The 54,397-nt window shown below is 33.4% G+C and overlaps 1 protein-coding gene across 1 annotated transcript; it reads left to right on the top strand.

Moving 5' to 3' along the window:
* Nucleotides 1-6,006: 6,006 nt before the first annotated feature.
* Nucleotides 6,007-34,239, top strand: LOC126883060 (peptidyl-prolyl cis-trans isomerase FKBP8-like). Its single transcript, XM_050648270.1, has 6 exons — nucleotides 6,007-6,171; nucleotides 6,311-6,728; nucleotides 6,854-7,062; nucleotides 11,928-12,222; nucleotides 23,137-23,358; nucleotides 34,001-34,239. Exons 2-6 carry the CDS (start codon nucleotides 6,348-6,350, stop codon nucleotides 34,076-34,078), a joined length of 1,185 nt encoding a protein of 394 aa, XP_050504227.1. The 5' UTR covers nucleotides 6,007-6,171; nucleotides 6,311-6,347; the 3' UTR covers nucleotides 34,079-34,239.
* Nucleotides 34,240-54,397: the final 20,158 nt, after the last annotated feature.

Here is a 54,397-nt window from a genome sequence, read left to right as displayed (position 1 = left end):
AAATTTTATTTAGAAAATTAGTTCATATTAAAAATGGTAAATGCTTTTGTTTAGTAACAAAAAATAAAAAACAGATGGCCATAAACAAAAAACCAGAAATAAATGTAATTATATATTAAAAAGGAACTTATCAAACCTGTCGGGATTCTGGCGTGTCGGGATTTTGGCCTATCGGGATTCTGACGTGTCGGGATTTTGGCCGTCGGGATTTTGGCTGTCGGGATTTTGGGGTAGACCTCATGGTGCCTCATGAGAACATATTTGGAGTTTATACTCCGTTTTTCTTCATACCACCACGCATTATGAAATCCAGACGAGCCCTTATTCGTTCGAATAATAAGAAGAGATACAAATATACAGGGTATAGTAAAAAATTTGGTTCTAACGTTTAACGTATAGGGACATGCACGACATGCAGCATACTTCTGGGCCCAGAGCACGCCAAATAGAATTCTATTTTGCTGACGTCACAAAATAAAATTTCATAATAAGAGAATCGACGGTTGCTAGGCAATGTGACGTCACTAAAATAGAATTCTATTTGGCGTGCTCCCGCACCAGGATAGGATTTAACCAGTAGAATACGATGACATCTATAAACATAAATAAAATTCAACATGGCGGCGTGAAATAAAGGCCTTAAACTTGTAGCACCCAAACGGTTTAACGTCGAGAGGCATGCGGAATACTTGAATACAGGATAGGATTTAACGAGTAGAATACGATGATAAAAAGTAAACGTGGCAACGTCTTAAACGAATCTTAAACTTGTGGCCCCTAAATGGCATAAAACACAGAGACTTACGAGGTGTCACATGATGGATTCATTGGATTTAACGAATAGAGTATTATTACATAAACAAATTTGATATTCGAGTAAAACCTGACATACACTATATTTGCAGCCATACATAGATAGGTGTAGACTAGACACACATACACAGCACGGAGTGTCACAACAAATGATTTACAACAATGTTCTGTTTAGAGTTGTCTACAGCTAAAATAGTGCTGTTTCCCTTCCGTCAGCCTGGTCTTCCATTTTTCACGATCTTACCAGTGTCCGTCTTCCAATCCTTTCTTTGACATGGCTTAGTCGACTTAATTTTTCCATGATCATCTCGGTCGTCTTCTTCTTTTTGTTCCTGTTGGGCTCCATTCTGCAACCTTTTGTTTATCCATGTATTTTCTGTCTATGTACATGGCCGTAACATATCGCACCTTGAAAACAAAAGTGGCACTATACTGAAAACATCAATTTTTAGTTATAGCGATATCTGCATTACTTTTGACAAAACGCTCCTATTGCAGAGACTCCTGTTCTAATAGCTCGCATTGTTTCTCCTAGAAGTCGCTAGTGTCACTTTTGACTTTTAGGTGTTTTGTCAATGTAGTAATTTAAAAAGTGGCACTTTATCGGTTTCCGGCGGATTGTTGAGGGAGAAGCACGTCGTTGTAAGTAAAAAAGTGACATTTTTTCTTTAGTGCCGGTTTTCACGTAAATTTAAAATGTTAAGTTTCATTAAGTATTATTAATAGTTTGTTTACTTTTACCAAATAAACGATTTTTCTTTTTAATATGACACAATTTCGTTTTATTTTTCTCTTTTTATATCATTAAGGTAAATATTAACTTGACTTTTTATTCTAATAATCAGAACTTTTATGTAAAACAAAAGTGGCACTATAAGGAATTTTTTTAAAGATTTTTTTCTAAATTAATAGTTACATTATTAACTTGCCTTCTTCAGGAGAAACTAATTGTACTTTAATCAAACTGTTAAATAACATTAATTATAGTATTTAATTCGGTTATTTTAGTTCAACATCCATTGCAGAACTGTTCGAAAAACTTTAAACGGGCATACTGAAATATCTAGATTTTGGGATAATGTCACTTTTGTTTTCAAGGTGCGATATGTTATGTAACATGTATGTATGTATAGTGTAATATACCGGGTGTCCACTTATATTTTCCCCCATTTTAACTGCCTATAACTTCTAAACGGTTCAAGATAGAAATATGCGGTTTTCGCTGAAATGTTTTATTTTAGTAAAAGTTTTGTCTGAATGGATTGAATTTTTTATATCGCTTTCAAATACGAAATAAAAAATGGCGGATTTTTGAAAAAAACTTTGTTGACTTTTTTTTAATGGAACACCCAGTATATTTTTTTGTAAATTGAAAGAAAGGTCATTCACCTATCCAGCGATATAAAGTTTTTCAAAATCGGTTGTCAAATCACTGAGTAATTAATTTTTAAAATGAGGGGTGCAACGTGGATATCACATACCTAAATAACATAACTGAGCAAAATGATATTATGTTATGTGATTTCCACATTGCATCTCTCATTTTAAAAATTAATTGCTCAGTCATTTGGCAACCGATTTTAAAAATTTTTATATTGCTGGATAGGTAAATGACCGTTTTTTCAAGACACAAAAAAATGTACTGGGTGTTTTAATAAAAAAAGTCAACAACTTTTTTTTTCAAAAATCCGCCATTTTTTATTTAAAAGCGATATAAAAAATGGTCATTTACCTAAAAACTTGAAAAAACGGTCATTTATCTATCCAGCGATATAAATTTTTTTAAAATCGGTTGTCAAATGACTGAGCAATTAATTTTTAAAATGAGAGATGCAATGTGGAAATCACATAACTTGCTTAGTTATGTTATTTAGGTATGTGATATCCACGTTGCACCTCTCATTTTAAAAATTAATTACTCAGTGATTTGACAACCGATTTTGAAAAACTTTATATCGCTAGATAGGTGAATGACCTTTCTTTCAATTTACAAAAGAATATACTGGGTGTTCCATTAAAAAAAAGTCAACAAAGTTTTTTTCAAAAATCCGCCATTTTTTATTTCGTATTTGAAAGCGATATAAAAAATTCCATCCATTCAGACAAAACTTTTACTAAAATAAAACATTTCAGTGAAAACCGCATATTTCTATCTTGAGCCGTTTAAAAGTTATAGGCAGTTAAAATGGGGGAAAATATAAGTGGACACCCGGTATAGTGTCCATATATGGAGTTGTCTTATACAAGATCTTGTTTGTCTCAATCTATTTTAAATATCTATTCTTCTGATGTTGCATTTTTCGACATTATAAAACCCAAATATTTAAAGTTCTTCGTCTGAATTTTAAAAATAATATAAAAATGCCTAAAATAGAGGATACAGTATAATATTTATTAGGTACATTAAGAAATTTTGATTACATTATATAAAAAGATCAACAATACCTAAGTGTTAACAATATCACAATGGTGCATCCTGTCCTTAATAATTCAACCTTTTAATACATACAAAACTATTTCTAGTGTAGTAAGTATGGATTATTAGTCTATTAAGACTACATTATTACATATAATATATAGGTACAATAAATAGTACTAAGTAGAAAAGTGAAAGGACAATCGCACAATAAAAACATTTGTGATGGCTTGATTATGAAAAAACCTAAATTATATTAGCTTATAAATTCTTCGTGTAAATTTATTTCCTCTCATGGTGCCATACGTAATTTTTAGGCATAGACCGCTATTCTCCATATATCAATAAGAGGTATTTTATCATTGAGTGTTGGTATAAATAACCTAGCTAAGTAGATCGTATGAAGAAATGAAGACCGAAGTGAAGCTGGCTAGAGAGCGGTATTTTTCAATTAAAACTGAAGGTGACAAGAATTTGAAAATTACACTTGACTGTAATGCAAAAATTTTAAAAGATCTTGTTAATGTTAGCTTTATTTATTATGTTTATCATGGAATAATGAAGTTTGACATTCCTATAACAACTTAAAACTTGTAAGAAAGCAAACCGCAACCGTATGCCAAAACAATTACAAAAAACCAATTACATTACAATAATGTAGGTATATTAACAAAGAATACTTCAGCCGATTTGGAGATCCATAGTGACCAAGGAAGCATCAAGAACGATCTGTTTCAGGGAATCTGTGATAAACTAGGCATGAACAAGACAAGACAGCATATCATCTGCAATCGGATGAAATGGAATGGTAGAGCGTATTATGAATAAGACAGTCTGCAATTATTTGACAAATTAAGATGATGTCCAATCACCAACGAGGACCAGTACCTTCTGTTCTTCGCAATGGCCTACAGATCTGTTAATGAATGAACGGACCAAACACCAGCAAAAGTCTTATTTGGATGCGACTACCTTGTAATCTAGAGTTTGGATATCGACCTAGAGAAGATGTAGCTAAAGCTGGTGAAGATTGTGAGAACGAATTACGAAGAAGAATGGACGATATACAAGAGATGGTCAGTTCTGATCTAGAGATCACTAGCGACTGAATGAAGAAACGGTACAGAAATGGAATGTTTTAAGAAGAATGACAAAGTCTGACTGTGGTCACGACGGCCCAGTTTGCAGAGGCGCAGTCGATCGACAAGTTTAGTGGATTTGCGATCGACGGTTCGAGCCTCAGCCAGGTCATTAAATTAATAAAAGGCCAACGTTGGTAGTCTAAAATTCAATAGAATCTATGACTTGTTCTGGAATAAACTGGTGTCTGATCGGCCTATGGAGGAGCGGTACGGCAAGGGATAAGGGCTTGCGGCTTGGTGACTCCTCCATAGATTCCTACCGAAGGGCGTTGACGCCTAATAACGGTGTGTATATATCCAAAGTCTGACTATTATATATATAGCCCAAAGAAGCGAAAGGGTTGTTGTCCCAAGTTACAGCAGTTCTGGGAAGGTCCAGACCGAGTAAGTAAGAACCGAGGGGAAAGTCGATGATAGTACCTAACCTATACCATAACCGGCTGGCGCCATTCGAAGGAGACCACGACGTAGATAAATAGGTGAAAGTAAACCAAGTTCAAGAAGTACCTGACCTCACGTTTGAGGAATTCATAGAGGCATATGGGGGTACCGGTAAATAAAAGAAGACATGTGTTACCACTGAAGAAAATCAAGATTTACGGGCACTTTCGTGCCCGAAAGGGTCCGTCTTTAAGGGTTGGCATTCGTCTTTCGAAGAAAGTTTGATCGAATTGTAGAACTTCAATGCCTACTACCAGCTACCGGGAAAACCTTGAAACTCCAAGATTCAATACGTTACCTTTTCTATCTGGTAACAAAAGACACTGTACAAGACCAACCTACCTACAAGGTATATATAGCACGTGCTGGAGTCAAACGTGCAAAAGCTAGCGATCCCAAAGCTAGAGTGCCTCCAATTGGGTTGGAGGGTTCTCCGAAATATGACGGAGAAAATCTTTAAAGACATTGATTCATCGATAAGTCCAGATACTTGTCTGTTGCAATCTGCATGGTTACTGGTGCGAAGCAAAAACCGTCCCTTGTCACTTTTATACAACTAAGAATTGTAAAAGTAGGCCCAGTTGCCGATACCAGCACCAAGTTTTAGTCCCGACAAGGTTCTAGGATTAACCATCTGTTAAGGTGGGGGCATTGTTACGCCACTCGGCTATTACTCTTTCCTATCCTAGCGGTAAACCGACTTGTCTTTCTAGAAAAGGCTCGAGAAGGTGTTCCATTCTATTCTAGTACATTTAAGAAAAATTGAGCTAACGGGACATAAAATATTTAAGCGAAAGCGAAATGATTTAGATTTTAAAGGCAGTCGAAGGTTTGCGCATGAGCTCGTCCAGTGTTTATCGTCCAGTAATAAATAATTATTGTATATGTATTGTAAATAGTTGTGTTATTGTGTATCTAATAAATTGCAATAACTATATAATTAAATAATAAAGACATGGGTGTAAATTATTATAATAATTATAACAAAGTAAAAACGTTCCAATAACAACTTCTTTTCGCTTGATTCTTGAAGAATTCTTTGTATGCAATCTTAAAATTGTAAAAAGATCTTGAAAATGTTTAGTATGTACATTGAAGAAATCTCGTTTATGTGCGTCAAATTCTTTATACAAACATAAAATGTAGCTCAGCTACATTTTAAAATACCCATATTGTTAAAGTTCAGTTAAAAAATCGCATGACCATGAACATTTTCAACGCCCATCTCTAATCCGTCTAAACGTCAAAGTTCATAACCTTAAACCCGATAAAAAATAAGTTGTCAGACACTAAAAAAACGAAATAAAAATTTCAGTACTATTAAAAAAAATTTTTTATGATGAAAAAATAATTATTTTTGTAAGTACCTATTCTGCTTTACTTTCACTTTTGATCAATTTAATTTTATTCACGTCAAAATTATTAGAGATAAGATTAGGTTATTTTCATTTGTTTCTGGTATTTATAAAAAACGGGCCTAACATACTAATTTTTTTAGCTATTCAATCAAGAAACAGAAAATACGAATAGTGAAAATGTCCGAAACATTCATTGAACACGAAAAATCCTCCCAAAGTGTAATTTCCTCCGATTCCGGCAAAGACATTCTAGAAGAATCTGACGTACCCGATCTAGAACCCATTAGCTCAAGTGAAGACAATATCAGTAAAAACGATGAAGTTGAAAATATACCCGAAGAAGAGAAAGAAAAAATCAATGAACCTGAAGAACCTAAACCAGAATGGGTTGATCTTCTTGGCAGTGGGGCTATTATGAAAAAGACCATTGCTGAAGGTAAACCAGACACTAGACCACAAAGAAGCGAAAAGTGCATTATAAATTACAGTTGCTACCTCGAAGATGAGACTTTAGTGGACAGTGCTGATAATTTCGAACTAAATTTAGGAGAATCTGATGTAATTTTTATTTTTTATTAATATTTACACGAATCATCACTCAAAAGTGCCAAATTCGATTGACAGTTAACTATTTGTTTAGCTTGTAGATCTAACAATTCTATAAATTGCTTATGTAATTCTAGGTAATACAAGGACTTGATGTCTCCCTAGGACTTATGAATATTGGAGAAAAATGTAGGTTAAAAATTACACCCAGGCTGGCCTTTGGTAGAAAAGGATTGCCTTCAAAAATTCCAGGAGATAGTTTAGTTATCTATGATGTAGAGCTAGTAAATGTTGAGCCAGAAGATGATGTTGATATGATGCCTATTACTCTGAGAAAAGTTAAAGGGTAAATATTTTATGACTTATTCCATTTTCCATAATTTAACACTTAATCCGAAATATTGTTCTAATTTTCCAAAGCCCCTGAATATCTGCTGATCACGGCAACAGTGCAGGCCTTACTTGCACATTCATTTAAATAACTTTGTAGCAGTCTAGAAAGCTTAGTCCCACTGTGTCACCAGAACTCTTATACTGTTTGTATCATAGCAACAGTTGTTTTGTTAACGTGTGGTTCCAGTAGGCTAGGTATTTTGGCCAGTGTTTTTATTTTTACAGTGATTACAGTGTTTTTACTTGTTACAGATTGTGTATTAGTGAACAAGGTATTTTATATTTTGTTTATAGTACTTAAGCATAATTATTCGAATATACAGTGGAACCTTGATAACTCGGATTAATCGGGACCGTTGCTGATCTGGGTTATCGAAAATCCGGGTTAGCCGGAGAGCATTGTAAAAATTAATAAAATACGGTATACTTATAGATAAAGTCCGTTATATTTAAAATAACATGAAATATATATGCACAGTACACATCTAACTAACTTACCTATTATAGTTGTATATTTTATAGAGTTAGAGTATAGCACATACAGTATAGATAGAGTATTGTTCATTTCTAGGTAAAAAAAAACTCAGTCAGTTTCGGTTACGTGTCAATTTCGTCTGCCATCGGAGCGATGTTATGTTATTTAAGAATGTGGCTCTTTCATTGTTTAAAGTTTAAAAGACCATTGTTCTAAAAATAATTTTTTAAAAGACAGTTGAAAATAAATAAAGCAATAAAAGGTGCCTGTTGTTTGCGATAGCCTGATAATGGATAATGATTGTCGCTCTGCCGCCGCTACCGCCGTGTGCCATGAGTCATTTTTACCGTATAGTTCAAATTACGAATACCCATTATCTCTCAAATATTATATTATGGTCCAAGCCAAGTTTTATCAATGAAACTCGATATTTTTAAGACATTCCAGAAGCGGCTACAGATAAAATGTTTTAACATAATACATACATTTTTATTGTTGAAATGTTTGTCTGATGAAAATCGGTCCGGGTTAGCCGGACCTCCGGGTTATCGGGGGCCGACTTATCGAGGTTCCACTGTATTGTATATTTGTAGTGAGCATGGATAGGCCAGGACCCAGCATCAGTGATCATACTTCTTCATCTTCTTTCTCATTATAAGCAAATCTGCTTGTTCATTCGCAGATTGGTACCTCTCTATGGAAGGTTGTCACTCCATCATTTCCGTGGTCGGCTGATAGGTACTGCTTCTACTGATTGGTGATTTATCTCTGTGTCTTGCCCATTCTGCTTAATGTGGGGTATTCCATTCTTTTTTCTATTTAGTGTCCATTAGTTTATACAATGTACATTACATTTTCTTCTAATGCCTTCACTCCTCTTTCAATCTCTCAGTGTATTTCCTGTAGTTCTTTTACTTTTTCTTTCTTTTACTTTTTCCTGCAATACACTCATTTCTGTCGTTTCTAGTAGTCTTTGTGTTGTGGCTGTATTAGGTCTTGTTTCTGATGCATGTCATTATTGGTCTTACACTGGCTTTATAAACTCTTGACTTCTCATCTCAATGTCAATCTGTTGATTTTGCCATATACGGTTATCAAGGCATTCTGCCAGTCTATTTGCTTTTTGTACTTTTTTTGTACTTGATCTCTAACTTCTTTGTCCAAGTTTCCATAGCTGGACATTGTAATTCCAAGGTATTTTATTTTCGTTATTTGTTCAGTATTGATTACAGTCACTAAACACTATTAATCATACTAAACTAGTAAATCTGACTGAAATAGATTTTATTAACAAAATACAAGCCTTGCTTGGTTCTGAAAATCAAGATTTATAATTATCAGACTAAGGGACTGATAAGGAGACTACAGATGTTATAGATGACTCAGACGAAGATCCTGACTATGTAATTCAGCAGAGTGAATTACTAGCAGTGAAGAAGCCCCTTTTATGAACCACAACAATCTAGAACTGATTCTTTATAAGCAGAAGTGAATCATGCGAACATATTCAAAAGAAAAAGTGGCTTTACATGGCAGAGAACAGAATATTCGAGAAACACAAAGAGCCAATGACATATCAGAGGATTACTAGGCCTAACAGCATTAATCAGAACTCCAGGAAATAAGCATGTTAAGTCAGATATTTGGAATTTGTTGATTGGTAATGAGATACTAACTAGAAGAAATTGTAACTGGACAAACCAAATGTGAATTGTGTAGCATTTGTTTATCATCATAAATGAGGAAGACATATTATGTATATGTCGGTTGGTCAAAGGCTGTTTGTTTGGAGTGTAGTAAGAAGGTTACCATTACTTGTCTTCAAAATTAGTAAGGATAATTATTTATGTTTTGTTTTATCTAGAAGTATGTATGTGTTTTTGCTTGTTCATGCCTAGTTCGATTGTATAACCTCAAATTTTCTAGAAATAGGTGTTCTTGTACAATGAAGTTCCATTTTTTTCAAAATTTATTCGTATACAGTAAACTCTCTATAAAGAACACGGGTATTATGAGGTTTCGCTTATAACGAGGTACACTAGATGTCCCATGAAATTCCTATTGAACTAACACCTCTATAACGAGGCATATATGGTTATATATATAACAGCGCTAACAGGCCTTATAGGCCTACGGCTTCTAAATTCTGGATAATATTTCTCCATTCTTTTCGGTCCTCTGCACTCTTTCTCCAGTCCTTCACCCCGATTTCTTCCAAATCCCTCTCTGCAGCCTCTAACCATCTCTTCCTTGGGCGACCTCGTCTCCTTTTTCCCAATGCTCTGTCATTCAATATTCGTTTGATGTTTCTAGTTTCTGGCATTCGAGTAATATGTCCCAGCCATCTAACTCTTTGGGCTCGTATTTTTGTCGTTATTTTTGGTCTCCCATACATCCTCATTACTTCTTCATTTGTTCGTCTCCTCCAGGTTTTCTCCGCTATCTGTATACCTCCAAAAATTTTTCTCAGGACCTTCCTTTCCCATATCTGTATCTTCTTCTCCTCTTGTTGATTCATTACCCACGTTTCGCTCGCATACAACACTGTGGGCCGTATTATCGTTTCATACATTCTGATTTTCGCGTTTATTGATACATTTTTTGCTTTTAATATCGTGTTTAAGGCACCCAGAACTCGACTTCCCTTCAATAATCTTTTATCTATTTCTTTTCCTTCCCTTCCAGTACTGGTTACAGTCACTCCCAGGTATTCGAATTCTGCTACTTCCTTAAATTTATATTCATCTCCTTCTCCTTTAATTTTTATATAGTTATCCTCTTTATTTATATCTCCTTTCATTACCATGTATTGTGTTTTTCCTTGGTTGATTCTTAATCCATACCTTTTTGCTTCCGCTTCGAACTTTTGGAATATTTTTTGGAGATGTTCCTTTGTTCTTGTTAGGATGACTAGATCATCAGCGTAAGCTGTAAACTGCTGTCTGTTGTTAAATATGGTACCGCTTGTACTAATTTTTATCCTTCATACTATGTGCTCTAGTACCAAGTTAAATAAGTCTGTAGATAGAGGGTCACCCTGTTTCAGTCCTTTATTCACTGTGAATTGTTCTGAAAAATTTCCTTCCAGTGTTATCCTGTTTTTTGTATTGTTGTGCGTCATTCTCACTAATATATGGTTATAACAAGGAAAAATAAAATTGAAGAATAGGTTTCTTTACCTGCAGTAATGACTATAAATAAATACAGTCCATCTAATTTACTTACCGTTTCACGTCATTATCTACTCCGGAGAGCTAAGTTGACATAGTTGCCAAAGTATAAAAAAATCCTGAATTCATTTTAAATCAAATAGATCACATAATTATTGTAAACGTGGATTATACAACAAAACAAATTAATATTCAATGTAAGTAAATAAAAACTTAAGAAATAGAGAACAATAATTAAGTTATAACCTTACGTTAAAGTAAATAATAAAAACAGTAAATATAATAAAACAAATACTTATAGTAAAGAATATAAACAAATATGAAGTGTCATCACCGCAACTGTCAAATAAATGTTACCAATTTATTCTAAAATGTCACCTTCGTTCGATTACAGTTACAGTGTGTTCTGAACAAATGTGCTTCATAAAAACGCTTTATAATCCATTTATACAAATTAAATGAAACATATTATTATGTATTTCTTTAGGTTAACATTAATAGAAATCTTCAAATATTATTTCTACGCGTATATAATAAAATATGTCTAGTGGCTATAATTCCAGTGTACTTGGCAAAATGATACTAAAAAAGAACACACCTACCACCTAAATATTTCGTGTTGATATCATGTGACGTCACAGGCTATGACACGGATGACATGCAACAGTAAGTAAATTAGACGAAGTATACCTCAACTGCCTGTATAAAGGAATGCCCAACATCTTGTGCTTATTGAGACCAATGCTGTAATAAACTCCACCGCCTGTAATAAACTTCTTCCTGTTTATCTATCGACCGACATTGAAAATTGTAGGAAATTTACAATTTACGATGGCCAAGTTTCATTGTTGAGGTTGACAATGGGACACATTGATCCCAATATAAAACAATACTGGGACACAGTTGTCCCAATATAAAACACTACTGGGACACAGTTGTCCCATGTCCTACCAAAGAATTTAAGGATATTTAAAAAAAATATATCACTTTAGGTACCTTCCTATTATAAGCCTATTGATCATATTTTTTGTCTGAAAAGTTTTTGATATCTGGGGAATGTATTCCACTCTGGAAGGGTTGTTTTTAATTCCATAGACTCATCCAACAGACTATATGTTTTTGCATTACCATGTTTCGGGTTAAGGATTAAATAAAGTACACTTCAAATTCCAGCAATAAGAAGAGAGAAAGAGGGAATTGGTGGTATACTAGAGGAGAAAACAATATAGCCATTCAATGCTATAGAAGAGCACTAGATTATTTAGACGAAGTGGAAGGTGGAGATCAATCTAAAGGCGAAGTATCAGATTCAGATTTGCAGAGTATTTTGGAAGATAGAGTGAGTGTTTGTAATAATATGGCAGCTGCACAAATCAAAATGGAGATGTACAGTGCTGCCCTTAATTCCTTACAAGTTGTACTTAGATGCCAACCTAATAACGTTAAAGCACATTACAGGAAAGCCATGGTAAGTATTTAGTAAGTTTAAAAAAAAACATTAAGAGAATTTCAGTAATAGCTAAATATAAGAACTCGAGTTATTTAATATATTAATGGGAGTTTCTTCTCTTTAAACTTTTGTAATTGCTATTCTTTAAACAGTAGAGCTCAACCTCTAGATAGTATAGTATAACTACACCCAAATCCAGACATCCAAAGTGAAAACTATCCTTCAACACCAAAATGTTTTATATGGTCCACATATTGTTCAGTCAAAAGTTACACCATAAAAAATGTCCTATGCATAATCCCCCTAAAACTAACGGTTCCAAAGTTACGGAGGTAGTATAGTATAATTGGTCCAAAAAAAAGGACTAACCCCGCCATCCAAAATAAAAGTTTTCCTCCAACACCAAATTGTTCTATATGGTCCACATATTGTTCAGTAAAAAGTTACACCATTTTGAGCGGGTTTGCGTGAACAATATTCTATACAAAAATGTTCTACCTTAAATTTGAAACGAAAATTTTACTGTTGGAAAGATATTCATGCGACATTGTCCATAGAAAGTTCAGAGTGAGTTTCTTCGTAACAGAAATTTATATGGCCTAGGCATGTAGAAGCCTCTTGAAGGTGGTGAGGTTGACGTTATTTCAAGGACTTATCAGTGTCAAGTCCTTTGTACTTAAAGGACGTAAGTATTTGTAATGAAATAATACTCGATGTAAAATACTTTATTTTAAAGAATTATGCACATGGTTTCCATTTTCTATCGCAGTATTAAGTATCTGACAGCTGTCGTTCAGATGACAGTAGTACCAACCTACATTCATGGTTAAGGGAGTTTTACACGAACATAACACCTCCTCCCTTGACCATGAATTACAAAAGTTAACTAGAAGTAAAAGTACTTACAAATTCAGTCTGGTAACAGGTTTCCTTACTCTAGTGGAACGCCTTAAAATGGGTTCCTCAGTTTCAGTTTGAGCCCCAGGTACACTATTCGAACTCTCCATATTGTTTGAAATTTCGGATTCATCAGTAATCACTTCGGTAGGTGGTGGTGAGACACTGTGCTCTGGAATTGATGCCTCCCTCGGAATCAAATTGTGAGTAATGGTATCCGGAATGTAACATGTTGGATTATTTTGAGATGGAGTATATTCCCCAATTTGCCGTATTTGGTCTACATGACGTTTCCATGTTCTACCATCATCTAACTGAATTAAATAATGCAATAACCCTAATCTGAGTACAATAATGCCAAATTGCCATTTAGAATGAAAATAATCCCTCACGGAAACCCTAGTTCCTATATCAAAGTTTCTTAGACTCATATCAGTATAGGTAACTCTATCACTACATGAAGGTTTAAGTAAATCTAATCTATTCCTTATTTGTCTTCCTAACATAAGTTCTGAGGGACTTTTACCTGTAACTGTATGTGGGCTTCTGCGGTATTGCATAAGTAGCTTACATAATTCAAACTCCCTGTCATTTCCCTCACTTCGCATAGCCCTTAAACATTTTTTCAGTATTTGGACATATCTCTCTCCCTGTCCATTAGTTGCAGGATGGTAGGGTGCAGTAAATTTTTGTGTAATTCCATTATCTTTCATAAAAGTTCTAAACTCATGAGAGTCAAATTGTCTACCATTGTCTGTAACAAAAACTTTAGGAATACCAAAAGTTGTAAAAATTTTTCGGCAAATTTCAATAGTAGTTTTTGTAGTAGTATTTTTTGTAAAATGAATTTCAGGCCATTTACTGAAGGAATCTACCAATATAAAATAATAACCTCCATTGAAAGGTCCAGCGTAATCAGCATGCACTCGTTCAAAACAAAATTTTGGTGGCTCCCATATATGAGAATTATCTTTAATTGGGTTGTTCTTGTGCTTATTGCACTCTAAACAATTTTTACAAAGTGACTCAATATCCTGGTCTATGTGAGGCCACCAGCAATAACTACGAGCTAAAGATTTCATTCTAACTATTCCAAAATGTGCAGTATGTAATTCTGTCAAAATTTTATTTCTCAATTTAGTAGGTATAACTACTCTTTGTCCTCTCATAATAACATCAGATTGTAATGAAAATTCAGCTTGATTTATATTGAAGCTACATCGTTTATCAACAGGTTTTCCTGTTTTTAACCCAACAAGTAATTTTTTTAAGGTATGATCATTTTTTGTATGAAAAGCTAGATCTCTAATATTTGTAGGCAAAGTTTCAATTTGATTTATTTCAAAAATATCTGGCTCATCATGTGTGAAATTTTGTTCTGATTTTATAGGTAGACGTGAAAGTGCGTCAGCATTGAGATGAGAATCTGTATTTTTGTAACGAATGTCATAATTCAAACCTTGTAAGAAAATTGCATAATGTTGCATTCTTGTTGCACTTAAAACTGGTAGGCTTTTATCAGGTGCAAAAATTTGAACTAACGGTTTATGATCAGTGAGCAAAGTAAATTTCCTAGCACATAGATAATTGTAAAATTTTTTTACTCCAAAAATTATGCTGTAAGCTTCTTTGTCTATTTGTGAGTACCTTTGCTGTGTAGTAGTAAGAGTTTGAGAAGCAAACTGTAAGGGTCTCTCTGTACCATCTGGAAAGATATGTGAAAGTACTGCACCTACCCCATAGGGTGATGCATCAGTTGCTAGGACTAATGGTAAATTTGGGTCATAGTGACATAAAACATTTCTAGAACAAATGAGTTTTTTTGCTTTGTCAAACGCAGTTTGACAAGTATTCGACCATTTAAAATTGACATTCTTTTTAAGTAAATTATTTAATGGTTGTAAAATTGTAGAAGTATCTTTTAAAAAACGTCTGTAATAATTAATTAGGCCACAGAAACTCCGAACTTGAGTTCTGTTTGTAGGTATTGGAGCATTTGCAATTGCAGTTACCTTATCTGCACTAGTAGACACACCCGTTTTACTCATCTTATATCCACAGTAGTCAATCTCGTCTTTGAAAAATTCGCTTTTATCCAAATTTATATGTAAATTATGTTCAGATAATTTCTTTAAAACTTGTTCAAGTCTTTGTAAATGTAAGGTATTATTTGGAGCTGTAATTCTTATATCATCCTGAAATATTGAAATACCATCTATTCCTTGTAGCATTTGCTCCATTAAACGTTGCCATTTGGCAGGAGCACTAGCAATTCCAAACATTAATCGATTTGGTTGAAATAAACCTTTATGGGTGTTTAATGTAAGTAAATGTTTCATTTCATCTTTTATTGGCAAGTGTAAGTAAGCTTTCGTAATATCTATTTTTGTATATTTGTCCCCACCTGCTAATTGGGAAAGTAGGTCATCTGGTGTAGGTAAAGGGTATTCATCCACTTCAATGCAAGGGTTTAATGTGATTTTAAAATCACCACAAATGCGTATGTCCCCATTTTGTTTAACTACAGGAACAATAGGAGTTGCCCAGTCCGAAAATGCTACTTTCTTTAAGACTCCCTGATTTACTAAGGACTCTAATTCTGCCTCAACTTTAGGGCGTAATGCAAAAGCTACAGGACGGGCCTTACAAAATTTTGCTTTAGTACCAGGTTTTAGATAAATTTCAGCCTCTAACCCTTTTATTTCACCAACTGACTTTTCAAATAAATGTTTATATTTATCTAACAAAGTTGCAATTTCAAAATTTTCATGTAGAATTGTATTTACCTGATGTAAATTGATTTCCAGAGCATGTATCCACTCTCGACCAACCAGTGAGTAGCCATCACCATCCACCACATACAACTTTAGAGTGTGCTTTAATTCCTGGTGCTCAACCTCCACTGAAACTAAACCTAAAACATTCAAATTATTTTTGCAGTATGTAGTTAATTTAACATCCGATTTTTGTAATTGTAATGCAGGAAAATATTTTTCAAATATATTTTTATTTATGATTGTAACAGCAGCGCCAGAATCAATTTCAAAATTTAAAATATTACCATTCACTTTTAAATTTATAAAAAATTTATCTTTGCAATTTCCAGCATTTACTTCTAAGACCTCTTGAGCAGAGTTTACTGAATTTACTTGCCTGTGTGAATTTTGTTGTGCCTTTAAACAAACTTTTTGAATGTGTCCGACGTTTTTACAAAAGTTACAGATTAAATGCTTTTTATTACATTTATCGGCTAAATGCGAGGTGTCTCCGCATCTATAACAAGCCCTATTAGGGTTATTTGACATTGTAGAAGTATTATTAGGAGAGCTACTATGATTATTTACTGTATTATTATCATTAAATTTACTAGTGTTTGTATTTTTATGAGAACTTTTTGCTTTCGCATTTAAAACATTTATACTAGCCTGATTGTAATTATTGTTGTGAGAAAATTGATTACTATCCTTTTCTGAAGTTTCCATGCTTGCTGCAATTTCTACGGCTCGGTCCAAGTCCAATCCCTTTGTTTCTAATAGTCTGGCTTGAATCCTCTTTGACTGTAAACCAAAAACAAACTGATTTCGTATAGCACTTTTTAAATATGTGGAAAAGTTGCAGTTTATGGCAAGTTTCTGTAGAGAATGTAGGTATTCTTGTATACTTTCGCCTTCTGCTTGTCTTTTTGATTGAAACCTAAATATTTCAGCAATTTCAAGTGGTGCAGGGTTGTAAAAATTATCCATTAACTTAACTGTATCCTCATATGACTTGTCTTCAGGGACCTCTGGAGCTAGTTTATCACACAGTGTATCGTATGCTTCCGACCCCATGTAATGTAGTAAATAGGGCAATTTCATTTCCTCTGGAATTTTAAAAACTTTGTATGCTCCTTCCAGCCGTTTTACCCACCTGGACCATTTTGTAGCTGTCTGGTTAAAAGGTTCAACGGAAAACTGGAATGTAGAAACTTGTGTAGACATTACTGGAGCTGTAGCAGGTGCAACTATCGCAGTTGTAGTCGAGGAACTCGTGTTTGTACCGGCTGTAGTTGATGTAGTGTCTGTAATATTTGTATCCATTATCCTCGTCGCCAAATGTCAAGTCCTTTGTACTTAAAGGACGTAAGTATTTGTAATGAAATAATACTCGATGTAAAATACTTTATTTTAAAGAATTATGCACATGGTTTCCATTTTCTATCGCAGTATTAAGTATCTGACAGCTGTCGTTCAGATGACAGTAGTACCAACCTACATTCATGGTTAAGGGAGTTTTACACGAACATAACAATCAGTAACATACCGCAAATTATATTTAGAAAACACAATCCTGTTAAAAAAATTAGTTTCATCAGTAATAATATTATGCCAAAAAATGTAAAAAATATGGAAAACCTCCAGCTTACACCCTCCGTAACGCCGGAACCGTTGATTTTAGATCAATTATGCATAGGACCTTTTTCGTTTCAAATTTAATGTAGAATATTTTTGTATAGAATATTGTTCACGCTAAACCGCTTCCGTTTATAAAAAACTACTAATTTACCGATTTCTCCCCTCCCCCTCCACCCCAAACCCGACGCTCAAAATGATGTAACTTTTTGCTTAATAATATGTGGACCAAATAGAACAATTTGGTGTTGAAAGAAAACTTTTATTTTGGATGACGGGGTTAGGCCTTTTTTTGGACCAATTATATTATATTACCTCCGTAACTATGGAAGTGTTCATTTGAGAAGGATTATGCACAGGACCTTTTTTGTTTAAAAGTTAACGTAGAACATTTTTGTATAGAAATTCTTCACGCTAAACCGCATAGTTTTAGAAATATTGACGAAAAACTTAAAAAACTATTAATTTATCAACTTCTCCCCCACCTCCCCCAAAAAACCCGACTCGGATGTCTGGATTATGTCTTTTTTTGGATCAATTGTATCATACTAAAAGTAGAAAACCAGACAATTCGTATCAAAACAGCCATACAAGGGTTATTGAACTTCTTATCAATCAACCTTCTCAACCTGCACTTCTTTAGCAGCCTCTTCTGGTTCTGGACATAGGCCTCCCCTTGTGTTTTCCATATTCGCCTGTCGAGCTATCTTGTGCCAGTGTCCTCTTGCTTTTTCTTTAATGTCACAGATCCATCATTTTGGTAGTCTTCCTATGCACCGTCTACGTGCTCGTAGTCGCCATTGTATTATTCTTGGCCACTTCTCTTCCCTTTCTCTTGTCACATGTTCTGCCCATTTCCATTTTACGATAGCCTTGAGAACATATTTTACTTTGGTTCTTCTTTGTAGATTTTCTTTCTCATATGATCTCTTAAACTTACATTATTTATCAAAAGTGTCTCAATAGCTCTTTGAGTTGTTCTAAGTCTATTGAAAGATTGGATAGTAGGTGTCATGGTCTCCAATCCATAAGTCATGACAAAGGTTGGCAAAAACCAAAGTTTTTTCAAAAAAACCAAAAACACCAATTTTTTTATTTCAACCAGGTCTATTAAAAATGAATAAATTACTTTATAAAATAATAGTAAAGCGCGTGACACACACGCAAACTTTAAGTACGCGGGTTTAAAGATCGCGGACTAACTCGGCTCACCGTCGCGTCGGTGACACACGGCAGACTTAGGTATATTGTCGCTATTATTAGTACCTACGTTTCATTAATGAACACTTACATTTTACATTACACCCATACCTCGCTCTACGGCCTAGATACGTTCCACGAAACTAGGCCGTAAAGCGAAAAAGCCTTATAAGGAATCAAGTACTTATTCTAATACAACCTCATACAAATTCAACGGGATCGGTTCCAAATTTTTTAAATATGTAACATGGTATATCATTCAAAAGGAATTTTGAAATCAACTGATTGATTTCATCTGATTGGAATCATTTTGGTTGATCCAAATCAACTGATTGATATACTCAATCATGACATCTTCAGATAGTTCGGATAATTTAGTAGGATGCCCTGGTGTGGTGCATTATCCAAAATTGGCAAAGCCTTGTTGCTTAAGTTAATGTCTCGCGAATATTTGTTCGCTTCTCTACAAAAGTGATTTTTGAACCAATCCTCAAAAGTAACCTTAGTCATCCAAGCTTTCTTGTTGGATCTCCATAAGACGGTTAATTGATTTTTATTTAGTCCTTTAAGAGGGCTTGGATTTTCGGACAAAAATATATTAAAAGTGGTTTTAGCTTAAAATTACCCGTGGCATTTGCATTAATTAGCAATGTTAATCGTTCTTTAGACACCTTACAACCAGGCGCAAATTTTTCGGTTTATGAAATGTACAGCTGGTTCCTAAAAAAACTGATACGACTCTTAAAGCGTATTTTGTAGAAAATTGAGCAGTGTATTTTGAAGGATAAATACTTATTATTTACATACTGTCACTGTCACTGCCAAATCTTAAAATTTGTCAGATAACTTATTATGTTCAACCTCAAAAAATGGCTCCACATGCTAGCAAAGAACTAAAAGCAAGAATTGTAACGAAATTAGAAGATGGTTGGTCACTATCTGCCGTAAAGAACCATTTTAACGTAAGCAGAACAACAGTTTTTAATATTAATAAAATATGGAGAAAACAAGAAACTCTCGAAAGAAAGCAAGGTTCTGGAAAACCAAAAATATCTACCGCTCATGAAGATCGTACGCTTTTGGAGAGATTAGAAGAGAATCCCTTTTGAAGATGCGAAAACTGCAAGAATTCAAAATAATATCAAAATTTAGACCTTAATAATTATTACAATTTATGAATTAACATAATATGTAATCAGTTGTTTGTTTGTTTATTTTATTATTTGTCTGTCATAATAAATATAATATAATGTCAAACCAATCAAATACACTGCTCAATATGATCAAATCTTACTAAGAGTCGTATCAGTTTTTTTTGGAACCAGCTGTACATGCGATCAGGCATTCGCTTTCAATAAAGCCTTGTTTTGTCTACGCAAAGAATATAAACCTTGAGACTATGGGAGTATATATTCTTTGGTCTACGTTAAACACTTGTTCAGGTTTATAACCACCTCTTTCAACAATTCCCTTTAATATGTTGGGATAGTCCTTGCGGTCTCATCAGCGCTAGCTGTTTCCTCTTTCATTTTCATATTATGCAAATTAAATCATTTTTATCTTCAAACCATCCTCGGCTTGCTTGAAATGTAACATCTTCAGCAGATTCATCGGTATTTCCATTCCAAATTTTCGAAAATACTTACAGGTTTTTAATGGATAGTCATTTGACTCATTGGCATTCTCTGTTTGTTATTGTCCTCAATCCCTATAATCAATAGTTTTTCCATTTTTTTTAAATCGAGTTAATATTATTTTCCATAGTGTAGATGTATCGACATCGAAAAAAAGTTTTTTGGCCGTTATAGCGAAACATTTTAGGCCGTAAATCGAAAACGTGCCTTAATTGAAGAGCGCCGTTATAGCGAAATGCCGTATAAAGAGCGGCCGTATAGCGAGGTATGGGTGTATATTTTACAAAAAATATCGTTTTATTTTTTCAAAAAAAAATTGTCCTAATAGACCACCGTCGTTCATTTTTTGTAAGTGAGGTAAGCTGTCAAAATTATAATGTGAAATATATCACTTGTTTTTGATCTATTATAATTTAATACAAGGTAGGCCTATAAATAGGTAGGCCTATAAATAAATAGGTTTACTAAAAAACAAATAATCTAAGTTAGTATAATAGCTTAAAATAATTTTTTACGGTTTTCTAAAAACTTATAAAATTTAACTTGTCTCCTTTCAACAATGAACGTTTCAATTATTTATAGGTAATTTGCTTAATTAGTGAAAATATAGGTGTAACTTAAACGCAATAAAATAACGGCTCGCGGCTCGACGCAGTGATACATGTACAGGCTACGAGTAGGATTTCAAACTTGTTGGATCGACGGCGTAAGCCATAAGTTCGCGTACTTACTCGCGTGTGTGTCACCCCTTTATTAAAGCGTGTGATACACACGCGAGTAAGTACGCTAACTTATGGCTCGACGACCTTTGTCGCGCGTGTGTCACAGCAAGTACGCGTAGTTTAAGTCCGCCGAGTAAGTACGCCGTCGATCAAACAAGTTTGAAATCCTACTCGTAATCCGTACGTGTATCACTGCCACGAGCCTCGAGCCATCATGTTATTGCGTTTAAAGCTACACTTATATTTTCACTAATTAAGCAAATTGCCTAGAAATAACTCAATCGTTTATTGTTGAAAGGAGACAAGTTACATTTTATAAGTTTTTAGAAAACCGTAAAACACTTTTAAGCTTTTTTGATTATCTGTTTTTGAGTAAACCTAATTATTTATAGGCTGTTTTATCTGTTATCCTCCTGATGAAAATATTACCCTCTTATCTATGATATTTTGTTTGTTACCCACACTTTTCGATTTCGTCTTTTTTTATTAGTATTAAAAATATATAATACGATAGGATACGATACGAAGTATATAATACGATAAAATTCCTAAATAACACAAAGCATCTTCTCTCGACGAGATCGCAGTGAGTTATGAGTAAGTCTGCCGTGTATCACCGACGGCGAGCCGAGTAAGTCCGCGATCTTGAAACCCGCGTACTTAAAGTTTGCGTGTGTATCACACGCTTTTTAACAACGAAAAAAAAATTATTAAAGCGTGTGATACACACGCAAACTTTAAGTACGCGGGTTTAAAGATCGCGGTCGCCGTCGGTAGCAAAAAATTTAGAAACTGTCATCGTGGTTAAATTTTTTATTTTCTGAGTACCTAATTTTGCTGAAATCTTATGTTCTTTAGTAGAGTTTGATTATTTTTTTGATCAGGTTTTGTTAAATAGAAGAATAATTTGATTTTTTATAAGTGTGGTAAGCTGCCAAAATCATGATGTGAAGTATAGCACTTGTTTTTGATCTATTTTAATTTAATACAAGGTAGGCATAAACAAACAACATATCATAGATAAGATGGTAATGTTTCCATCAGGAGGATAAAACAGCCTATAAATAATTAGGTTTACTCAAAAACAAATAATCAAAAATAATTTAGTATGTATAGCTTAAAATAGTGTTTTAACGGTTTTCTCAAAACTTATAAAATGTAACTTGTCTCCTTTCAACAATAAACGATTGAATTATTTCTAGGCAATTTGCTTAGTGAAAATATAAGTGTAACTTTAAACGCAATAACATGATGGCTCGAGGCTCGTGGCAGTGATACACGTACGGGTTACGAGTAAGATTTCAAACTTGTTGGGTTGGATCGACGGCCTACTTACTCGGCGGACTTAGAGTACGCGTACTTGCTGTGATACACGCGCGAAAAAGGTCGTCGAGCCATAAGTTCGCGTACTTACTCGCGTGTGTATCACTCCTTTAAGACAACTTTTATTTACACACACAAAAAATTAAAATAACAAAAAAAAAACATCTTCAAACGTAATAATATTCAAAATAGCTAAGTTCGAAAGTAAAAAAATAGAATTTATTTATCACACATCCTTAACTGTGTTTTATATTTTTTATAGGCCTGGATCTCGCGAACCAAAAAAAGTTGATTAATAGCAAGCTGAAAATTTGTTAATAGCTTAACGGTGTCTAGTCGGACAAACTTTGATATATGGGAACACTGGAACAGGGGAAGTTTTAATTGTGGAACGGTTCAGAATACGAAAACGTTCCATGTATTTTGTCGGACAGAATTTTTCAATTGATTTGTTACCCTTTTATTAAATTTTCATGCAAAAATCAGACTGCTATTTATCATCAAATGGGCATTTTAATAAGTCCGACACGTAGAATATGTCAAATGACAGAAATTATGTTGGTGATAAATAGTAGTCTGATTTTTGCATGAGAGTTTAATGAAAGGGTAACAAATCAATTGGAAGTTCTGTCCCGTACATAAAAGTTTGTCCTATTAGACACCGTTAAGCTATTAACAAATTTTCAGCTTGCTACTAATCAACTTTTTTTGGTACGCGGGATCCAGGCCTATTAAGATATAGTTCAAATGTTACACTATTTTCAGGCCTACAAAGGACAAAATGATTTACCAACGGCTATGAAATGTCTACAGAAAGCCAAAGAATTTGCACCTAATGATCCAGACATTCAAAAGGAAATTAATGCAATGACAAAACTAATACAGAAACAGAAAAATTCCGAGAAAGAATTAGCAAAGCGGATGTTTAATGGAACTGCAAAGACAGAGTCTAATAATAAATCTTCTAAAAAGTCATCTGGTGGAAAGGTCAGTATTTGACTTTTGTTATTTTTACTGACTATTTCAATAAATGTTCAGTATCTTAAAAATAAACGTTTTCTTTGATACTCGCAAAAATACGTTCATTTTATGAAATTTCTTATCATTTCTAAGTAAAAAGTCCATTTTTCTATAAAAAAGCAAAAGAAAATTTACAAAGATACGATGTCGAGTCGATAAGTCCGTGACTTTTTGAATAAAACACAGGGTTTTATATAAAAAGTTATTTTATTGTTCAACACAATCTCTTTTGAATCCTATATACTTATTTCAACATAACTCCAATTTTGTTATCCCTTACGAAATTGTGTCTATTGTCTAGGTCATCAAAATAGGCATTTGTTTGTGAGATGATTTCGTCGTTAAAGTCAAATCTCATTGCCCCAAGCCATTTCTTCACGTTTGGGAACAAAAAATAGTCACTCAGGGCTAAACGTGGAGAATGGGGCGGATGGCGGAGCAATTCATAGCCTAATTCATAGATTTTTGCCATGGAAACTGCACCCCTGCATTGTCCTGGTGCAAAAGAACTTTTTCCTTGGCCAAATGCGGTTTTTTTCAATTACTCATTGAATCTACCCAATACGTTGGTGTAATATTCTCCATTGATTGTTTTTCCCTTTTAAAGTTAGTCATTGTGGATTATACCGCGTACATCCCAAAAAACGGTCGCCATAATTTTATTGGCAGACAAACCCACCTTTGCCTAGTATAGCGCCGATTCACCCCGAGAAACCCACCGTTTTGACTGCTGTTTGGTCTCCGGTGTAGTCCAGGAAACGAAGCTTTTCACCTCACAATTTTTACAGAATGGATCGATTTGCTTGAAAATTTGAGAATAGGTAGTGGCTAGGCCAAGGATCAAAATCTATATGATACCGAAAGGCGCTTTTATCATGGGGGTGGTTGCCACCCCATATCGGGGGTGGATATTTTTTATTATATTTTGACCGCAAAAGTTGGTAAAAACATTCATTCTAAGGAAAAAACGCTCTATACATTTTTTTGATAAAATTATCAGTTTTTGATTTATTCGCTTTTGAAAGTGTTAGTTTTAGTTATATCGAAAAAATCAATGTTTTTATTTACGATTCACTCAATTTTTGCCGTAGAAAATTTTTTTTTCTACGGCCGTGCTAAAGGAGCCACTTTCACGCACGCATTTCGTTTCCGAAAGTTGCACTTTCCCGCACGGCGTGCGTGAAAGTAAATTTTCACGCACGGCGTGCGGAAAAGTAAAATACCTTGTAATATGGCATTATAGTATATTATAATACATGCAATAAACTAATATTTAGATATTATTTACTAATTTATTTCAAATTTATCTTATTGTGTTATTAGCATTATTAGCGCCATAATTCGATGAAATAAAATTATTTTGACATAATATTTAAAAGTCAGATCAGTAGACAATTACAATGGTTTTGAATCGTCGTCATGGAAACCAATATCGTCGTCGTGGTAACCCATTATATTGAAAGTTTGGTTTTGGCAACCTTGTCAAAGAATTAATTTGTGTATTTTCACTTCTAAATAAAAATTGATATAACTCTATTTTTTGTGGCTTTTTTTCCAAACGTACGGCCCTAGAAAAAATAGTGTTCCTAACTCATGCGGAAAGTGTCTTCCCCGCACTCGACTGCTTGCCCGAACTCCGCTATCGCGTCGTTCGGGTCAACGGCAGTTTCGTGCGTGAAATATCACTTTCCGCACTAGTTAGGAAAATAACTATTTCAAACCAAGTTCTTGGGAATTAAATAATCTAAAATGGCATTTTTTACCAAACGACAAAAATTCGTTATTCGTTTTTAACTCCAGTTTTTTTAAAACTAATCATTCTAAGCCAGTCAAGCTTCTAGAATCTATTAATAATACATAAATAAAGAAGAATGAATAATACCAATGACTAAAAACACAGAAAAAACAAAAATAATGACTCAGACGAGAAGAAATATAGTCCCAGAAAACATACATGAAGATGACATTGAAACGGTTGAAAAGTTTACATACCTGGGAGTAGAAATATATACCGACGGATCAGAAGATGGAGAAATACGGAAGAGAATAACGCAGGCAAACAGAGCTTATTTTGCCCTCTCCCATATATTTCGGTCTAAAAGTGTCCACCGAAATACAAAGATGAGAATCTATAAAACCTTAATACGACCAATAACATGCTATGGCAGTGAAGCCTGGGTGCTGAAAGAAACATCCAAAAACAAACTCGACACATTCGAAAGGAAAGTACTTAGGAGAATACTAGGACCTGTGAGGGAAAACGGAATCTTCTGAAGTCGATACAACAACGAGCTTTATCAACTTTATATAGAAACTCCCCTGTCAAACTTCATTAGATTACAAAGATTGCAATGGGCCGGACATGTGATAAGAATGGGAGAGGATAGGCTACCAAAACGAGCACTGAATGCTAGAATGCAAGGAAAGAGACCAGTTGGGAAGCCACGAAAGCGCTGGGAAGACACAGTAAACAGCGACGCACAAGCCCTTTTAGGAGTCCGTGTATGGAGAAGAGCAGCCACAGACAGGCAAGGATGGAGGCAAAAAATAAAGGAGGCCAAGGCTCAATTTGGGCTGTAGTGCCGTAGAAGAAGAATGACTAAAAACACCGCTAACTTACATTATTATGCTTCTAATTGGATTTCTCCTTCTTTCTTTTTCAAAAAATATATGGATGTTTTAACTATAACTTTTTTATTTTTTATGTGAGAAAGTTTGATAAACAAAGAATTTTGTAGGCATTTACAAGATCTATAAGGCTCTTAATAATAAATCCTTTTAAAATCCTCAGTCGCAAAGGGAGGTGACTTTGAAAGGGTTGGCAAAGGTGGTTTTTGCATGTTATTACAAGTTTTAATTGTTAATAGCTCACTCAATTTTTGCAAAATAATTTGTTGGGAATTAACTAAACTACAATTTTATACTTAAACATTTTTTCGAATTTCTGATGTTAATCTTTGTATTCGGAAGAAAAGGGCATTTTTTACCAAATTGCAAAAATTCGTTATTCTCTTTTAACTCCATTTTTTCAAAACTGATCATTCTAAGCCCGTCAAACTTCTAGAACCTATTAATTATACATCAATGAAGAAGACCAAATAAGGTCAATGACTAATTTTAATTAGGATGGTGATTAGGGGGTTCTTTCCAATCACTTTTTCGCTGAAAAAAATAGGAACTGATATTCTTTTCATTATAAGCCACTTAATTTTTGAGCTAGAGACTTTTTTATTTCTGGAGATAGATATTTTTACATAGTTTAAATTAGTTCAAACGAGTTATCCTTGAAAAACGCATAGTTTTCTCGTCTTTTGACTTTGAAACTACAATATTTAGCATTTGACGAAGAAGAGCTAAGATATAATAAAGTATAGCTCGATTACCATTGGTCCTAAAGAAAATTAAAAAAAAAACGGTTTTGTTTATTTTTCCAAAAGATACATTTTTGTTAAGCAAAGTTGTTTTGATAAAACGAAAACTTTTTGAGTTATAAGCAGAAAACTGATTAAAAACATTAATTTTTTCGATATAAAACTAACAATTTTGATAGCGAATAAATCCAAAACTCTTAATTTTATCAAAAAAAATGTATATAATGATTTTTGCCTATAATTAATGTTTTTACCAACTTTTGTGGTCAAAATATCATAAAAAACTTCCACACCCGAGATGGGGTGGCAACCACCCCCATGGTAAAAGCGCCCTTCGGCATGATATAGATTTTGATCCTTGGAGTGTCCACTACTTATTCTTAAATTTTCAAGCAAATCGATCCATTCTGTAAAAATTGCGAGGTTTTGTCCTATTTTAAGCTTCATTACTTAAACTAGTGTGTTGTAGTGGACCCACGATTTGTCCACCGTTAAGAAACGGCACAAAAACTCGTTCATATTGCGACTGAATAACGCCAAACATTCCTGCGAAATTGTCACACGGTTGCGTTTTTGGTCGATTGTGTGCATGTGCGACACTCATCTTACAGAAAGCTTACTAATACCCAAGTAATCATTGAAAATGGAAACCACTATGTGCTATGTGAGATGCCTACGGCTTCCACAATCTCTCTCACTTTCAACCTCCGATCAGCTAAAACCATTTCGGATGTAAAAACCTAAACTAAGCGTTCATAATGTACGGCCACATCTAAATTCAGTAAACCATTTCTTAGTGTGCAAAGTTCCCATAATATTTATCAAACTTGCCTTAGTTTGAGTGATGTTTTTTTCCCGCAAAAATAATGCTTTTCTTTAATAATAATGCTTCTTTTAATATTTTCTTTTCAAAACGCGCGGTAGTCTGCTAATCTCTTTCTCAGAGGCATATTTCAGTGCGTCACAGTTTTTCGATTTCTGTCTAACGCATTAAGTTGGAACTGACAGAAAAAAAGGTACATCCGTGATCACAGTCATTTATAACATTTATTCTAGTTGATGATAGATGGCGCTATAATCGAACAAAAAATGATTTACGAATTATATATACGACTATAATCTGTACAATTTATAAGATTATTTCATTCATAGGAGATTCTGACCAATAGAAAGCTACAGAAATCTAAATTAAATCGATTATTTTTTAATGATTTTAACTTCCAATCGTATAGTAAAATATTTGATCACGTGTTTAATTCTGTCCAATCAGATTAAAATTAATACTGAGAATTATCTACTGTAGAAAATTACCGATAGAATTTTTTTAAGTAGATTGTTTCTGTTTAATGGCAACCAGTTTCCTAGTTTTGACAACTGTCACATTTAATAAAATATCCATAATATACGTATTAAAAAATAATCTTACGAATATCACACGTCAGTAAGAATAAATAAGAAAATAATGCTTCATTTTTACTCAAATTTGTTGTCATTGGGCAATAACCACTCGAGCCCTGCGGGCTCTCGTGTCTATTGCCGGACAACAAATTTTCGAAAAACTGTCGCATTATTTTCAATTTATTCTCACTCTCTTGTGATATTATACCCGATAATTTTTGATAATTTCCCGTCGTCAAGTATATTACGTCAGATGCCCTTCGTTGCTACGAAAAAATACATTCAGTGACATTAATGACAATTAATGTTTTAAAAATTATAAAAATGATGACTTTCAACCGTCAAATTAATATTTATAACAATTGTTTGGTTAATTGTACTAATTTGTACTTACATAAATAAATTACAATAAAATTTTGGTTTTGAATAGTTTTATTCATGAAATAATCGCAACAAATTGCACTCGATCTCTAAAATTAATATAGAATTTTAGAGCTCTTGTGCAATTACCACTGACTATACAAATCAATGAAAATACCATTTTATAAATGCAATAAACACAATTAATTTGTTTTTATACCAAATCTCAAATAAAAGCGTTCTACTGCAATACCCTTTTCATATTTGGCTGATTAGGATTATGACAACTGTTACATTTAACTTAAATGTCATGTTAGAATAAGGGCCAGTTGTTCGAACGCTAATCAAGAAGTTGATTATAATCAATCAGTTTATTGTAATCAATTTTCTTGATGGGAATCAAATCGAGACATCAAAAATACATGTAAAACACTAATCATTCATTGATTTTAGGTAAAGCAGTAATTGAAACCTAGCCGCAGCTGTTAAATTGATAAAAATTGCTTATTATTATTATTGATTTGTAAGTAAAAACAAGAAATTAACATCAGAAAGAGTTTAATTATGGTTTATTTTAGATTAAAACTAAAATAATAAAATAAATCACTCAACAATGTCAACATAACCTCAAAATGTGACATCTGTCAGAAGTACGCTTAATCAAACATAATTGTAATTAAATATTTGATAATGATCATTTTTGATTAGCGTTCGAACAACTGGCCCTAAATGTTATAAATGTGTATTATCACGGACTTACCTTTTTTTCGGTCACTTGTGACGTACTGAAAAATGCCTCTGAGAAGGACCATATCAATGGCTGTTAAGCACAAACTAAATGACGCTTGTTCAAATTTAATCAAGAGTCAAGTAAGAGTTGCCTGTTGACAGGAGCAGTGTTGCCATTTCATTTAAAAGACGGGAAATTAAAAAAGTCATGGACTTATTGACTCGGCCTCGTACAATTAGGGATTTTTATGTAAGTCAACTAAAGCAGCTACGGTTTGTTAGAACAGTGCGCAGCGCACGGCATAAGCGTAAAGCAGAATCTGTTGTACTCGACTCACGGCAGATTTGGGTGAGTCGGTTTATTAAGAGAGGTTCGCATATTCTATCGCGCCCAATATAAGTTCAGGAAATTCGTATTCTATCGAAAACGTATTCTAACAAACCGTAGCTTAAGATAATTGGGTTAAAGAAATTTTAATACAATGATGAGCGCGCTAATAACCGGCAAAATAATGTAAAGATGGAAAACATAATACATTGCGAAACAAAAGATGAAACTAGTGGAGGTGGAAATTATCGTTATAAACGTATAAATTAATATTACATTGCATAGTTTCCCACCTTTAGACGTATCAGAGGAGTATGACAACTGTCACTATGCCAGTAAAATTTTATAAAATACTCCTGTCACAGACGTCTAAAGGTGGGAAACTATGTAATGTAATGTTAATTATTTATACTTTTACAACGATAATTTCCACCTCCAATAGTTTCATCTCTTTTTGTTTCGCAATGTACAGTAGGAAAAATGAAAGAATGCCCATGCGTCATCGATGATATGCATACGAATCAAATAAAACATTTCTAGTTAAAACAACGTCTAAACTAAGCTAATACTGTAAAAAAACGGATGTGACTACTACCCCACCGTACGATTTTTCGCTACCTTCGTAAATGTGTCAGAAATTTTTTGTGATGTTATTCTTTTTCTGATAATACCTATATATTTATTGGTAATAAATGTTACTTTTACTACCGTAATTAATTTTTTGACATAGATTAATAATACAAAAATAATGAGTAAGCAAATATAGTATTACGAATTTCTCCATGTTAAAGTTGCCGGACGTAAATAGTAACAGGAATTTAAAAAATGTCGTTTATGCCATCTGCATTAAGTGACTTAAATGAAAGTAAACTTAATGAATTCAGATCATTTTGGTATCCAGATCATTTTCCAGACATTATCTGCAAATAAATGTACATTCGTAAAAATATACTAATCTTTAATAATATACACTATGATTGAAAAGTCAGAGTAATATGCATACGTTTGGCAAACTCATAGACAGAAGTTAAACATATTGACAGATGATTACTTACAAATTTTATTGATTTCTTTTAATTAAATAAATACTTACCAAACCAAAAATACAATATAATATCAAAATAGCTTTTATAAGAACTGAGTTTATTTAAGTAAATACAACTGATTATTAAAATTTATAAACTCTACCGAACCTAACCCAGTTTCACTGTCAAAGTGACAGAAATTGAATCTGTCAGATTGACCAGCACGATCACTCGAATAGTAGTTTATACAATCATTATCTCTACTGATGTTGAATCTTTTTCTAAGAATGACATTAGAAGTACAGAAATAGTCAAGTGTGAGTTTAAATTTTCTACTAAATTAATATAACTACGTTGAACAATTGTATCGCCGTCTCACTCTGTCAATTATAAATATGTAACTGCGTATGTCTTGGATAACGTTTTTGCTTAGTAGACAACACTTAATAATCTATCTCTCTCATTTGTTATTTATAGAAAAAGGCAGCAAATTCAAAATATGTGCTTGATATGATCGTTCATAGGTATTCTTTCATTTTTACGACTGTATTATGTTTTCATCACAAAGAACTGAAGCTGAACCTGTTAAAATACTTGACTAAAAATAATTTTATTAAAGTAAATCATATACAGTGATGAGCGCGCCAATAAGCGGCAAAATAAATCAAAAGATGGAAAACATAATACATTGTGAAATAAAAAGAGATGAAACTGTAGAGGTGGAAATTATCGATATACATAAAGGTATAAATTAACATTACATTACCTAGTTTATACAATCATTATCTCTACTGATGTTGAATCTTTTTCTAAGAATGACATTAGAAGTACAGAAATAGTCAAGTGTGAGTTTAAACTTTCTACTAAATTAATATAACTCGTTGAACAATTGTATCGCCGTCTCACTCTGTCAATTATAAATATGTAACTGCGTATGTCTTGGATAACGTTTTTGCTTAGTAGACAACACTTAATAATCTATCTCTGTCATTTGTTATTTATAGAAAAAGGCAGCAAATCCAAAATATGTGTTTGATATGATCGTTCATGGGTATTCTTTCATTTTTACGACTGTATTATGTTTTCATTACAAAGAACTGAAGCTGAACCTGTTAAAATACTTGACTAAAAATAATTTTATTAAAGTAAATCATATACAGTGATGAGGGCGCTAATAAGCGGCAAATAAATCAAAAGATGGAAAACATAATACATTGTGAAATAAAAAGAGATGAAACTGTAGAGGTGGAAATTATCGATATACACAAAGGTATAAATTATTAACATTACATTACATAGTTTCCCACCTTTAGACGTCTGTGACAGGAGTATTTTATAAAATTCTACTGTCACTGTCACAGGTGTCATACTTCCCCGATACGTCTGAAGGTGAGAAACTCATAGTTATACAGTGCTAGTCAAAAGTCCGTACCCCCCCTCGTATCTTTTGAACGGTTATACCCATAATAGTGAAATTTGGAGGGAGGAAATAAACGGACTTAAGCTTCTTAACTAGTTATGACAGGTGACGTAATAGTGACAGATGACGTTACAGAGCCACTGTGACCGATAATTTTAAATGGGACCTTATGGCAAGTGATACCTCGTTTGAAAGGTATTTAAAATACTTATTCAGTCATACTATTTTTTTTTGGTTTAAGTTGATTTTGATTTTGGTGAATAAAGTAAATAAATATAATATTGTAGTTTCGCATTTAATTAATAAAAATTGAAATGTCCGCCTATGGTTTTTTTTGTCAAAAAAGTTGACGTTTTTTAATTCTCTAGTAGTTTTTACGTCAACGTGAACCTTTTTGACAAGTAATATAGGCGGAATTTTGAATTTTAATTAATTAAATGCGAAACTACAAGTTTATATTTATTTCATTTATTCATTAAAATTAGCTTAAACTCAAACGAAATTAGTATGAATGAATAGGCATTTTCAATACCTTTCAAACAAGGTATCACTTGCCATAAGGTCCCATTTAAAATTATCGGTCACAGTGGCTCTGTAACGTCATCTGTCACTATTACGTCACCTGTCATGACTAGTTAAGAAGCTTACGTCCGTTTATTTCCTCCCTCCAAATTTCACTATTATAGGTATAACCGTTCAAAAGATACGAGGGGGGGTACGGACTTTTGACTAGCACTGTATATTAGCATAGAGAGAGTGTCATTCAGAGTGAAGTGACGACACCATCTTTTTTATTTGGATTAGTGCTGTTTTACTCTTACGCATAGTAAAGCTGCGACAGTTGTCCTCCCCTTCCGTACCTATACTCACACTTAATGTCATCTTAGTTTCTCGATACAATGTATTAGAAAGAGATGCCGCAAACCAGTCCATGAGATCTTGTCGTCAGGAAGCGCGGAAGGTAGGCTCACTCTATGTTAAGGGAGCATCCATAAACTGCGTCGTTGAAAAGGGGGAGGGGGGCCTTTGCTTATTACGACGGTATACGACAGGGGGGAGGGGGCCATAAGTGCACATCCGACGTCGTTTGAAGTTCACGAATATAAAAAATATACCCTATTTTAGAATGAAAAAGAATTTGTATATTACTTTTATCGCTTACTTTTCATTTCGTTTTTATCACTCACAGCCTTAATAATATTACTAGCAGTTTTATACAGAATAACAAACAATAAAACATTGTCCTATGTCTTTAAACAAACGCTTCTTTTTAACGTCTGAAAGCATAAAATATTAAACTGTTCACTTATTTACTGAATACTCTGTGTGAAAAAAATTCTAAAAGAATGAATAGAAATAAATATTCTATTTAGTTAGTACATTGTATCTATTTATACTTAATAAAAGGAATGGCATTGAAATCAAAACAAAATAAGTATCAAGATTATTATGATGCAGTTAAGAAAGCATAGGAACTCCGGTAAAAGTGTTGTCTTTTGTCCCTATAAAGCTAATTATTAGTTGTACAGTGAACTGAGAGAAAAAAGTACGCAGATATTAATGAGCTACATAGTAATACTGATTTGGATACATTCGTAAATAAACTTTGAGAGCCAACTTTTAAAAATCTAGGAATAACATGGAATTAAAAAAATCACTAAAAAGGGGGTCATGAGTTGCAATTGCGACGTCGCTATGAGGGGGGGTCAACTGCAAACGACGCTTTAGGACGGAAGGGGGGGAGGGTATTAAAAACTCCAAAATGTTTACGACGTAGTTTATGGATGATCCCTAATATATACCTCTATAGAGAAACTAGGTCATGCATCGATAATTTCCATCTCTACTAGCTTCATCTCTTTTTACTTCACTATGTAGGTATTATGTTTTCCATCTTTTGCGGTAATTAGGCCGGGTATTAGCGTGCTCATCACTGTATACAAACAAGAATTACAACAATTAACATAAATTTTTGCAGTTTATTGTATGGGCTACGTTGGGAGCAGCTCTGGCCGTGGGAGCAGCAGGAGTTTTCGCTTACCGTCTGAAGATTTAATGAAAAAATTTTAATTGTGAACTTAGAGAGCGTTTCAGGAAGTGTTTGTGTTTATACCGTTTATGTTTTATACGATTTTTATACATGTTGGTGGATCACTATTTGTGTTATATTTGGCATTTTTAATAGTTCTTGTTCTTTTAATACACGCATTACAAGTATTTAATTGTTTTAATGTAAATTTGTATCCGAAGATGACAAATACACTACTCCAAGAAATTAACACACCATCTTAAAACTGGGTAATTTTTGATGTCTCGAATTTCCTAAACCTGTTGTCCGATTTAAGTGATTTTTTTTAATGTTATAGCCATATTTTTAACAATATCGGTGTAATAATATTGTTGCTAGACAGGTAAATTGTCATTGTATACCGGGTGTACCAATCAAACTGTGTTTTTTTCGGAAAGTTTACCACACCTGTGGAATATTCTAGCATTTATAAAATGCTAAAATTAAACCAAACTATAGCCTCATTTTTTCTTAACATTCTTTTTTTTATTCATTCGCTTATGTTGGATAATACAAAAGTTAGGTACTTTAACGACTAACCATGTTCTTCATCAATATTCTAAATAAGTGCGAAAAACTTTAAGGGGTAATTCTGCATGAAAAAATTATGACAATTTGCTTCATAAACATATGTCCGCAAATGCTTCGTTTCTCAGATACGGGATCTTAAAATTTTTCTTACAAACTGATGATTTATTTATTGCTCAAAATCCGGTTGAGATATGCAAATGAAATTTGGTAGGTTTTAAGAGGTAGTTATTACCCGTATACACACCAATGGACAATATATAATTCTTAATTGTATGTCAAAAAATGCGCAATAACTACCTCTTAAAACCCACCAAATTTCATTTGCATAACTCAACCTATTTTAGAGCAGTCATAAATCGTCAGTTTGTAAGAAAAATTTCAACACCCCGTATCTCGGCAACGAAGCGTTCGTGGACATACATTTATAAAACAAACTGTCATTTCTTTTTGATGCAGAATAACCCCTTAAAGTTTGTCGCACACCTTGCATTGATGAAAAACGTGGCTAGTTGTTAAAGTACCTAACTTTTTTATTATCCAACATAAGCGATTAAATAAAAAAAACAGAATGTTAAGAACATCTGAGGCTACAGTCGGGTTTTAATTTCAGTATTTTATAAATGCTAGAATATTCCACAAGGTGTGATGAACTTTGAGAAGAAAACACAATTTGATTGGTACACCCGGTATACAATGACAATTTATCTGTCTAGCGACAATAGTATTACAACGATATTGCTAAAAAATATTGCTATAACATATTAAAAAAATCACTTAAATCGGACAGCAGGTTTAAGAAATTCGAGACATCAAAAATGACCCCGTTTTAACATGGTGCGTTAATTTCTTGGAGTAGCGTATTTACTTAATTAATATCTGAAGTTTTTTATTTAGTTGTCAAATATTTACTATTAGATAAATGCTTGAAGAGTATTTGTAGTGTAATCAAGACGTACATAAGATCTTTATAGATTTTAAAAACAAGTTTATGATTCAATTAATCGTCCTACACTAGACTAGAGATAGCCCAGTCGGGATACCATTTGACCTTGCATTAGGAGCTGCCCCAAATTTTATTTTTCTAATCTTTAGGGGGGGGGGGTCAATAGTAGTATAAATTTAAATTCTCGACTGAATTTGACTGTTGCGTTAGCCGCCATCTTGATTTTAAACGAGATCCGTTTTTACTCAATATCTCCGCCATTTTCAACTTTTCGACAAAAAATATACAAACTGAAATTGTTGAAAATGCGATTTTCTATAATTTCGTTTATTATAATTTTTTTCGTGCGGTCCATATTTTCCGAGTTATGGGGAAAAACAGTGACAGTTAAAGCATAATTATTGATTTATGGAATTATCTCGTTTATTATTACTTTTACAGCAAAGTTTAACCTATACAAAAATGAAGAGAATTAAATTTTGTACAATTTTGATTGCTTTCCTTTTTTGATAAAATCAATATTTAAGATAGTACGTATGCGATAAAGGCGCGAGCGTAAGACCCGATTGATTTTAAAGCAATTGTTTTTGTTCAATATCTTCTCCATTTTCAACTTTTCGACAAAAACTGTAAGAACTGAAATTGTTGCAATTACGATTTACTACAATTTTTCGAGAGAACCAGTGGCGGGTCTAGGAGGGGGGGGGGATGGGAAAATTCTCCCCAACTTGTTGAAATATTAAAATATGTTAGCTGACATGAAACTTAATTATCGACAGACAAATTCAACCAATAAAATCCGCTAGTTAATAAAATTAAGTGAACTTAATGCATATAAGTTATTATTTATGTCTTTTATGTACTTAGCTTGGTTGGTGTTTCATTGGAAGTTTCAAAAATTGTATAAAATATAATTCTCTTTATTTTTGTTTATGTACAATTATGTCGCAAAGTTAATAATAAATGAGACAATTCAATAATTATGCTTCCCCTCCGCTTCCACTATTTTCCTCCTTAACTCGGAAAATATTGATCGCATAAAAAAACTGTGGAAAAGAAATTGTAGGAAACTGTGTTTCCAACAATTTTAGTTCCTACCGTTTTTGTCGAAAAGTTAAAAATGGCGGAGATATTAAGCACCAACAGTTATCCTTTAAAATTAATATGGTGGCTAATGCAACCGCGGAATTCAGTCGAGATTTTAAATTTACACTACTATTGATCTCCCCTAAAGAATAGAATTATAAAATTTGGGGCAGCTCGGAACAAAGATTCAATTCAGTAATTATGCTCCCCCCACCACTTTTTACTATTTTCCCACTTAACTCGGGAAATATCAACCGCATGAAAAACATTGTTAAAAAGAAATTGTAGGAAATCATATTTGGAACAATTTAAGTTGAAAATGGCGTAGATATTGAACAAAAACAATTGCTACAAAATCAATCAGATCTTACGCTCGCGCCATTATCGCATACATACTACCTTAAATATTAACTTTAGCAAAAAATTAAAGAAACTAAAATTGTGTATAATTCAGTTCTCTCTATTTTTGTATAGGAACATTTTTGTCGTAAAACTAACAATAAACGAGATAATTCAATAATTATGCTCTATTTATATATAACTGTCACTATTTTCCGCTATAACTCGGAAAATATCGATGGCACGAAAAAATTGCAAAAATAGAAATGATAGAAAATTACATTTTCAACAATTTTGGTTGTTATACTATTTGTCGAAAAGTTGAAAATGGCGGAGATATTGAGCCAAAACTGTTCTCGTTTAAAATCGAGATGGCGGCTAACGCAATGGCGGAATTCAGTCGAGATTTTAAATTTACACTACTATTGACCTCCCCTAAAGATTAAAAGAATAAAATTTGGGGCAGCTCCTAATGCAAGGTTAGGCCTGTTATTCGTCTAACCCGACTGGGCTAAGAAGACAATGATCGAGCTGGGCGTAGCCAAGAAACTAGCTGCGGTAACGCAAATATATGTAATTAACTCCTTTGCACAAGTTAGAATAGCGGGGAAATATCAAATAAATCCTTTTTGCGTAAGTTCTGGACTGATACATGGAGATGAGTTGTCTCCATGAATGTTTATTTTGGCCTTAGAATATGTCATGCGAAAAATTTATCCAAAAAGCAAACCAGATATAGCCGCTCGGGGAGCAAAAATAGGACTCTCCTTTGCCGATGACGTAGATGCAGTACAATTTATTGAAGTTAAGGATATTTTCTCGAGCTTTGAAGAAGCTGCATTAAATATCGGTCTAAAATTAAATGAAGACAAAAACAAAATATATGGTCGTTTCAAAACAAGAACGACGGCAAATAAAGCAAACCATTACTATAAACTATCATAACTTCGAAGTGGTTAGAGTTTAAACATAAAATCTGGGAGCAACAATTACCAATGACAACAAAATAGAACGAGAAGTCGAAACGCGAATAATGGCGGGAAACCTATCTTTCTTTCTAAAACAAAACTTCTCTCACGAGATGCAAAAATCCGATATATAAGACCATAATACGACCAGCAGTTGCGTATGAAAGCGAAATGTGGATGCTAACAAAAAAAAAGTAAATAAATTGCTGGTATGGTACGTAAAATCCTTCGAGTGATATATGGTTACAATATATACAATACATTACAATGTATATGGATACAAAATGGTTTCCAAGATTTTAGCAGCATTATTTAAAATAGAGATTGGTCTATAATTATTCACGATATTACGGCTATCTGATTTGTGAATAGGACAAACCTTAGCTATTTTCCAAGCATCCGGAAATGTTGACGTTTTTACAATTAAGTTGAAAATTGTTTGTAGTGGTTTTATTAAAACCCGCAATCTTTAAAAAGAAATGATGGGATTGTATCTGGACCTGACGTAAATTTGTTTTTTAACCTCTTTCCAGCCTCCAAAATCTCCTTTTCCGTTATTGGTTCACAACTAATATCCAACCAGGTACCCGGGTCAAAATTTAAATTAGACTCGTCATTAATATCTGGTAAAGAATAAACACTTTTAAAAAATGCACTAAAGGCATTGACTATTGCTTGAGAGTTATCAAATGATTCATTATTATAAAACATATTTCCTGGAATTCTAGAAGTATTGTTTGTTTGATTAACAGAAGACCAAAAATATTTTGGATCTTGTGTCAGCTTAATCTGTATATTTTGTAAATATAAGCTATATGCTTCCTTACACTTTTGTTTGATGTTTAATCTATATCTACTAAATTCCTGGTAGTAAACAATATTATTTGTTCGTTTGAAAGTTTTATGTAGCTTGAACTTTTCTTTTATGAGTTTAATAATTTCCCCCGTATACAAAACTGGATATCGATGTTTATAATTTTTATAGACTGGAACATGTATGTCAAGAATATCATAAAATTTGTTGTAAAAATATCCCACCGCTTCATCAACTGTAAGACAGTTGTCTAAAAAGTTCCAATTTGTATACATAAAATTATTATAAAGGTCAAGATAGTTCGCTTTTTTAAAGTTAGTTATATGTTTTGTTCTTAATATTTGAGTTAAAATTGTTACGTTTTTTAACAATATCCTTTAATTCAATTGACAAAGATGGATGATAAATATCTTCTTTCACCAAAGGTATAAAATCCCTAGTTACAGTACAGTTTATATTACTAATGACTAAATCTAATAATCTAAAATTATCATTTAAAATATCATTAGACTGCTTCATATTTAAAAAAGCTAGCATATTCATTAGTGAACGAGTTTTGTTATCACCCATATCATTATCAATAAATGTTGGACAATTAAAATCGCCTACAATAATAACTTGTTCAGAGTTTAAAACATCCAAATTTTCAAACGATTCAAGGAAATATTCAAAATATTCTAACGAAATAGATGGGGGCATGTAAACGACAGCTATATAAAATGTGCTAAAAGGAACAAAACATTTACAAACTAAACAGTCAATCATAGGAAAAATATTGTGTAAGTGGGATGTATCTACAACATCCGATTCTATTGTACTATCAACTGCAATTAAAACTCCACCATCAGATAGATGTAAGACCTAACTGATCTAGTTGACGATCATTACGATAGACATCATAGTTAGAAGGAAAAAATTCACTGGAGTTCACATCTGATTTTAGCCAAGTTTCACTAAGCGCGATCACACTATACTCACAGCAGTGGCGGCTCGTGACATCTGCTATAGGGTGTGCTGCATGAACCACGGCCAATATAAAATAATAGAAATAGAATAACATACGAAAACAAAAACAATAAAATTAGCTTTAATACTAATTAATAGTAACTAATAACGACATGCTATAAAAATCTGATTAACTTACATTTATTGCATTTTTCTAAATTGGAAATTAATACGCCGGTCCTTTTTTGTCGCAAACTTTTCGATTACTTTATCGTTAAAGTTCGGTATTGAAGCGATGAACTTTTTTTCTATCGAGAGTGTGGAAAGGGCTGTTAATCTGTCTTCGCGCATTGAATTTCTTAAAAATGTTTTGATCCGTTTTAAAGTTGAAAAACTACGTTCAGCTTCTGCTGTGGTCATTGGCGTAGTCACCAGAATTTGTATCAACTTTTTGGTTTCTGTTAATGTGTCCTCTAAATTATTAGAAATTATAAATTTTAGTAAAGGCACTGCACCTTTTAATGTTCTACACTCGATATTGGAATACAAAACTGACAGTTCTGTTCGCAAACGGTATTTATCAAAGAAGTTATAAGCTGTACAAGTTAAATCCAATTCATTTTCAGGAAACTTATTATTATATTTTTCGAAATGTTCTGAAGATAAAAGTGTTGCGGCAACTAGATGATTTGTATATGCAAACCGTTCTTTTGCATTGTTTATAATAACATCACAAACTTCTAGACAGGCAATACGGTGATCCTGTTGGCTGTTATTTGGGCGTTTCCTTTTTTGGACACTAGGCGCCGCATTTAAATTTGAAGCTTGATGTATGATAGGGTCTATTTTATTTCGGACATTGTTAATACTTTGCTCAAAAACATGTATAGCTTTCTGTGCTTCGGTTGGGTCCATGTTCTTTTTTTGAAGATTATTGTACAAAACGTCAACATGTGGCATAATATAATGAAAAACAGTCAGCCAGAAAGTAAAATTTTGATCTTCCAGAATACGTCTAAGTCCTCTTGCTTCCTTGGAAGTAATAGCATTTGACTCTTCTTCTAGTTGCTCCATACACTCAATAATAAAGTCTCTATATTCGTAAACGACATTTACTGTACGAATATTGAAATTCCAGCGTGTAGGGATTGAACGAGGAATATTTTTTCCAACTATTTGATTTAAGACAGCTATTCTTTGAGGTGAATGACTAAAAAATCCAGGTATATCATGTAAATCTCCAAAAAATACGCGTACTTGGGAATTAATAGAACATGCTCTTGACATTATTAGATTCAATTGATGGGCGTAACAGTGCACAAAATGAGCAGTTTCATATTTTCTCTTAATTATTGTTTGCACTCCGCCATGTATCCCACTCATAACAGCTGCTCCGTCATAACTTTGTGCAATGAGCTTATTTTTGTTATTCTTTAATATTGGGTCTAAAACATTCAAAATTGTGTTAGCTAAGGTTTCAGCATCATGTTTTTCTGGAAGCAAAAAAGTCCAAAACCTTTCAACTGGAGCACCGTTTTTTACATAACGAAAAACAATGACCATTTGAAATTTCATAGAAACATCCGTTGTCTCATCAGCTATCACTGCTAAAAATGGGGCTTCATTGATTTCGTTTAAAATCTCCTCAGCGTATACTTCTAGCATGCAATCCAAAATATCATTTTGTATTGTTTTTGAGGTACCTTTGAAAATTGTCGCATTTGTAAGGTGTTCACTAAGTGTTTTATCAAGTTCAGCAGAAAAATTCACTAAACCACGAAAAATTCCAGGGTTATCTGATGTTTCAGATTCATCGTGTCCTCGTAAGGCGAGCTCAAAAGCCCCACAGAATTTTATACAGTCAATTATTTTTGACAAAACATACCTGTTTTTCGTCACCTCTTCATTGTGTTTTTGTATATTTATCCAATAAGCAGAGTCAAGTTGGGCCTGTATATTAAGTTTCCCAAATAATGCAAATCGCATTTCATTGTTCATATGAGTTTGCGTGTTTTCATGCTTCTTTATTTTTTCACTTAAATGCACTAGATCCCGCACTCCTGTCTCGCGCCACAATTTTTCCTCTTTATCTGCGCCGAATAATGCACACGGAAAACAGAAAAAAGCATTTTTTTCGGAACATCCACAAATCCACTGATTTCGTAGATACATGTCTTTATTAAATTTACGCGTATATGTTTTTCCACGGCTTTTACCGGACACTTCAATATTAAGATCAGGCATAGGACGGCCACGTTCTTTTATAATCAACTGTTGTTGATAGTGAAGTTTTTGAAATTTATTTACACCTAATTTAAATTGAAACTCCATTGTTTTAAACACGCTCGAACAAAACAAATTAAACAAAATTGTAACCTAAGAATTTCTAAACACGGCACAGATGCAACGGTCACGAATAACTGTCGTGAATTGCAGCTCGCAAACACATTTCCGAGGCCGTTAATCAGCCGATTGCCGAAGCACATCGGCTAAGATCGCCGTTTGCCTAATAAATGCATTTTACCGCTGCCAGTGTTTCGGTTGTTATCGACGCGGCTTCACTGGAGCAGCAAATACGTAAAAAGATTGCTTCACTGGAGCACCAAATACGTAAAAAAATTATACGGTTTCACTAGAGGAGTAAATACGTAAAAAAAATAATATTAATCATCGTTGTTGGTGAATTATTATTAACAGTTGATGTTTAATATGATAATATGGCAGATTTGAAATAAAACTATATTAATTATTCTTTAATAATTAAGATTTGCTATGGTTGTTTGGTAGTTCTGCAGCTCAGCAGCACATAAAGAAAAGCCGCCACTGACTCACAGTGATATGCCAAGCATTGCTCTTTCCATCGCGTGTTGAGTGACTCTGAGTATGTTCATATTCTTTTTTGTGATTGTCCATGTTTGTGCCCCATATGTTAATATCGGAATAATGCATGTATCAAAAACTTTAGATCTAAGATGTAGTTGAATTTGCTGATTTCTGAGTATATAGTTCAGTTTGGCGAATGCTACCCATGCTAACTTTCTTCTTCTTTTTATTTCTTCCGTTTGAATTTCCCTATTTATTATTATTTTTTGTCCTAAGTATATATATTCTTCAACTTTTTCTATAACTTTGTTGTTTATTATTGTCATCGTTTCTTCGGAGTGCATGACTTTTGTTTTGTTTAAATTCATTTTCAGTCCTATTTTAGAAGATTCTGTGTGTAGTTCTGAAAGCATGGTTTGCAGTTCTTGTAGGTCAGTAGCTATCAGGATTATGTCATCCGCAAATCGTAGATTACTGAGGTAGCGGCCATTGATGTTTATTCCCTTATATTTCCAATTTAGATTTTTAAAAAAGTCCTCCAAAACTAAGGTGAACAGTTTGGGTGATAGAGTGTCTCCCTGTTTGACTCCTCTGTTTAATGGTACAGGGTTCGTGTATTCATTTTCATTTAGGTAGTATGTAGCTGTAGCTTGGTTCATAGTTTCTTTTATCAAGTTGATATATCTGCTGTCTATTCTACAATTTTGCATTGCGTTTATTACGGCCGTGTGTTCTATAGTGTCGAAAGCTTTTTCGTAGTCTACAAATGCTATAAAAACTGGAAACTTGTATTCGATACATTTTTCTATTAATATTTTTGTGGTTAACAGGTGATCGGAAGTTGAATAGCCTTTTCTAAAACCTGCCTGTTCATATGGTTGGTATTCATCTAATTTTCTTGTTAGTCGGGTAGTTATGACTTTGGTGAGTATTTTAAATAGGTGTGACAATAGACTGATGGGCCTGTAGTTTTCCAACTTTCGATTATCACCTTTCTTGTGTAATAAGATTACTTTAGAGTTGTTCCAGCTCTTAGGGACTTTGCCCTGGTGTAAACAACTGTCTATAAGCTTAGTTACAATTGCAATGAGTTCCTTACCTCCATCTAATATCATATCTGTGGTAATCCTCTTCTCCTGCAGCTTTATTTCTCTTCATGTTTCCCAATGCTGTAGTTACCTCTGAAATTGTTACTTTTGGCATTATTTCCGATCAAATATTTTTTATTAATTTCCGTGCTGGTCTCATTTAACCGTCTTGTTGATGTGTTCTGTAGAGTTCCGTGTAAAATTCTTCTATTCGTTTCAGTATGTTTTCTCTAGTTGTGATTTCATTTCCCATTAATGATATTATCTGACGTCGTCCTAGTGTCGGTCTGAGGCATTTCATACTCTTATTTTTTTCTTCTTCTTCTTGTAGTTTCATGGCCTCCACCTCTTAGGTACTTGGCCAGTCCTCGTATTTAGACTAACTGGAAGGGAATCCTCTTTTCAAAGGGTCTGGATTTTTCCATATTCCCTTCTTTAAATTCATTGTGATATGATTTTCAAATAACTATTTTTATTTTATATTTTAATTTGAAATATTGTTAAAAATTGATTGATCTTTCTTAAGGTTTGGTCATTAATATTATGTAAGAGATTTTGTATTGAAATAGGGGTTGGACTTCCTATATTAACTAGTTCCTGATACAGGTCAAATTGATTTGTTTTGTTAATTGGGCATTCAAGTAACATATGAGTTATACTTCCTATCTGTCCACATTCACAAAAAGGAGTATCACTACAATTAATTTTAAACAAATGGTCTGGTGTGTGACAATGGCCCGTTCGCATTCTAATAATAGATGTTAAGTGCCTTCGATCCACAAATGTGAATTTGTGGAACCAAGGGTTCATAGAAAAATCACTTTGGCATTGTTGATACCATTTCCCTTTAGTTTTAAACTGCTTTGTCCATTCAAATTTAAACTCGTTTACAATTTTTTGTTTAATAAAAGGCAAAAAGTCAAATTTATCTATTTTAATGTCTGCAGGAACATTTAAAGTCTTGCCTATATTTGCCAATTTATCAGCCTCTGTATTCCCCTTTACTCCAGTATGGCCTGGAATCCAAGCTAAGATTATATTAAATCCTGCTTCCATTGACTCAATAATAAGTCTTTTAGTTAGGTTTACAATATGGTTGTTTGTCCCCCAGGTGGTGTTATGTAATTTTTGGATAGCACTTTTAGCATCTGAAAAAATTATTGCTTCTTTAATATTTTTTTCAATAAAAACAGATACTGCCTTGTTAATTGCAATAATTTCTGCAGTGCATATTTGAGTGTGCTCATGTAATCTGGATGCATAGTTATAATTGATTGAAGGTATGTGTACCCCAAAACCTACTGTCCTCGACTCGGGATCTAAAGAACCATCTGTAAATACCCATGTATAATTTCCATATGAAGCTGAAAATTCATTAAGAAATTCCTGATGAGTATAGATTTCCATTTTTTTGTGGGTTGAGAAAATTGTCTGAAATGTTCCCGTAAGATAATTCAGTTCGATCTGAAAGCAGGATTTAATATTCTCTTTATATAGATTAATGAGGTATTTGTCAAAATTATTTTTGATTTCAATCAAATATGGTGGCTCTTGTGATTTCCAAAATCCTATTTTATAATTTACTTTGGTTCCCAACTCTGACAGGATTTCGTTCAGTGGATTTTTCAGATCAGCTAGGATTTTCAGATAGAACTTAGCGCACAGTATTTTCCTTCTTGCATCTAATGAAATTTCTCCACTTTCTGCTAGCAAAGCATTAGTGGGGGTAGATCTCATACAGCCCGTGATGATTCGTAAAGCTTTAAACTGAATTTTATCTAATATTAAGAGTGGGGACTTACTACAGGGTTTTAATATTGCACATGAATAATCCAAATGGGGTCTTACGATTCCTTTATAAATTAATGAGACTGTATGGGGGTTTGCTCCCCACCAGGTTCCTATTTTTTTCAATAGTTGTTATTAATTTTTCTTCTTCTTTTCTTTTTTGTTTTCTGATTCCTTTTCTAATCTGCCTATTAAGTTCTCTATATTCTGCGGTTCCCTTTTTGTTAGATTTATTTAAGATCTTCCTTTTTTCTATTTGTTGTAATATTTATTTGTCTAATTCATTGTGTGTTGTTTTGGTTTTTTCAGTTTCAGAATACTTTTGTTCACTGTTTCGGTTGTAAGGTTATTCAAATCATCAATATCATTGGAGTTTATCTGCTGCATGTTAACTTGATTTAATGCATGCATTATCTTTTTATTAAATTCACTATTTTTTATTTCTTCAGATGTCCATTTGTATCTTTTTTCATGTATTCTTTTTCTTTCTAGTTTTTTGTTTATTACTAGTTTTGTTCTTATTAGTCTATGGTCGCTTCCTAGGTCAAACTGATTTAATACCGATACGTCTTTTACTAGGTTTCTATTTTTCGTTAAGATATAATCTATTTCATTCTTTTTCTTTTTATCGGGGCTCATCCATGTCCATTTTCTGCTTGGTTTTTTATTGAAAAATGAGTTCATTGAGAACATGTTATGTTCATTCATGAAATTGAGAAGCATTTCTCCTCTATCGTTTCTTTTCCCGTAGCCATAATTGCCAATTAAATGTTCATAATCTTCTTCTTTTTTGCCCAATTTAGCAAATGTTCATAATCTTCTTCTTTTTTGCCCCGTTAAGGAGGATACTGGGACCCATTTGCGACAATGGTATATGGAGAATAAGGTTCAACCACGAGTTATACCAATATTACAGAGAACCCTCTATAGCAAATTATGCAAAAATATAAGGTTTTTGGGATTGCACTGGGCAGGTTACCTTATAAGAATGGATAACACAAAACACCTGGTAGAACGCTTAGCAAAACTATAGTGGGACGTCGGCCAGTAGGAAGACCAAGGCAGAGGTGGATAGACGAGGTGAGAACCGATGCCAAAGAGATATTGAGCCATATAGCCCCATAGGAGAGAGAGACATGCAGTCGGAGAGGATTGGAGAAAGTGGGAAATAGTGGTACAGGACCGAAAAACATGGAAGACAATAGTAAACGCAGCAATGACTCACAAAGAGTTGTAACGCCAGTAATGCCCACAATTAGCCAGATTTGTTTGTGATTGATTGCAGAATCATAGCCATAAATTTCTTATTTCATAACGTAAGTACTACAATATTATTTTTTTGATACAACATTTATTATATCATATTTTTTTACTTGTTTTTTTATTTTTCTTTTTTTTTGTTTCTACCTATTTTTTTCATTTATTTATTTTTTTTGTTATTATTATTTTATTATATCGTCGCCTTAATACTATAACTTGATAACTCGAAATTAGTAGTTTTGAGATAAACGAGTTTAAAGATTTTAAAGATATTTGTGCTGCTACCATGATGTTGGTAAATACGGAATTCACTCTGCGGCTCTAAAATACTGTTCCTTAACTTTTTGGCAACTGATCTGTTTAGGAATATGGTGCAAATTTGTTTTCCAATATGAAAAAAAAAACTTGAAAAATTAAAGTTATCAACTTTTAGCACTACCATAATGTTAACATTTGGTAATGTCGCATGTTGTGCTAAGTCGCATATAAGTGAACTTTTTAACACAACTAATATTTTAAACATTATTTTGTTGAAAATTAGCCCTCTGCCATGGGGGCTGCCAGATCTGCTAACAATTCTTGAATTCTTGCATTAAAATGAACCGAATAAACCGATAGCAATTATGTGGTAAGTTCAATGGTTTCAGAGAAACACGTGCTAAAACTAGATAACTCGAGTTATCTAGTTATAGCATTCAGTGTATGTCGTATTCACGATTATTTTGATTAAATAATAGCTTGATAACTTATCTTGTCAAGTTTAAGCACTGAATATTAGTGGCATTTGAGTTTTATCAACTTTCGTCAATCATAAATAAATACTTAACCCGTTTGAAGTGAGATATCAAGTTTTTACACAATATGGAGGCAAATAAAATACATCTTGTGCACTAGTTATCTCAAAAACGTCAATTTTGGAGTTATCAAGTTATAGTACTAAGGCGACGATATGTTCTTTTTTATATCTATTTTTTTTTTCTTTTTCATTTTTTCAAACCAAATTAACAAATTATTCCTAGTTTACAACTTTTTTTTTATTTGTGGCTTTAGCACTTAGCTATTTAGCCAGATACAATCATGTTGATAATAATAATAATTAATACTAATACAAAAAACAAACTATTAAAACTAATACAAATTATTAAAATACATATTATTCTAATTTACTTAATACTAAATAAAAAAGTGTCTATTTATACCTAGAGGTCATTAGAGTCAAAGAAAAGAGAAAAAAACTCTTAAGAACCCATACAACGATATCGATCAGAGACCTATCAAGGTTGTGTTTAAGAAATTACTATAAATAGGGAAAACGAGGGTAAATAAAACAATTGGGTTAAAACAAAGGTTAATGAGATTAGCTAAGATTGATTACAGACACACATTTGTACTATGTATAAATTTAAAGTTTACAACTTATATTTACATAATTACATATATCCCACTAGTTGACAAATCATAAATGTCATTTAGAAATGTTCAAAAATCCTTGAAAAATGTTACATAAACCGCTTTTTTGTCCATAACAAAAGTAATCACGCATTGTCAAATAAATGCCTTCAAGGCATTTATTTAGGAGCTCTATTAAGCATCCCGACCTCAAATTTAAAGTGTGTTCAGCGTTATTTTTTGTTTTTCTTACTGTCACTTTTTTAGTCTTACTAATTTTTTCCTAATTCTCATTTCACGTAGTGCCTTGTATATTATATTTTATTTCCGTTTTCCGTCTGTCAAAAGCTTAATTAAAGTCGTTGAATAGGGTCACTGTAGATTTCCCATATTTGTAGCTTTCCACTTGTATTTCACTCAGCAGGAATATTTGATTTACTATGCTGCATCCTCTTCTGAATCCAAATTGATATTTTCCTACGTTATTATCTATTTTTTGTGATATCCTCATATGTACTGCAAGTATTTTCTTTGGACAAGGCGAAAACGGCGGTTTCGTTGGAAAAATATTCTCAAGAGATTCTTTTGCATAATCACATTCGTGAGACACCCCAGAGTAAGGTTCAAGAAGTCGCCCACGCGAAAGTGGTCCCAATTTTTTTTAAACAAATTGCAAAAATCAATGTTTTCGGAGCGCACATATTTTTTTAGGTCTTTTGAATAATTCTGAACAAAAAAGGCCTCTCGTAATATTTCTCTAAAGTTGATCGTTTTCGAGTTATACGCAATTTAATATTGAAAAAAAAAACGAAAAATGGCGATTTTTAAGGCCCAAAAGCACCAGTAAAAAATATTATTTATGAGGTTACCAACTTCTTCTTCTTCTTCTAAAGGTGCCTATCTTCTGGAGATGTTGGCGACCACATTGACCCATCTTATTCTATTTACGGCAGCTCGAAATAGATCAGTTGACGTTAGACCAGTCCACTTTCTAAGATTGGCTAGCCAGGATATACGTCTACGTCCAGGGCCTCTCCTGCCCTCAATCTAATGTGGCCCAAGTAAGCCAATTTTCTGTTCTTTACGGTGTTAACCACTTCTTTGTCTTTTCTTAGCCTCTGGAGAATAGTTATATTAGTTGTGTGGTGTATATATGAGACCCTCAACATACGTCGGTAGCACCACATTTCAAACGCCTCTAACCGTTTTATGGCATCTTCTGTCGGGCTCCAGCTTTCAACTCCGTAGAGAAGGACACTAAAGACGTAACATCTAAGAATTCTTATGCGTACATTGATACTTAAAGACAAGTTGCACAGAATTTTCCTAAGACTGTTAAAAGAGCTTCTGGCTTTTTCAATACGATAGTTCTTATTTCGTAGCTATAATCCCAGGTATCCTTAATGTTGCAGCCGAGATAGCATATTTTCTGTACCAACTGCCTAAATTAAAGTTCAAACCTTCTTGTATCCGTTCCCGATGAGTATTTTGGGCTTATTTTATTTTAAACTATTGTTTTTTAATTGTTAATGCAGCGCTTATAACAGGGCGGGCGCTCGGGCTGTCTCCCGTCTGGACTATATTATGATAGAAAACAAATATTATTATTAAGTTGTGAGATAAACAGTATAAATAATTAACATTGCATTATATAGTTTCCCACCTTTAGACGTCTGTGACAGGAGTATTTTATAAAATTCTACTGTCAGAGGGTGCAGCAAGCACCTCTACCGGTTTCGAAACTTATTAGTCTCACATCAGGAGGTCGAGGCACATATGCTGCTCTCTCTGATCCAACCAAAACAAACCCCGGCGTGCAGTCACGGATTGCAACGAACGAAATGACATAGATGCCCTAGCGGCAACTGCTAGCAAAAGATTAAGTTTTCAATCCAACGGCATATAAAACAACATAATGTTATTCCACATCCCACCAGACTGAAAACAATGAGAACCTTCTCTGGTTACACCTCCGAGGCTTCTACAATTTGCAAGCCATAACGGACGCTGAGACTAAGGAAGATGAGGGAATTTTACAATTTATAATTCACGTCCCATCTGCTCAGCGCGGTAAAATTGAAACGAGAATGGTTCCCTTCGTACTCCAATCAGAGTAAACATGTAAATCAAAAATGAATAACCATTTTTAATTTCGTTGCAAAACGAAAATACAGCCGCATCATATTCTAGTCCAATCAGAGAGTGCAGCAAGCACCTCTACCGGTTTCGAAACTTATTAGTCTCTCATTAGGAGGCACATATTGGTCTTTTAAAAAACAATAGTTTAAAATAAAATAAGCCCAAAATACTCATCGGGAACGGATCAGATACAAGGTCTGAACTTTAATTTAGGCACTTGGTACCTAACCTCAAAAATAATATTTTTACTGGTGCTTTTGGGCCTTAAAAATCGCCATTTTTCGATTTTTTAGAGACAAATTACAAGAGACTTTTTTTGTTCAGAAAGGTCCAGAAAACCTAAAAAAATATTGTTGGGGCCAAAAATATTGATTTTTGCAATTTGTTTAAAAAAATTGGGACAACTTTTCGCGTGGGCGACCTCTTGAACCTTACTCTAGGGTGTCTCACGAATGTGATTATGCAAAAAAATCTCATGGGAATATTTTTTCCAACGAAGCCGCCGTCTTTGCCTTATCTATATATGCAACGTTTAGTAGCGCTATTCCCTGTAATTATAAAATAAACGTTTATCGCCCGTTTTGTTAATTGGGCACAGTGTGGCTTCAGTCCATCAGCATTCAGTCCAGTTCTTGTTTTCATATTTCTTTCAGCAACTTTTCCAAATATTTAATTAGTACTGCTCCTCCATATTTGAAAATTTCAGTATTAATCATTTCCTTTTTCTTTTCTTTAGTTTCTCTATTATTTCTTTTTCATTAGGTAGTCTTTCCTTTGTTCGTTCTTGATCGGTATTTTCCTTTCGTTCGTTCTTTTAATATTCTGTTGTGGGCATGTATTTCTTTTAGAAGCTCTTTGAAGTACTCTTTCTATCTGTTGTCACTTATTAAATTCCTTCCATTGTTGCTTTTTTAGTGCACAGGTTTTCTTTTCTTTGGTAACATGTTTTTCTCATTTTTTGTGTCCATTGAGTTTAGACCTAGTTTTTTCTTTCTTGTAGTGCTACTATTTCGAATTCAAATACAAGTATCATGAGGGATAAACGGGCCGGGAGATTTAACTAATTGAAAAGAAAAAACCGACGTGTATATATTTATTTGTAATCTAATTTTAACACAAAAGAAATCACATACAATATTGATTGCCTTAAAATATGCTTATTACAAAATATAGTTTGGACTAAAGGTAGCAAAAGTTTGACGTTAGTTTTAAAATCCCAAATGGTGACTTCGTTTATATTGGACGTTCCCACTGACGAAAAATTGACGTATAGGTTATAATATACAGAGTGGGCCAAAGAAAACAGTCCACCTCAATAGTTGGCAGTAGTTATTACATTTTAAGGAAATGCCGAAACAGGTCAATTTTTGATCTAAGGGGACACATTTTTACGGTACATACATTTGTCAACCTCCTCCCTTCCCCTTCCACTTCCCCCACCCCTTATTTTTAAATAGGGGATAAGGGTCGTGTGCTAGCTCATTTAAATAGCTAGCTCAATTCAAAGGTTATTCAGTAATATAAACATTAACATAATTATTTATACAGGGTGTCCAAGAAAAAAATATTTTAATTAAATTAATTGACACGAAAAGTAGAATGTATCTAATTTATTTAATTCAAAATACATTCTACTGCTGTCACAAAACAGAAAAAATGTTTTTTGATAAATAAACATTGACTTTCACTTAATTTCAATGTTCAAGCTGCCACCATCTGCCTCTTGGTAAGTTGAATATTGAATTTAGCGAAAAACAATATTTATTTGTCAAATAAACATTTTTCTCTGTTTTCTGTCAGTAGTAGAATGTATTTTGAGTTAAATAAATTGCATACATTCTTCTTTTTGTGTCAATTAATTTAATTCAAAATAATTTTTCTTGGACACCCTGTATAAATAATTATGTCGATGTTAATATTACTGAATAGAGAATTCAATAACCTTTCAAATGAGGTAGCACACGACCCCTATTCCCTATTTAAAAATAAGGGGCGGGGGAAGTAGAAGGGAGAGTGTTGACAAATGACAGATGTATGTACCATAAAAATGTGTCCCCCTTATATCAAAAATCAACCTGTTTCTTCATTTCCTAAATACTGCCAAATATCGAGGTGAACTGTTTTCTTTGGCCCACTTTATATACTGAATAATATACCATTTAAAATTATTGACTTACTACGGTTTGAAGTTTAAAGAAATGACGTATCATTTGTAAACACCCTGTATTTAGAAATTCGATGTTATGTTTGTAAATGCATGAGCTTTGAAAACTTAGTCTTTATCTGTCAAAATTTTAAAAAAATGATGAATAACTACAAAATATGAAGTTTTGTTCTATGTTACTTTTTTTAACATTTCTGTGTCTGATTGACTTGAGCAAAGTATTTGACAAAGTAAGACTCACTTCTGTATAATAGAAAAGTTCCCCTAAATATTATAAAACTATACCTCGTCCAATTTACTTACCGTTGCACGTCATCCGCGCCATAGCCTGTGACACAATACCAACACGAAATATTTAGGCGGTGGGTGTGTTCTTTTTTAGAATCAAAATGATTCTAAAGGGGAACACACCTACCGCCTAGATATTTCGTGTTGGTATCGTGTCACAGGCTATGGCGCGGATGACGTGCAACGGTAAGTAAATTGGACGAGGTATATTTAAAACACCTACCAGAACAACAAAATGGAAGTCAGAATAGATGTATAACTTACAGAACCTATAGACATAGGCAGCGGAATAAGACAGGAGGATTTAATTATGGATGAAATCATCGAAAGTGTTAACACAGGAAAAGGATACAAAATGGGAAACAAATAAGTAAAAATACTCTGTTATGCAGACGACGCAATATTGGCAGCTCAAGATAAAAATAGTCTGCAAAGAATTGTCCACAGCTTAAATGTAAAACACTTGCAATTTATGTGAATTAATAAAAATGCGTTATAATTTCGCTATTAATATAATTTAATCATATAAAAATTCTTACGTTCAATGGAAACATCCAGTAGAAAAATGGATTGGAGGACAAGTAGTGTCTGTTAGTTTTTGATATCAATGGACCGTTTAATAATTAAAATGTATGAATACATTACACATTTTAATTTAGCCACCTTTAATCACGAAAGTAACAGTTTTTTCAATCCAGAGTTTCACTAAAGTGTCTGCCATTGTGGCACTAAAGAAAATCGAGTTATACTATTTAAATGTCGCTTCCATGGAAATAATTTAATTAATTAATAAAATTAATGTAAAAGGTACAAAACGCTCAAAATCGTATTTAAGAGAAATAAACCACAATGTTATTTGGAAATTACGTTATAGGGGAGAAGTGAGAGGTGCGGGACATTTCAAATTTCCCAGATTTATAATGTGAACTACCAGTTCTGTAATTTCTCACCAGATCTAGTACCGCTTGGTGATTGTAGCATTTCCTGTTTGTTTAGTGTTGGAGAAGCACATGTGTTGTGATCAAAAGAGAACATTAGGTTTGTTCCAACACATCGAAAAACCGTCATGTTCACATAATAGGACTTTTTGGTAAATTCTAACATGAAAAAACTGTTACCTTTCTTTGTGCTTATAAGTTTGGCACGCTGGTATACGAATAATGACAATGAAAGTACTGAAGTACTCCCTTTAAAAGGCATAAATATGTAAAATTTGTGCAGTTTCTTTGTGTGGATAATATGATATGTAAATCAGTGAACTAAAGTACAAAATGCATACTTCACCACTGATTACATGTGAATTTTAAAATACACACGGAACATGAATATAGGTACTTTTAAAATATCAGTTTACTCGATGTACTTCTCAAATTTAAAGCAAAATATACCCAAATGAGTAAAAACAAAAATATTAATTTCCAAAAATACTTCTCAATATTAAATATATGCCAATATTCTTCTCTACATTATTCCTTTAAGACCATTTCTCGTCAGTGACCATACATCGTCATAGTACAACATAATTTTAACACCTTTGCATAAAAATAATTTGCAAATCGGTGTATGTCATCCAAGTATAACGGGTTGCCTACTTTGATATGTAATTTACCTTGTAACGGTCACGTTACGAAATTAGCTCTTTAATTATTATTATAATTATTTTCCCTCGGTCTCTCATTTAAATTCTCTAATTTCTCGTAAAAGACTTCTGATGTGACGTCACACTTCGGTGATGGAACGTA

The sequence above is a fragment of the Diabrotica virgifera genome, chromosome 4, assembly GCF_917563875.1.
Source record: "Diabrotica virgifera virgifera chromosome 4, PGI_DIABVI_V3a".
NCBI lineage: Eukaryota > Metazoa > Arthropoda > Insecta > Coleoptera > Chrysomelidae > Diabrotica > Diabrotica virgifera.
Note: the sequence above shows the minus strand (reverse complement) of the source record. Positions and strands in the feature narration are given on the sequence as shown.

Bases quoted from the DNA above. Each gene is read 5' to 3' on its own strand.
- LOC126883060 (XM_050648270.1), top strand. From the start codon at position 6,348: ATGTCCGAAACATTCATTGAACACGAAAAATCCTCCCAAAGTGTAATT. The intron at 7,063-11,927 runs GTAAATATTTTA...TTCAAATTCCAG, and splicing joins ACTCTGAGAAAAGTTAAAGG to CAATAAGAAGAGAGAAAGAG. The intron at 23,359-34,000 runs GTCAGTATTTGA...AAATTTTTGCAG, and splicing joins AAAAGTCATCTGGTGGAAAG to TTTATTGTATGGGCTACGTT.